We start from the raw sequence: 71,161 nt of genomic DNA on the forward strand, positions 1-71,161 counted from the left end.
AAGTTACAGAGATAGGGAGGGTTGTAGGACTGGAGGAGGTTAGAGAGGGTTTTGGGGGCTGGAGGAGGTTACAGAGATAGGGAGGGTTGTAGGGGCTGGAGGAGGTTAGAGATAGGGAGGGTTGTAGGGCTGGAGGAGGTTAGAGAGATAGGGAGAGTTTTGGGGGCTGGAGGAGGTTACAGAGATAGGGAGGGTTGTAGGGGCTGGAGGAGGTTAGAGAGATAGGGAGGGTTATAAGGGCTGGAGGAGGTTACAGAGATAGGGAGGGTTGTAGGGCTGGAGGAGGTTAGAGAGATAGGGAGGGTTTTGGGGCCTGGAGGAGGTTACAGAGATAGGGAGGGTTGTAGGAGGTTAGAGAGATAGGGAGGGTTATAAGGGCTGGAGGAGGTTACAGAGATAGGGAGGGTTGTAGGGGCTGGAGGAGGTTACAGAGATAGGGAGGGTTGTAGGGCTGGAGGAGGTTAGAGAGATAGGGAGGGTTATAAGGGCTGGAGGAAGTTACAGAGATAGGGAGGGTTGTAGGACTGGAGGAGGTTAGAGAGGGTTTTGGGGGCTGGAGGAGGTTACAGAGATAGGGAGGGTTGTAGGGGCTGGAGGAGGTTAGAGATAGGGAGGGTTGTAGGGCTGGAGGAGGTTAGAGAGATAGGGAGAGTTTTGGGGGCTGGAGGAGGTTACAGAGATAGGGATGGTTGTAGGGGCTGGAGGAGGTTAGAGAGATAGGGAGGGTTATAAGGGCTGGAGGAAGTTACAGAGATAGGGAGGGTTGTAGGAGGTTAGAGAGATAGGGAGGGTTTTGGGGGCTGGAGGAGGTTACAGAGATAGGGAGGGTTGTAGGGGCTGGAGGAGGTTACAGAGATAGGGAGGGTTGTAGGGGCTGGAGGAGTTTACAGAGATAGGGAGGGTTCCGGAGATAGGGAGGGGGCTTTCGAATTGTTATGATCTGTCAGAGTCACTCCCCTGAACGGACAAAGTCCGAATCCTACCCAACAAGTCCCACCCTCAGCTAACAGGACTTGAGAAATATTTGTCATGCCCTGTGGGCTCTCAGTAGTTGCCTCAAGTGGTTTAATCACGAGATTCCCGTCCTCCCCCAGAGCAGGAATCGACCTGAAATTAATAAAACAAAAAACCCGGAAGTAGCAGAAATTCTCTGAAACGTTTAGACACCAGTTTTGGAAAGTGAAAGTGAGGGGGCTGCAGACACTAGCAACTACACCCGGGACCGGTAAGATGTAAACATACCCCTTTCCACCCAGATAATCCTCAGACAACTTTCTCACATTGAGAAGAAAAATAGTGTCTTACTGTAGACTTAGAAACAAAACTGAGCGGCCATAAAAGTGGTTCCTTCCTGATTTCCAGAGCATTGCTTTTCAAATTAAACTTCACTTTTAATTCACTTTTTTGATTTTCAAAGAGTTGGGAGGACCAATTTCCCTATTATTTTCTTAAACTTTCGAATTCATTGTGATTTTTAAAGAGTTCTTGGAGAAGGAGGGGGCGGGGGAAATAAATCTCCGCATGTCATCGATACCGACATTTACTCACAGCTGAACAAATGTCACAGATTGAGTTAATTTAAAAATGTTGGCCACTCATTCTTCGCCCATACCGGGCAGAGTGGAACTATTTGCATATTCAGCTTTGTCCCATGTCTATATGTCTCTAAATTAATTATTGTGCAAATTAGGGTGATGGTTAAGCTGTGGTTTTATTGCAAGTGTCACAATGAAACTACACGAGGATTATTTGTATGTATGTAGATTGCTATTTGTGAATTTAGCATGTTCATCAACAAACTCCTAAACTAACATCCTCTGTCCCTCACAAACCCTGCACCCTCATCTTATTCTGTCACAACCACTAACCACCATGCCCAAGCTGTCACATTGTCAGAGGGTCAGTACTGAAGGAGCACCGCACTGTAGGAGGGTCAGTGCTGAGGGAGCACTGCACTGTCGGAGGGTGTGGTAGTATGCATTAGGGGTCATGTGGGACTGTGAAGCCGTGATGTCATTGGCTGACAGATCCCGGGTCCTGGTTGGCCGTTGACCTCTAGCTCCGCCCTGAAGGCGGAGTATAAGAACCAGGAGTCCTCCCCTGCGGGGGAACAGTCACGCTTAATAAAGCCTCATCGATTTCACTCTATTCATCTCTCGGAGTCTTTGTGCGCTACAATTTATTAAGCGTGACTAAAGGACTATGGAGCTCAGGATCATCCCGGAATGCCTGAGGATCAGCCCCACGCAGTGAACGCAGCAGCAGCTTTCAAGCACTGGCAGACTTGTTTCGAGGCCTACCTCAGAACGGCCCCCGGCCGGGTCACAGAAGACCAAAAACTACAGGTCCTGCACTCGAGGTTAAGCACGGAGATTTTCTCCCTCATCGAAGACGCAGAGGATTTCCAGACAGCGTTCGCAGCACTAAAAAGTCTCTATGGTCACCCAGTAAACCAGATCTACGCTCGCTATTGACTCGCAACGAGAAGGCAAAGTCCCGGAGAATCGATAGATGAATTCTACGCCGCGCTACTAATTTTGGGACGGGCCTGCAGCTGCCCGCCGGTGAACGCAAATGAACACACGGACATGTTAATGCGCGATGCTTTTGTGGCAGGTATGAACTCCTCCCAAATCCGCCAAAGACTTTTAGAAAAAGAGTTGCTAGGACTCTCAGAGGCACGGGCCCTAGCAGCCTCCCTGGATGTGGCTGCGCGAAACGCCCGCGCCTACGGCCCCGACCGCGCGGCAGCCCATTGGGCTCCGTACGCACCCGTCGCAACAAACCCCCCCACCCCCCCCGGACACCCCACAGGCTTGCGCGGTTCAAACGCCAAGTCGCACCGGGGGAACCCGCTGCTATTTCTGCGGCCAGGCGAAACACCCCCGGCAGCGCTGCCCGGCCCGCGCAGCGATCTGTAAGAGCTGCGGGAAAAATGGCCATTTCGCGGCTGTGTGCCGGTCCCGGGAGGTCGCCGCTGTCCCAGGAGAACAGGGAGCCCTGCACGCCTTTTACGCTCCCCAACCCCCCCAGCGCCCCATGTACGACCCGCAGGCGCAACCACTTTGGGTCCCGACCACCGCTCTCCCCGGAGAAGAGGGAGTTCTGCGCGTCTCTAACGCTCCCCAACCCCCCCCCCCGCGCCCCATGTATGACCCGCCGGCGCTACCACTTTGGGTCCCGGCCACCGCTGTCCCCAGAGAAGAGGGAGTCCTGCGTGTTCCTAACGCTCCCCAACCCCCCCCCAGCGCCCCATGTGCGACCCGCAGGAGCCGCCATTTTGGGTCCCGGCCACCACGAGGGGAGGAGGGGCGCCGCCATCTTGGACCACCCCAGACCTGTGCGACACATGGGGGTGGCCATTTTGTCCACCCCCGCCGCCATCTTGTGACCCCCCAGCCATGTGCGATGCATGGGGGCAGCCATCTTGTTCACCCCCGACGCCATCTTGGACGGCAACAACGGACCCCAGTGTCGACGGCTCCACGGGGTTCGAAGAAGACGCTCAACCATTACGACCACGTCTGGCTTCAATGACGCTGGACCAAGCACGGCCCCGGACGCTCCAGACGACGACGACAACGGTGCTGATAAACGGGCACAAGACACCATGCCTGGTCGACTCCGGGAGCACGGAGAGCTTTATCCACCCCGACACGGTAAGACGCTGTTCTTTGACCATCCGTCCCAGCGCACAAAAGATTTCCCGAGCTGCAGGATCCCACTCCGTACAGATCAAAGGCTTCTACACAGTTACCCTAACGGTGCAAGGGAGGGAGTTCAAAAACTACAGGCTCTATGTCCTTCCCCAACTCTGCACCCCCACATTATTGGGATTAGACTTCCAGTGTAACCTGCAGAGCCTAACCTTCAAATTCGGCGGCCCCATACCCCCACTCACTATCTGCGGCCTCGCAACCCTCAAGGTTCAACCCCCATCCTTGTTTGCAAACCTCACCCCGGATTGCAAACCCGTCGCCACTAGGAGCAGACGGTACAGCGCCCAGGACCGGACCTTCATTCGGTCCGAAGTCCAGCGGCTACTGAAGGAAGGCATAATCCAGGCCAGCAATAGTCCCTGGAGAGCACAGGTGGTAGTAGTGAAGACAGGGGAGAAGCAAAGGATGGTCATAGACTATAGCCAGACCATCAACAGGTACACACAACTAGACGCGTACCCTCTCCCCCGCATATCCGACATGGTCAATGGGATTGCCCAATATAAGGTCTTCTCCACCGTGGACCTCAAGTCCGCCTACCATCAGCTCCCCATCCGCCCAAGTGACCGCAAGTACACAGCCTTCGAGGCAGACGGGCGATTATACCACTTCCTAAGGGTCCCATTTGGCGTCACAAACGGGGTCTCGGTCTTCCAACGAGAGATGGACCGAATGGTTGATCAACACGGGTTGCGGGCCACGTTCCCGTATCTCGAAAATGTAACCATCTGCGGCCACGATCAGCAGGACCACGACACCAACCTCCAAAAATTCCTCCAGACCGCTAAAGCCTTGAAGCTCGCGTACAACGAGGACAAATGCGTTTTTAGCACAAACCGGCTAGCCATCCTGGGCTACGTAGTGCGCAATGGGATAATAGGCCCCGACCCCGAACGTATGCGCCCCCTCATGGAATTTCCCCTCCCGCACTGCACAAAAGCCCTAAAACGCTGCCTGGGGTTCTTTTCATACTACGCCCAGTGGGTTCCCCAGTATGCAGACAAGGCCCGCCCCCTAATACAGACCACGACCTTCCCTCTGTCGACAGAGGCTTGCCAGGCCTTCAGCCGCATCAAAGCGGATATCGCAAAGGCCACGATGCGCGCCATCGACGAGTCCCTCCCCTTCCAGGTCGAGAGCGACGCCTCCGACGTAGCTCTAGCGGCCACCCTTAACCAAGCGGGCAGACCCGTGGCCTTTTTCTCCCGAACCCTCCACGCTTCAGAAATCCGCCACTCCTCAGTGGAAAAGGAAGCCCAAGCCATAGTGGAAGCGGTGCGACATTGGAGGCATTACCTGGCCGGCAGGAGATTCACTCTCCTCACGGACCAACGGTCGGTAGCCTTCATGTTCGATAATGCACAGCGGGGCAAAATCAAAAACGACAAGATCTTAAGGTGGAGGATCGAGCTCTCCACCTTCAACTACGAGATCTTGTATCGTCCCGGAAAGCTGAACGAGCCGTCCGATGCCCTATCCCGCGGCACATGTGCCAACGCACAAATTAACCGCCTCCAAACCCTCCACGAGGACCTCTGCCACCCGGGGGTCACTCGGTTCTACCACTTTATAAAGTCCCGCAACCTCCCATACTCTTTGGAGGAGGTCCGTACAGTCACAAGGAACTGCCACATCTGCGCAGAGTGCAAACCGCATTTTTTCAGGCCGGATGGTGCGTACCTGATTAAGGCTTCCCGCCCCTTTGAACGCCTTAGTCTGGATTTCAAAGGACCCCTCCCCTCCACCGACTGCAACACATACTTCCTTAATGTGGTGGACGAGTACTCCCGCTTCCCATTCGCCATCCCCTGCCCTGACATGACCGCGGCCACAGTCATTAAAGCCCTGAACACCATATTCACACTGTTCGGTTGCCCCGCATACGTCCACAGCGACAGGGGGTCCTCCTTCATGAGTGACGAGCTGCGCCAGTTCCTGCTCAGCAACGGTATAGCCTCGAGCAGGACGACCAGCTACAACCCCCGGGGGAACGGGCAAGTAGAGAGGGAGAACGGCACGGTCTGGAAGACCGTCCTACTGGCCCTACGGTCCAGGGACCCCCCAGTTTCACGGTGGCAGGAGGTCCTCCCGGACGCCCTCCACTCCATCCGGTCACTACTGTGTACTAGCACTAACCAAACGCCTCATGAGCGCCTCCTTGTCTTCCCCAGGAAGTCCTCCTCTGGAACGTCGCTGCCGACCTGGCTGGCGGCCCCAGGACCCATCTTGCTCCGAAAACATGTGCGGGCGCACAAGTCGGACCCGTTGGTCGAAAGGGTTCACCTCCTTCACGCGAACCCGCAGTACGCTTACGTGGAGTACCCCGACGGCCGACAGATCTGGCGCCCGCCGGCAACACACACACCACCCCGACACCAATCACCCCCTCCCTGCCACCGCCGCACCCCGCGACCGCCCCCTTCCCAGGAGGATCGGTCCTCCTCCCAGGCCCGACCAGGAGTGAAGCCCAAGCTGAAACCGTGAGGCTCCCGGAGACGACAACACCGGAACAAGCACCACCACCACCACCGGGGCCGAGGCGATCGACACGGACGACCAGACCGCCCGACCGACTCGTGGCATCGATCTAACACTACAATATGTGGACTTTTAATGAGAACATTTTGTCTTTTTCTCCTGACGATTACTGTAAATAGTTCTAAACAAAAAAAAAAACCTTGTACATACTGTAATAACATGCAAAAGTTTTCCTCCCAGGACCAGCCTTGTAAACCCTTACCACCATGCGAAGCATCACCCCGCCGGGTTCATTTTTAACAAGGGGTGAATGTGGTAGTATGCATTAGGGGTCATGTGGGACTGTGAAGCCGTGATGTCATTGGCTGACAGATCCCGGGTCCTGGTTGGCCGTTGACCTCTAGCTCCGCCCTGAAGGTGGAGTATAAGAATCAGGAGTCCTCCCCCGCAGGCCAGTCTACTACTGAACTGCGGGGGAACAGTCACGCTTAATAAAGCCTCATCGACTTCACTCTATTCGTCTCTCGGAGTCTTTGTGCGCTACAGAGGGTCAGTACTGAGGGAGTGCCATACGGTCGGAGGTTCCGTGCTGAGGGAGGGTCCCTATCTCTCTAACCTCCTCCAGTCCACCCTATCTCTAGCACTGACCCTCCGACAGGGAGCACCGCACTGTCAGAGGGTCAGTGCTGAGGGAGCGCCGCGCTGTCGGAGGGTCAGTGCTGAGGGAGCGCTTCACTGTCGGAGGGTCAGTGCTGAGGGAGCGCCGCACTGTCGGAGGGTCAGTGCTGAGGGAGCGCCGCACTGTCGGAGGGTCAGTGCTGAGGGAGCGCCGCGCTGTCGGAGGGTCAGTGCTGAGGGAGCCCCGCACTGTCAGAGGGTCAGTGCTGAGGGAGCGCCGCACTGTCGGAGGGTCAGTGCTGAGGGAGCGCCGCACTGTCGGAGGGTCAGTGCTGAGGGAGCCCCGCACTGTCAGAGGGTCAGTGCTGAGGGAGCGCCGCGCTGTCGGAGGGTCAGTGCTGAGGGAGCGCTTCACTGTCGGAGGGTCAGTGCTGAGGGAGCGCTGCACTATGGGAGGGTCAGTGCTGAGGGAGCGCCGCACTGTCGGAGGGTCAGTGCTGAGGGAGCCCCGCACTGTCGGAGGGTCAGTGCTGAGGGAGCGCCGCACTGTCGGAGGGTTAGTGCTGAGGGAGCGCTGCACTGTCGGAGGATCAGTACTGAGGGAAATGGGGTAGGAGAGACAGAAGACCATCCCAACATCACTCAACCAACATCACTAAAAAGCTGCTGATCCGTCATATTTTCCCATTCTCTCTGTGGGATCTTCCTGTGTGCAGTCTGAGCGGCCCAGATTCCGTCACTCCAGCGCTGACCAGTCTTAGAGAATGTGCTCCATTGGCTCAAGGGCTTTTCGGGGATGAAAGGTGCCCCAATCTTGTCGGACTGTGTTCTCAGATCATCCCACTACGTTTCCAAACATACCTGGCCGAAGGGGCTGCCCGCCGCAAGGGCACGAGTGATCAGTTAATGTCGTCACCAGTAAGCCGTAATCCTATGCTCTGTTTCAGAATTCTCCCCTGTCCGGTGTCCGTGCTGTCTGGCAGGAAGATGTCCATGAAAAGGCGAATCCAGCTGAAGGTCATACTTCTGGGAAACTCAGGGTAGGTTTTATACACAGGGTCAGGAATCCTGACTAACCACCTTGTGTACCTCAGGGGAGTTATACACAGTGATACATGGTGCATTATATATCATAATATCTACAGCATTACACCCAGTGATGCACGTGTGCTATTATATAATATAGAACATAGAACACAGAATTTACAGTGCACAAGTATGCCATTCAGCCCATCAAGTCTGCATCGGCCTTTGGAAAGAGCGCCCCTCCCAAGCCCCACACCTCCACCCTACCCCGTAACCCAGTAACCCCACCCCTTTGGAAAGAACACCCTGCCCAAGCCCCACAACTCCACCCTATGCCCGTAACCCCACCCAACCTTTTTGGACACTTAAGGGGCAATTTATCATGGCCAATCCACTTAACCTGCACGTCTTTAGACTGTGGGAGGAAACCGGAGCGCCCGGAGGAAATCCACGCAGACACGGGGAGGGCGTGCAGACTCCGCACAGACAGTGACCCAAGCCGGGAATCGACCCTGGAGCTGTGAAGCAGCCATGCTAAGCACTGCTTTGCGCAAGTGAAGGAGACACATCCTGAGTGAGTGAGTCACATCCAGAGTGGGAATTGGAACTTGGTAATTTGGCGCAGTGAGGTAATTCGGTGCAGAGTGGGGGAAGGTGCTTTTTCCCTACTGTTTTGTTCTTTCTTCTGGACTGTAAATCTGCAGGGAGAGAACCAGAGAGCATTCTGGGAAGGTAAGTGATTTTTATTTTTATTACCTTTTCAAATTGTGTGTTGGGGGGAACTGTAAGTGACATCACAGTAAAGCTGTGACCTGATTGGCTGGTTGGGAATCTGTTAAATTTGAAAAAAAAAATAATATTGCAAAAAAAATCTAATTGATTAACTAGATAGTGGAGTAACTAAACCTGAGGGCAGAGATCGGTATTTAGCATTTAATTTTACAGTAAAAATCATCTAGCGTCAGGGCCATATAGTTAATTGTAACTCAATCTACCAATAATTCAAGTGTTTATTTTAAATTAATTAATTAGTGCTTAAATGTCACTCAGCTGGGTGCAGTGCTCCAACTGTGAGATGTGGCAGATCTGTGACGCTTCCAATGTTCGGGTCGACTACATCTGCAGTAAGTGTAACCAATGGCAGCTCCTCACTCCCTGTGCCAGTGAGGCTAGAAATAGGAAGATGGAGCAGCTAAACACATGGCTAAACAGCTGGTGCAGGAGGGAGGGTGTCCGTTATCTGGACTACTGGGAGCTCTTCCAGGGCAGATGTGACCTGTATAAGAAGGACGGGTTTAAACTAGTATGGCAGGGGGGTATACCAGAGCAATAGGTCAGAAGGTGAAAACATTCAGCGAGAACTAGGGAACAGGGCCACTGTGGCTCTGAGGAAGAGCAGACAGGGAGAAGTTGCTGAACACAGCGGGTCTGGTGGCCTGAAGTGCATATGTTTTAATGCTAGAAATATAACAGGTCAGGCAGATGATCTTAGAGCTTGGATTAGTACTTGGAACTATGATGTTGTTGCCATTACAGAGATCTGGTTGAGAGAAGGACAGGATTGGCAGCGAAACGTTCCAGGATTTAGATGTTTTAGGTGGGTTAGAGGGGGATGTAAAAGGGGAGGCAGAGTTGCGCTACTGGTTAGGGAGAATATCACAGCTGTATTGCGGGAGGACACCTCCGAGGGCAGTGAGGCTATATGGGTAGAGATCAGGAATAAGAAGGGTGCAGTCACAATGTTGGGGGTTTGCTACAGGCCTCCCAATAGCCAGCGGGAGATAGAGGAGCAGATAGGTAGACAGAATTTGGAAAGGAGTAAAAGCAACAGGGTTGTTGTGATGGGAGACTTTAACTTCCCCAATATTGACTGGGACTCATTTAGTGCGAGGGGCTTGGATGGGGCAGAGTTTGTAAGGAGCATCCAGGAGGGCTTCTTAAAACAATATGTAGATAGTCCAACTAGGGAAGGGGCTATAGTGGACCTGGTATTGGGGAATGAGCCCTGCCAGGTGGTAGATGTTTCAGTAGGGGAGCATTTCGGGAACAGTGGCCACAATTCAGTAAGTTTTAAACTGCTGGTGGACAAGGATAAGAAGAAGGAATCACTTATTATCACAAGTAGGCTTCAAATGAAGTTACTGTGAAAAGCCCCTAGTCGCCACATTCCGGCGCCTGTTCGGGGAGACTGGTACGGGAATTGAACCATTCTGCTGGCCTACTTTCAAAGCCAGCAATTTAGCCCTGTGCTAAACCAGCCCAAGAGTGGTTCAAGGGTGAATGTGCTAAATTGAGGGAAGGCTAATTATAACAATATTAGGCAGGAACTGAAGAACCTAGATTGGGGGCGGATGTTTGAGGGCAAATCAACATCTGACATGTGGGAGGCTTTCAAATGTCAGTTGAAAGGAATTCAGGACCGGCATGTTCCTGTGCGGAAGAAGGATAAATACGGAAAATTTCGGGAACCTTGGATAACGAGAGATATTGTAGGCCTCGTCAAAAAGAAAAGGAGGCATTTGTCAGGGCTAGAAGGCTGAGAACAGACGAAGCCTGTGTGGAATATAAGGAAAGTAGGAAGGAATTAAGCAAGGAGTCAGGGGGGATAAAAGGGGTCATGAAACGTCATTGGCAAATAGGGTTAAGGAAAATCCCAAGGCTTTTTACACATACATAAAAAGCAAGAGGGTAGCCAGGGAAAGGGTTGGCCCACTGAAGGATAGGCAAGGGAATCTATGTGTGGAGCCAGTGGAAATGGGTGAGGTACTAAATGAATACTTTGCATCAATATTCACCAAAGAGAAGGAATTGGGAGATGTTGAGTCTGGAGAAGGGTGTGTAGGTAGCCTGGGTCACATTGAGATCCAAAAAGATGAGGTGTTGGGCGTCTTGAAAAATATTAAGGTAGATAAGTCCCCAGGGCCTGATGGGATCTACCCCAGAATACTGAAGGAGGCTAGAGAGGAAATTGCTGAGGCCTTGACAGAAATCTTTGGATCCTCACTGTCTTCAGGTGATGTCCCGGAGGACTGGAATGTTGTTCCTTTGTTTAAGAAGGGTAGCAAGGATAATCCAGGGAACTACAGGCCAGTGAGCCTCATGTCAGTGGTCGGGAAATTACTGGAGAGAATTCTTCGAGACAGGATCTACTCCCATTTGGAAGCAAATGGACGTATTAGTAGAGGCAGCATGGTTTTGTGAAGGGGAGGTTGTGTCTCGCTAACTTGATAGAGTTTTTCGAGGAGGACACAAAGATGATTGATGCAGGTAGGGCAGTGGATGTTGTCTATATGGACTTCAGTAAGGCCTTTGACAAGGTCCCTCGTGGCAGACTGGTACAAAAGGTGAAGTCACATGGGATCAGAGGTGAGTTGGCAAGAAGGATACAGAACTGGCTAGGTTATAGAAAACAGAGAGTAGCAATGGAAGGGTGCTTTTCTGATTGGAGGGCTGTGATTTAGCAGTTTGGATCAGAAATTGGCTAGCTGGAAGAAGACAAAGGCTGGTGGTTGATGGGAAATGTTCAGACTGGAGTCCAGTGACTAGTGGTGTACCACAAGGTTCTGTTTTGGGGTCACTGCTGTTTGTCATTTTTATAAATGACCTGGAGGAGGGTGAGTAAATTTGCAGTTGACACTAAAGTCGGTGGAGTTGTGGACAGTGCGGAAGGATGTTACAAGTTACAGAGGAACATAGATAAGCTGCAGCGCTGGGCTGAGAGGTGGCAAATGGAGTTTAATGCAGAAAAGTGTGAGGTGATTCATTTTGGAAGGAATAACAGGAAGACAGAGTACTGGGCTAATTGTAAGATCCTTGGCAGTGTGGATGAGCAGAGAGATCTCGGTGTCCATGTACATAGATCCCTGAAAGTTGCTACCCAGGTTGAGAGGGTTGTTAAGAAGACGTACGGTGTGTTAGCTTTTATTGGTAGAGGGATTGAGTTTCGGAGCCATGAGGTCATGTTGCAGCTGTACAAAACTCTGGTGCGGCCGCATTTGGAGTATTGCGTGCAATTCTGGTCACCGCATTATAGGAAGGATGTGGAAGCATTGGAAAGCGTGCAGAGGAGATTTACCAGAATGTTGCCTGGTATGGAGGGAAGATCTTATGAGGAAAGGCTGAGGGACTTGAGGCTGTTTTCGTTAGAGAGAAGAAGGTTAAGAGGTGACTTAATTGAGGCAGACAAGATGATCAGAGGATTGGATAGGGTGGACAGTGAGAGCCTTTTTCCTCGGATGGTGATGTCTAGCACGAGGGGACATAGCTTTAAATTGAGGGGAGATAGATATAAGACCGATGTCAGAGGTAGGTTCTTTACTCGGAGAGTAGTAAGGGCGTGGAATGCCCTGCCTGCAACAGTAGTGAACTTGCCAACACTAAGGGCATTCAAATGGTCATTGGATAGACATAAGGATGATAAGTGAATAGTGTAGATGGGCTTTAGAGTGGTTTCACAGGTCGGCGCAACATCGAGGGCCGAAGGGCCTGTACTGCGCTGTAATGTTCTATGTGACGAGTGGTGTTCCGCAGGGATCAGTGCTGGGACCTTTGCTGTTTGTAGTATATATAAATGATTTGGAGGAAAATGTAACTGGTCTGATTAGTAAGTTTGTGGACGACACAAAGGTTGGTGGAATTGCGGCCAGCGATGAGGACTGTCAGAGGATACAGCAGGATTTAGATTGTTTGGAGACTTGGGCGGAGAGAAGGCAGATGGAGTTTAATTCGGACAAATGTGAGGTAATGTATTTTGGAAGGTCTAATACAGGTAGGGAATATACAGTGCATGGTAGAACTCTCAAGAGTATTGACAGTCAGAGAGATCTTGGTGTACAGGTCCACAGATCATTGAAAGGTGCAACACAGGTGGAGAAGGTAGTCAAGAAGGCATACGGCATGCTTGCCTTCATTGGCCAGGCATTGAGTATAAAAATTGGCAAGTCATGTTGCAGCTGTATAGAACCTTAGTTAGGCCACACTTGGAGTATAGTGTTCAATTCTGGTCGCCACACTACCAGAAGGATGTGGAGGCTTTAGAGAGGGTGCAGAAGAGATTTACCAGGATGTTGCCTGGTATGGAGGGTGTTAGTTATGAGGAGAGGTTGAATAAACTTGGTTTGTTCTCACTGGAACGACGGAGGTTGAGGGGCGATCTGATAGAGGTCTACAAAATTACAAGGGGCATAGACAGAGTGGATAGTCAGGGTAGAGGGGTCAATTACTAGGGGGCATAGGTTTAAGGTGCGAGGGACAAGGTTTAGAGATGTACGAGGCAAATATTTTACACAGAGGGTAGTGGGTGCTTGGAACTCGCTGCCGGAGGAGGTGGTGGAAGCAGGGACGATAGTGACGTTTAAGGGACACCTTGACAAATACATGAATAGGATGGGAATGGAGGGATATGGACCCCGGATTGCAGAAGATTTTAGTTTAGACGGGCAGCATGGTCGGCACGGGCTTGGAAGGCCGAAGGGCCTGTTCCTGTGCTGTACATTTCTTTGTCCTTTGTTCACTGTGCTACCGTGTTGCCCTAATATATAGTGTTATACCCAGTGATGCATGGTGTGCTATTTTATAATATATACGGTGTTATACCCAGTGACGCACGGTGTGCTATTATATAGTGTTATAACCAGTGATGCATGGTGTGCTATTATATAATATATACGGTGTTATACCCAGTGATGCACGGTGTGCTATTTTATAATATATACGGTGTTATACCCAGTGACGCACGGTGTGCTATTATATAGTGTTATAACCAGTGATGCATGGTGTGCTATTATATAATATATGCAGTGTTAAACCCAGTGACACACGGTGTTACTATATAATATATACAGTGTTATACCCAGTAACATACGGTGTGTTATAATACATGGTGCACTATATAATATATATAGTGGCAGCACGGTGGTGCAGTGGTAGCACTGCAGTCTCACGGCGCCGAGGTCCCAGGTTCGATCCCAGCTCTGGGTCACTGTCCGTGTGGAGTTTGCACATTCTCCCCGTGTTTGCGTGGGTTTCGCCCCCACAACCCAAAGATGTGCAGGGTAGGTGGATTGGCCATGCTAAATTGCCCCTTAATTGGAAAAAATGAATTGAGTACTCTAAATTTATAATTACAAAAAATAATATATAGTGTTATACCCAGTGACGCACGCTGTGTTATTATATATTATATACAGTGTTACACCCAGTAATACATGGTGCATTATATAATGTATACGTGTTACACCCAGTAATATATGGTGCATTATACAATATATAGTGTTACACCTAGTAATACATGGTGCATTATATAATATATACAGTGTTACACCCAGTAATACATGGTGCATTATATAATATATAGAGTGTTACACCGTGACGCACGCTGTGTTATTATATATTATCTACAGTGTTATACCCAGTAATACATGGTGCATTATATAATATATAGTGTTATACCCAGTGATGCACAGTATTATTATATAATATCTATAGTGTTATACCCAGTAGTACATGGTGCATTATATAATATATACAGTGTTATACCCAGTGACACACGCTGTGTTATTATATAATATAGTGTTATACCCAGTAATACATGGTGCATTATATAATATATAGTGTTATACCCGGTGGCGCATGGTGTTATATATATATATATATATATATATAGTGTTATACCCAGTGATGCAAGGTGTTATTATATAATATATACAGTGTTATACCAGTAATGCCTGGTGCATTATATAATATATAGAGTATTCTCCCCAGTGACGCATGGTGTATTACTATATAATATATAGTGTAATACCCAGTGACAAACGATGTGATATCATATAATATATACAGTGTTATACCCAGTAACATACGGTGTGTTATTATAATACATGGTGCGCTATATAATATATATAGTGGCAGCACGGTGGTGCAGTGGTAGCACTGCAGTCTCACGGCGCCGAGGTCCCAGGTTCGATCCCAGCTCTGGGTCACTGTCCGTGTGGAGTTTGCACATTCTCCCCGTGTTTGCGTGGGTTTCGCCCCCACAACCCAAAGATGTGTAGGCTAGGTGGATTGGCCATGCTAAATTGCCCCTTAATTGGAAAAAATGAATTGGGTACTCTAAATTTAAATTAAAAAATAATAATATATAAGTGTTATACCCAGTGACGCACGCTGTGTTATTATATAATATATACAGTGTTACACCCAGCAATACATGGTGCATTATATAATATATAGTGTTACACCCAGTAATACATGGTGCAGTATATAATATATAGTGTTACACCCAGTGACGCACGCTGTGTTATTATATAATATATAGTGTTATACCCAGGACGCACGGTGTTATTATATAATATATAGTGTTATACCCAGTGACGCACGGCGTGTTATTATATAATATATAGTGTTATACTCAGTCACGCACGCTGTGTTATTATATAATATATAGTGTTATACTCAGTCACGCACGCTGTGTTATTATATAATATATAATGTTACACCCAGTGACGCACGCTGTGTTATTATATAATATATAGTGTTATACCCAGTGACACACGCTGTGTTATTATATTATAGTGTTAAACCCAGTGACGCACGCTGTGTTATTATATAATATATAGTGTTACACCCAGTGAAGCACGCTGTGTTATTATATAATATATCGTGTTACACCCAGTGACGCACGCTGTGTTATTATATAATATATACAGTGTTACACCCAGTAATACATGGTGCATTATATAATATATAGTGTTACACCCAGTAATACATGGTGCATTATATAATATATACAGTGTTACACCCAGTAATACATGGTGCATGATATAATATATACTGTGTTACACCCAGTAATACATGGTGCATGATATAATATAGTGTTACACCCAGTCATACATGGTGCATTATATAATGTATACAGTGTTACACCCAGTCATACATGGTGCATTATATAATATATACAGTGTTATACCCAGTGACGCACAGTTATTATATATATATATATATATATATAGTGTTATACCAGTAATACCTGGTGCATTATATAATATATAGTGTGTTCTACCCAGTGACGCATGTTGTATTACTATATAATATATAGTGTTATACCCAGTGACGCACGGTGTGTTATTATATATTTACAGTGTTATATCCAGTGACGCACAGTGCGTTATTATAATATATACAGTGTTATACCCAGTGACGCACGGTGTGCTATTATATATCTACAGTGTTATATCCAGAGATGCATGGTGTGTTATGTAATATATACAGTTAATCCCTGTGATGTACAGTGTTATACCCAGTGACGCACGGTGTTCCCCATGGCGTCTGCTGGCCTTGCCTTTTTAGGGGATTGAGATGGTAGGCATTGGCGTCCCTGTCAAAGGAGCTTTGGCGAGTGGCTGCATTGCATCTTGCAGATCGTACACACTGATGCTGCTTTGCACCAGTGGTGGAGCGGGTGGATGTTGGAAGGTGGTGGTTAGCGTGTCAATCAAGCGGGGGCTTCTTTGCCCTGGATGGAATACGAGATTGAACAAGGCTGCCTGAGCTTGGAATTCCATGGTCTGGGAACATGTCGGGTAACACCCCTTCTGTCAACCTCTTCTTATTTTCCACAGAGCGGGGAAATCGGCCCTCATGAACCTATACGTGTTCAAGCGATATACTAACTCATACAAAGCGACAATCGGAGCGGACTTCCTGATCCGGGATGTCACCTTGGATGGCAAAAAAGTCACCGTGCAGGTTCGTAACGGGGATAGCAGCTCCCCCGGGCACCCCCTATCTCTGTTTCTTACCACCCAGAACATGACCAGAACAAAACTGGCGATGCCTGGAGGCCGAGGTGGATGACTACGCCGCGAGCTCGGCCTCGGAGGTTTGGTGGGAGCTGGGCGGGGCAGTCCAGACCTGAGCCTGTTGATTTGGGGCTGGAGACCCTCAGTGCTAGATGCTGTTAACCCTGAAGGACGATTAAGTTGGCCACGGAACGCTTATGCGCTGCCCGTGAGCCACGACAATCTGTCTGGCTTGTTCAGACGGGCGCGCCCGCCTGTAATTTGCGAGGTTCTCAGTTCGAGGCTCACTCCTGAGGCCTCTTCATTCTCTGAGTCTGACCCCGCACCGAGGGAATGCCACACTGCTGTATGTGCCATCTTCGGGAGAAATGTTGAACCCTAGTGCCCGCCTGCCCCAGCAAGATGCCATGGCACGTGTCTTGAGGAAGAACAGTGGAGCTCTCCTCAGCGTCCTGACCACCGTTTGTCTCTGAATTAATCCATCACAGGAAAAGTACAGCTTTTCCACTCATTCTCACAATCAGCAAGGTGAGAATCTTGCTGTGCATGTCTTGTGCCTTGATTGCCAGGTTCCGTACATGATGTTCTGCGCCAGGGTTTGGAGAAGCCCAAAGTGTATCATGGAGTTCACCTGATCCTTAACTTTTACTAGATTTTGGTTATGGGGACCACACGGGCCTACCTTACAGGTGTGATGCAACAGAGAGCTAAATTACTTTTAAATTAAAACAATGTTTATTTATGAAACCAGTTAACACTTTATAAACCCATAGTAAACATCTTAACAACTATCAACACCAATCATCCCCACAGATACAATATTCTATAAGTAAACCTTAATCTTTCCTTGCACCATCCATAAGACAAGTGACCCTTTTTAACACCGAGATCAGGTTTAAATTCTCTACTGAGAGCAGTCAGCACTTTGAAATCACCCAAATGATCTGGAGACAGTCTTTAGATTGCAGAGAGATCCTTGTACAGATGCTTGCTTTGCCTGCAGCTATCCAGCTCTCAAAACTAAACTAAACACTCCCTGTAGCAGCCTGCTCAAAAACTAAGGTGAAAGACAGACAGCCCAGCTCCATCCACACTCTGACATCACTGCAGCTATTCGATAAACACCCATTTCTTAAAGGTACATCCACTACAGCTATTTAATAAACACCCAGTTCTTCAAGGTTCTCTCACGTGACAATGACAACAGTGACTGCGTGTCAATGATGTACTTTGTTTAGCTGAAAAACGTTGCGATATCTCCTGGTCATCAAATCTGCAAGGTAAATGTGTAGAGGAATGTTGAATCCGTTGAAGGATTGTCGCCAAGACCTATTCGGGACTGGCTACGAAAATCTCGATCAAAGATATTTTTCAGGAGCTTCTTGAAAGAAGGGAGAGAGCGACAGACCGAGATGTTTAGGGAGGAACTCCAGAGCTAAAGGTCCCCCCACCCCGGCAACTGAAGGCATGGTCGCCAATGGTGGAGCGATGGGAGGTGGGTGGGGGGGAGGCTATGCTCGAGGCTGGAAGTGGAGGAACCGCTGCCTGGGGAAAGCGGGCAGCATAATCAAAGATCCCTCCCACCCGGCTTACTCACTCTTCCAACTTCTTCCATCGGGCAGGAGATACAGAAGTCTGAGAACACGCACAGACTCAAAAACAGCTTCTTCCCCGCTGTCACCAGACTCCTAAGCGACCCTCTTATGGACTGACCTCATTAACACTAAACCCCTGTATGCTCCACCTGATGTTTATGTAGTTACATTGTGTACCTTGTGTTGCCCTATTATGTATTTTCTTTTTCTTTTCTTTTCATGTATTTAATGATCTGTTTAAGCTGCTCACAGAAAAATACCTTTCACTGCACCTCGATACACGTGACAATAGACCAATCCAATCTAATCCAATCCAATCTCCGTGTTGGAGGAGGTTACAGAGATAGGGAGGGTTGTTGGGGCTGGAGGAGGTTACAGAGATCGGGAGGGTTATAGGGGCTGGAGGAGGTTAAAGAGATAGGGAGGGTTGTATGAGGCTGAAGGAGGTTAAAGAGATGGGGAGGGTTGTAAGGTGCTGGAGGAGATAATGGAGGTGGGGAGATGGTACATTGGTCCCTTTAAGGATGGGTGGGCTCCACAGATCACATGGGGTCAATTGCGCGTTAGTGCACAACCCCGACCAATAGGGAGTTTGTGCGGGCCCTTGGGAGCAAGACCCCGGACGATGTGGTCCCCAGGGCCGGAGTGTTAAGACCAGTTGTGTGTTGTGTCCCAGTTACTTAACTGCCTTTGCCTTACCTCAATAAACCCTTTTATTGATTACTGGAAGCCTCTAGCGTATGTCTCGAGCTGCCACATAGGCGACGAGGTGAAGATTTTCGATTACAGCTGGTCGTGAATCCCCGGACGTTTTAAGACCATAAGGCTTCGGAGCAGAAGTCGGTCATTCGGCCCATCGAGTCTGCTCTGCCAATGAGATCCTGGCTGATCTGCTGTGATAACCCTCAACTCCATTTTACCACCTTATCCTCCTCACCCTCGACTCCCTCATTGATTAAAAATCTGTCTCTCTCAGCCTTTAACATACTTAACGACCCAGCCTCTACAGCTCTCTGCGGTAAAGAATTCCACAGATTCACTCCCCTCTGAGAGAAGAAATTCCTCCTCATCTCTGTCTCAAATGGGCCCCCCCCCCCCCCCCCCCCCGACTCTGAGATTATGGGAATCCCATAGAAGCCTATACAATTCTAACAGGACTGGACTGGGTAGATGCAGGAAGGATGTTGCTGATGGTGGGGGTGTCCAGGACCAGGGTCACAGTCTGAGGATACGGGGTAGACCATTTAGGACAGAGATGAGGTGAAATATCTGCACCCAGAGTGTGGTCGGCCTGTGGAATTTGAAAAGGTGACGTCAGTGAGCGCCACTGAGCGGTGAAGGATGGGATTGATTGGGGTTCTGTGACCTGAGACTGCTCCCCCCCCCCCTCCAGGTGTGGGACACCGCCGGGACCGAACGCTTCCAGTCGCTGGGGTCGGTGCTGTACAGGGGCACGGATTGCTGCATCCTGGTGTTCGACGTGACTTCAGAGGCCTCATTCCGGGCGTTGGACGGCTGGAGGAAGGAGTTCTTACTTCAGGCCGATCCCAGGGACCCCGACAGTTTTCCCTTTGTTGTAATCGGCAATAAGGTGGACCTGAGCAGCAGCAGAGAGGTGAGTGTGATGAATGTAGGAATTTCAGATATATATTGTGTTATATAGAACATAGAACATAGAAAATACAGCACAGAACAGGCCCTTCGGCCCACGATGTTGTGCCGAACCTTTGTCCTAGATTAATCATAGATTATCATTGGATTTACAGTGTAGAAGGAGGCCATTAGGCCCTTTGAGTCTGCACCGGCTGTTGGAAAGAACACCCTACCCAAACTCAACACCTCCACCCAACACCAAGGGCAATTTGGACATTAAGGGCAATTTATCATTGGCCAATTCACCTAACCCGCACATCTTTGGACTGTGGGAGGAAACCGGAGCACCCGGAGGAAACCCACGCAGACACGGGGAGGACGTGCAGACTCCGCACAGACAATGACCCAAGCCGGAATCGAACCTGGGACCATGGAGCTGTGAAGCAATTGTGCTATCCACAATGCTACCGTGCTGCCCTTAAGAACAAATAAATCTACACTATATCATTTAACCGTAATCCATGTACCTATCCAATAGCTGCTTGAAGGTCCCTAATGTTTCCGACTCAACTACTTCCACAGGCAGTGCATTCCATGCCCCCACTACTCTCTGGGTAAAGAACCTACCTCTGATATCCCTCCTATATCTTCCACCTTTCACCTTAAATTTATGTCCCCTTGTAATGGTTTGTTCCACCCGGGGAAAAAGTCTCTGACTGTCTACTCTATCTATTCCCCTGATCATCTTATAAACCTCTATCAAGTCGCCCCTCCTCCTTCTCCGCTCTAATGAGAAAAGGCCTAGCACCCTCAACCTTTCCTCATAAGACCTACCCTCCATTCCAGGCAACATCCTGGTAAATCTTCTTTGCACCTTTTCCAGAGCTTCCACATCCTTCCTAAAATGAGGCGACCAGAACTGTACACAGTACTCCAAATGTGGCCTTACCAAAGTTTTGTACAGCTGCATCATCACCTCACGGCTCTTAAATTCAATCCCTCTGTTAATGAACGCGAGCACACCATAGGCCTGCTTCACAGCTCTATCCACTTGAGTGGCAACTTTCAAAGATGTATGAACATAGACCCCAAGATCTCTCTGCTCCTCCACATTGCCAAGAACTCAACCGTTAACCCTGTATTCCGCATTCATATTTGTCCTTCCAAAATGGACAACCTCACACTTTTCAGGGTTAAACTACATCTGCCACTTCTCAGCCCAGCTCTGCATCCTATCTATGTCTCTTTGCAGCCGACAACAACCCTCCTTACTATCCACAACTCCACCAATCTTCGTATCGTCTGCAAATTTACTGACCCACCCTTCAACTCCCTCATCCAAGTCATTAATGAAAATCACAAACAGCAGAGGACCCAGAACTGATCCCTGCGGTACGCCACTGGTAACTGGGATCCAGGCTGAATATTTGCCATCCACCACCACTCTCTGACTTCTATCGATTAGCCAGTTCGTTATCCAACTGGCCAAATTTCCCACTATCCCATGCCGCCTTACTTTCTGCATAAGTCTACCATGGGTAACTTTATCAAATGCCTTACTAAAATCCATGTACACTACATCCACTGCTTTACCTTCATCCACATGCTTGGTCACCTCCTCAAAGAATTCAATAAGATTTGTAAGGCAAGACCTACCCCTCACAAATCCGTGCTGACTATCCCTAATCAAGCAGTGTCTTTCCAGATGCTCAGAAATCCTATCCTTCAGTACCCTTTCCATTACTTTGCCTACCACCGAAGTAAGACTAACTGGCCTGTAATTCCCAGGGTTATCCCTAGTTCCTTTTTTGAACAGGGGCACGACATTCGCCACTCTCCAATCCCCTGGTACCACCCCTGTTGACAGTGAGGACGTAAAGATCATTGCCTACGGCTCTGCAATTTCATCTCTTGCTTCCCATAGAATCCTTGGATATATCCCGTCAGGCCCGGGGGACTTGTCTATCCTCAAGTTTTTCAAAATGCCCAACACATCTTCCTTCCTAACAAGTATTTCCTCGAGCTTACCAATCTGTTTCACACTGTCCTCTCCAACAATATCGCCCCTCTCATTTGTAAATACAGAAGAAAAGTACTCGTTCAAGACCTCTCCTATCTCTTCAGACTCAATACACAATCTCCCGCTACTGTCCTTGATCGGACCTACCCTCGCTCTAGTCATTCTCATATTTCTCACATATGTGTAAAAGGCCTTCGGGTTTTCCTTGATCCTACCCGCCAAAGATTGTTCATGCCCTCTCTTAGCTCTCCTAATCCCTTTCTTCAGTTCCCTCCTGGCTATCTTGTATCCCTCCAATGTCCTGTCTGAACCTTGTTTCCTCAGCCTTACACAAGTCTCCTTTTTCCTCTTAACAAGACATTCAACCTCTCTTGTCAACCATGGTTCCCTCACTCGACCATCTCTTCCCTGCCTGACAGGGACATACATATCAAGGACACGTAGCACCTGTTCCTTGAACAAGTTCCACATTTCACTGGTGTCCTTCCCTGACAGCCTATGTTCCCAACTTATGCACTTCAATTCTTGTCTGACAACATCGTATTTACCCTTCGCCCAATTGTAAACCTTGCCCTGTTGCACGCACCTTTCCCTCTCCATTACTAAAGTGAAAGTCACAGAATTGTGCTCACTATCTCCAAAATGCTCCCCCACTAACAAATGGCCCATGCAGAGACAGGGAGAATGTGCAAACTCCACACGGATAGTGACCCGTGGCCAGGATTGAACCCGGCTCCTCAGTGCCACGAAGCAGCTGTGCTAACCACTGTGCCGCCGTGCCGACATCTTTCCTTAAATAAGCGGACCAAAACTTGGCCCAGCGTTCGAGATGCGGCCTCGCTGATGTCCGGTAGAAGTGAGACATAACATCCTCACTTTTATGTTTGATTCTTCGTGTACATAAGAACTAGGAGCAGGAGTAGGCCATCTGGCCCCTCGAGCCTGCTCCGCCATTCAATGAGATCATGGCTGATCTTTTGTGGACTCAGCTCCACTTTCCGGCCCAAACACCAGAACCCTTAATCCCTTTATTCTTCAAAAAAACTATCTATATCTTAAAAACATTTAATGAAGGAGCCTCAACTGCTTCACTGGGCAAGGAATTCCATAGATTCACAACCCTTTGGGTGAAGAAGTTCCTCCTAAACTCAATCCTAAATCTACTTCCCCTTATTTTGAGGCTATGTCCCCTAGTTCTGCTTTCACCCGACAGTGGAAACAACCTGCCCGCATCTATCCTATCTATTCCCTTCATAATCTTATATGTTTCTATAAGATCCCCCCCTCATCCTTCTAAATTCCAACGAGTACAGTCCCAGTCTACACCACCTCTCCTCGTAATCCAACCCCTTCAGCTCTGGGATTAACCTAGTGAATCTCCTCTGCACCCCCTCCAGTGCCAGTACGTCCTTTCTCAAGTAAGGAGACCAAAACTGAACACAATACTCCAGGTGTGGCCTCACTAACACCTTATACAATTGCAGCATAACCTCCCTAGTCTTAAACTCCATCCCTCTAGCAATGAAGGACAAAATTAAATTTGCCTTCTTAATCACCTGTTGCACCTGTAAACCAACTTTTTGCGACTCGTGCACTAGCACACCCAGGTCTCTCTGCACAGCAGCATGTTTTAATATTTTATCATTTAAATAATAATCCCTTTTGCTATTATTCCTACCAAAATGGATAACCTCACATTTGTCAACATTGTATTCCATCTGCCAGACTCCAGCCCATTCACCTAACCTATCCAAATCCCTCTGCAGACTTCCAGTATCCTCTGCACTTTTTGCTTTACCACTCATCTTAGTGTCGTCTGCAAACTTGGACACATTGCCCTTGGTCCCCAACTCCAAATCATCTATGTAAATTGTGGGCCCAACACTGATCCCGGAGGGACACCACTACTGATTGCCAACCAGAGAAACACCCATTAATCCCCACTCGTTGCTTTCTATTAATTAACCAATCCTCTATCCATGCTACTACTTTACCCTTAATGCCATGCATCTTTATCTTATGCAGCAACCTTTTGTGTGGCACCTTGTCAAAGGCTTTCTGGAAATCCAGATACACCACATCCATTGGCTCCCCGTTATCTACCGCACTGGTAATGTCCTGAAAAAATTCCACTAAATTAGTTAGGCACGACCTGCCCTTTATGAACCCATGCTGCATCTGCCCAATTGGACAATTTCCATCCAGATGCCTCGCTATTTCTTCCTTGATGATAGATTCCAGCATCTTCCCTACTACCAAAGTTAAGCTCACTGGCCTATAATTACCCGCTTTCTGCCTACCTCCTTTTTTAAACAGTGGTGTCACGTTTGCTAATTTCCAATCCGCCGGAACCACCCCAGAGTCTAGTGAATTTTGGTAAATCATCACTAGTGCATTTGCAATTTCCCTAGCCATCTCTTTTAGCACTATGGGATGCATTCCATCAGGGCCAGGAGACTTGTCTACCTTTAGCCCCATTAGCTTGCCCATCACTACCTCCTTGGTGATAACAATCTTCTCAAGGTCCTCACCTGTCATAGCCTCATTTCTATCAGTCACTGGCATGTTTTGTGTCTTCCACTGTGAAGACCAACCCAAAAAAACTGTTCAGTTCCTCAGCCATTTCCTCATCTCCCATTATTAAATCTCCCTTCTCATCCTCTAAAGGGCCAATATTTACCTTTGGCACTCTTTTTTGTTTTATATATTTGTAGAAACTTTTACTATTTGTTTTTAGCTTCCTCAGAATATATCTTATTCTTCTTTATAGGTTTTTTAGTAGCTTTCTGTTGCCCCCTAAAGATTTCCCAGTCCTCTAGTCTCCCACTAATCTTTGCCACCTTGTATGCTTTTTCCTTCAATTTGATACTCTCCCTTATTTCCTTAGATATCCATAGTCGATTTTCCCTCTTTCTACCATCCTCCCTTTTTGTTGGTATAAACCTTTGCTGAGCACTGTGAAAAATCGCTTGGAAGGTTCTCCACTGTTCCTCAACTGTTTGACCATAAAGTATTTTCTCCCAGTCTACCGTAGCTAGTTATTCTCTCACCCCATTGTAACCTCCTTTGTTTAAGCCCAAAACACTAGTATTTGATTTTACCTTCTCACCCTCCATCTGTATTTTGAATTCCACCATATTGTGATTGCTCCTTCCGAGAGGATCCTGAACTATGAGATCATTAATCAATCCTGTCTCATTACACAGGACCAGGTCTAGGACCACTTGTTCTCTCTTAGATTCCATTACATACTGTTCTAGGAAACTATCGCAGATACATTCTATAAACCGACCTGGTTAAACCAATCGACATGTAGATTAAAATCCCCCATGATAACGCTGTACCATTTCTACATGCATCCATTATTTCTTTGTTTATTGCCTGCCCCACCATAATGTTACTATTTGGTGGCCTGTAGACAACTCCTATCAGTGACTTTTTCACCTTACTATTCCTGATTTCCACCCAAATGGATTCAGCCTTATCCTCCATAGCACCGATGTCATCCCTTACTATTGCCCGGATGTCATCCTTAAATAACAGAGCTACACCACCTCCCTTACCATCCACTCTGTCCTTCCGAATAGTTTGATACCCTTGGATATTTAACTCCCAGTCGTGACCATCCTTTAACGATGTTTCAGTAATGGCCACTAAATCAGTCATTCACAATGATTTGTGCCATTAACTCATTTACCTTATTCCGAATACTACGAGCATTCAGGTAAAGTACACTTATGTTGGCTTTTTTTACCTCTGTTTTGAATCTTAACACCTCGATCAGTAACCTCACCTACGTTATATTTCCTCTTAACCTTTCTCCTAATTTTCTTTGGCGTTGAACCCATATCTTCATGTAACAACGCTTACCATTAATGTTTTTACTTTCTGTTTTATTCCTTTTAGTATTACTGGGCCTATTCACTGAGCTCCCCTCAGTCACTGTACCTTGTACTGTCGCCCTTTATAATTTTTGACTATGGCGTCTCTGCCTTACACTTTCCCCCTTACTGCCTTTTGTTTCTGTCCCTGTTCTACTACCTTCCAACTTCCTGCATCGGTTCCCATCCCCCTGCCACATTAGTTTAAACTCTCCCCAACAGCTCTAGCAAACACCCCCCTCCCCTAGGACATCGGTTCCTGTCCTGCCCAGGTGCAGAACGTCCGGTTTGTACTGGTCCCACCTCCCCAGAACCGGTTCCAATGCCCCAGGAATTTGAATCCCTCCCTCTTGCACCATCTCTCGAGCTATCTATCCTGATATTCCTACTCTGACTAGCTCGTGGCACTGGTAGCAATATGGAGATTACTACCTTTTGAGGTCCTACTTTTTAGTTTAACTCCTAACTCCCTGAATTCAGCTTGTAGGAACTATATCATTGGTGCCTATGTGCACCACGACAGCTGGCTGTTCACCCTCTCACCCCCCCCCCCCCCCCAGAATGTCCTGCAGCCGCTCGGAGACATCCTCGACCCTTGCACCAGGGAGGCAACATACCATCCTGGAGTCTCGATTGCGTCCGCAGAACCGCCTGTCTATTCCCCTTACGATTGAGTCCCCTATCACTATAGCCCTGCCATTCTTCTTCCTGCCCTGCTGCGCAGCAGAGCCAGCCACAGTGCCATGAACCTGGCTGCTGCTGCCTTCCCCTGGTGAGCCATCTCCCTCAACAGTATCCAAAGCGGTATATCTGTTTTGCAGGGAGATGACCGCAGGGGACACCTGCACTGCCTTCCTACTCTTGCTCTGTCTTTTGGTCACCCATTTTCTATCTCCCTCAGTAACTTTCACCTGCAGTGTGACCAACTCGCTAAACGTGCTATCCACGACATCCTCAGCATCGCGAATGCTCCAGAGTGAGTCTATCTGCAGCTCCAGAGCCGTCAAGCGGTGTAACAGGAGCTGCAACTGGACACATTTCTTGCACGTGAAGGAGCCAGGGACAGTAGACGTGTCCCTGAGCTCCCACATCGCACACGAGGAGCATGACACGGGTCTGCGATCTCGTGCCATGTCTTAAACCCTAGGCAAATTTATACAACTACATTTCCAAAAAACGAAAGAAAAATTAAATAAATTAGAGAATGAAAAGAAAAACTACTTACCAGTCACTTACCAGGGTTAAAAAGCACCTCCTCCCCACCCAGCTTCGAATTCCCACCTAGCTTCAAATTCCCAAATTTGTGCTGTCTCACTTTGGCTGTGTCTTCTCTGGCTCACTGGGATAAGTGATAGCATTCTATTAACCTTCTTGATTACTAGCCGTGGCTGCATATGAACTTTTTATGACTCTTGCACTAGAACACCCAGATCCCTCTGCACCTCGGCGTCCTGCAATCGTTCCCCGCTTAAGCAAAACTCTGCTCTTTTATTCTTCCTGCCAAAGTGGCCTACGCTATACTCCATCTGCCAGATTTTTGCCCACTCCTTCAACCCACCTATCTCCATCTGCAACCTCCTTATGTCCTCTACACTTTCCTACCTATCTTGTGTCATCCGCAAATTTAGTTAACGTACCTTCGCTCCCCACCTAAGTTCCAATTCTCTTCCCGTACCTAGTGGTGCACTAGGGCAGACTTTCGTCTGCTTTTATAGCTAGTTATTTCCGGAACAGGTCGCTAGTCTGTCGCCAGGGGATTATAGCTTGAGGGGGCGTCGCTCCACATCAAGCGTGGCTGACCACTCTTACCGCCAGCCACTGGCGACTCTGGAAGGACTTATAGATGGACAAACTCAATTTGTTTGACTGCGTTATGAATGCACCTTCCTTGACCATCAAGTCCTGGGGTGGGACTCGAACCCAGAGCTTTTGCCATTTGTTTCTCCTTTCACCCAACAACGAGTCAGTTGATTGCCTTCTCTGTCCCCCAGGTCAGCACCGAGTGCGCTGAGAACTGGTGTGAAGCCCACAAGTTGTCATATATTGAGACCAGTGTGAAGGAGGCCCTGAATGTGGAGGAGGCGTTCCGGGACTGCGTGAGGCTCTCATTGAAGCGGGTGAGGTCCGCGGGCTGGGAGGTGGGGTTGGGTGAGGGAGGGAATTGGAGGTGCGGTGGTTAAATATTACTCTGATGGGAGATGTAGGGGCGGTTTATCCATACATAGGATGTGGCTGTCACTGGCTGAGCCAGCATTCGTTGCCCCACTCCTTGAACAGAGGGTCCCTCTTGGAAGGGGGGGGGGGTTGGTCATGAGTCAAATGCATTGGCGTGTGGGGGTCTTGGAGTCACATAAAAGACCGGGCTGGCTGAGGATGGCAGATTTCCATGTCTTAAAAAAGGGAACATCGGTGAACCAGAAGGGGTTGTGCCAGATGGCAATAGGCTGGCTTCCCCCTTTGCGGGGGGACTGGCTTGGTAATGATTTAATCTGAGAGCCACCACACCTCGGGCGACGTTGAGAAGGTGGGGTCTTCATGAATAAATGAGTAACGTCAGCCGGTAGCGGGAATTGAACCCATGGCGGTTGGCCTCGCTCCCGCATCAGGAATCACTGTCGCTGGGTCAGAATCCTGGCACTCCCTCCCTAATGGCACCATGGAGGTATCCGTACCGCAGGGGGGACTGAAGCGGGTTCAAGATGGCAGCTCATCACCACCTCTAGGGCCTAAGGATGGGTAACAAATGCTGAGCCCAGGGCAACCATGAAGGACATAAACAGCCTCGCGCCATTTGGTGGGATCACGGCCGAATCGGAAAGATTGAACAGGCCTGGGCACTTTTATTTGGAAATAGAGGGCTGTGGGGTGGGCCAGGTGATCTGATTGAGGTCTGTAAAATAATGGATGGGTTTCATGGGTCAACATAGAAAAGATATTCCCACGTTATGTGGCACTCGCTCCCATTGGGGGACGTGAATTGTGTCGTTGTGGGTGGTGCAGTGGTTAGCACTGCTGCCGCACAGCACCAGAGACATGCCCAGAAATGTTCAGGTTAGGTTACGGGGCTAGGGCGGGGTAAATGGCCCGAAGTAGGGCGCTCTTTCAGAAGGTCGGGTACAGACTCGCTAAGCCTCTTGGCTGGCATCGTTCTGCACTGCAGGGATTCTATGATTCCATGGAGCAGTAAACATCTGTCCTGTTTAATTCTCCTGCAGTTGAAGAGCAAGGACCAGCCTGTGGCCCAGTCAGACCACATCCAGATCAGCCCCGGTGACGCCAAGCCACAGGAGCCGTGTGCCTGCAGCTGATCACGTAGCTGGCTTCCTCCCCTCCCAGCAACTGCGCTGCCTCTCGGCCAACGTTACAAATAGATCTGGATCTGCACTGTGCCATCGTCCCTTTCCTCACCCGGCTTCCTGAATGTTCTTCCGGCGTTCAATGTGATCCTCCGTTCCTACATGACCCAATCACCCCGGCCTTTTCCAGCTCTTGTGTCACCTCGCTTCCCTGCAGGTGCAGCATCTTCCAGAGGAATCCAATCGCGGCGGCTGCCATCCACTTGGAGACCCCGTCGAACCTTTCCACCCCTGCCGCCCACCCCTCTTGCCAGGAACGGTGTCCCCCCTTGGGCGAGTGTGGACAGGGCACGAGGGGGGTCACAGGTAATGCCATTGATAGGGACCTTCGCGGGATTGAATGTGTCTGCCTTGGATCGAGCCGACCCATCGGAGCGAAGAGTGGGATTCTTGCAAAGGAGCCAATGAAACTGGGATTCTCCAGAGGGCTGAGCAATGGGAGTTAAATCTAGATGAGTCTGCACAATTCCCCACAATAGCCACTTGAAGCTTTTTGTCTCTCTCCTGTTCACTCTCTCGTGTGTTCTCTCTCTCGTGTTTTCTCTCTCTCGTGTGTTCTCTCTCATGTTTTCTGTTTTCTCTCTCGTGTTGTCTTTTTCTCGTGTGTTCTCTCTCGTGTTGTCTTTTTCTCGTGTGTTCTCTCTCGTGTTTTCTCTCTCTCGTGAGTTCTCGCTCTCATGTTCACTTGTTTTCTCTCGTGTTTTCTCTCTCGTGTTTTCTCTCTCTCGTGAGTTCTCGCTCTCGTGTTCTTTTTCTCGCGTGTTCTCTCTCTCGTGTTTTCTCTCTCTCGTGTTCTTTTTCTCGTGTGTTCTCTCTCTCATGTTCTCTCGTGTTTTCTCTCTCGTGAGTTTTCTCTCTCGTGAGTTTTCTCTCTCTCGTGAGTTCTCTCTCTCGTGAGTTCTCTCTCTCATGTTCACTCGTTTTCCTTCCCTTGTGTGTGTTTTCCTTCCCTCGTGTGTTTTAGCTCTCTCGTGTGTTTTCTCTCGAGTGTGTTTTTGCTCTCTCGTGTGTGTTTTCCCTCTCTCGTGAGTTCTCGCTCTCTCGTGTTTTCTCTCGAGTGTGTTTTTGCTCTCTCGTGTGTGTTTTCCCTCTCTCGTGAGTTCTCGCTCTCTCGTGTGTTTTTGCTCTCTCGTGTGTGTTTTCCCTCTCTCGTGTGTTCTAGCTCTCTCGTGTTCTCACTCTCTTTTTCTCTCTTGTTTTCACTCTCTCGGCCTCATGCTGATTGGTTGGTTTGCAATGCCTTGCTAAGCAGTCAGCTCGCCGTTGCTCCCGAGGTATAAATTGTTGCTCCCTCTGAAATTTGATGTTCTGGCTGTGCCCTGGAGATTCAGAATTATTCAGTAATTTCCTGCTAATTCGGACGTGCCTGCGCCCAAGACAAGTGCGGCCCATTCCAAAACACTGAGGGAATAACCGTGCTGTGCGATGCATTCTTGGTTTATTGGCCTGCATGGACCCGATAATCCGACAGCGAATTAAAACCCATTAACAAACAAATAAATACGACAATGATGAATAATGCTGGCGGTCACAGTCACTGCTGACTGCCACACGCTTGGTTTTAGTCCCAACACTGACTGGAAATTTCAAATTGGATTGTGATGCTAAGGTGTGCTGTTATTCCTGTAACACCTTTCTCAGGATCGGCTCCTCTCCAAAGGTTTCTGTTCAGTGAAGCACTCTTTCGACCCATCAACCTTGGGTTATTGGTCCAGCACGTTCCCGCTGCGCTACTTTGCTACCTGTCGAGAAGCACTTTTTGAAGAGGGAAGTGCAGCAGCCAATTTGGGGACAGGGAGCTCCCCCCCCCCCCCCCCCCCGCCCACACCTCCGAACAAAGATTGGCTCAGAAGAACACAACTGCCTCTTCTGGGAATGTTTCCACGGGACCTTCTCCATCCACCGGACAGGGCCTCCTGGTGTAATCTTTAATCTGAAAAATGATGCAGACTCCCCTCCAGCCGCTTGCCACCCCCCTCTTGGTGTTACCCCTTGGGCAGCGAATGTTGCTCATTCCACCCACCCTCCGGCTGTATGACACCCCTGCCTTATCGCCAAACTTCTGACGGTGCAGCACCCCCCACCCCCAAAACTGGTGCTGACCCTCCGACTGTATGGCAGCCCACAGCCTCAAGGCACGCAGCACCAGGCACCCCCACCCCTCCCCCAAATTCCTCAGCACTGGCCCTTCAGGAGCACCCACCCTCTCCTCAGTACTGTGAAGGGGCTTGGCAGCCTGTCTGACAGGGTGCGAGTCGCTGGCGTGAGAGCTCAGACAATCTCGACCTGATGTCTCACCCCCCCCCCGACAATCCTGTCCCACTCTTGTCTCGTGGGAGGTGTTAAACCCCTGGAAAGGAGGCCGGGCCATCAACCACGGCCATTGCTCCTGCTCATCATCGCGTTGTCAGAGTCCACTCTTGTTTATTCCCCTTATTTCCACTTTCTTTTATTTTTGCTAACATTTTTGATCCAGGGATGAATAATAGACCTGTGTCTTTAAGGCAGCCTGTACCTTTAATTCAAGCAGGAAGAACCTGGAAGGTGGTGCTGGTTTATATTGGAGATTGCAGACTGGCCGGCATTGGTACCAGAGAGATGGGTTGGGCCTCTGGTTGATTGATGTGGCTGGTTGGCACGAATGAATTGGCCCAAAAGGCTGTGCTCTGCCCGGTAACAGGCGGCGGCGATTTTGAAACCTATTCCACTCGGATGTCTTTTTCCCCAGAGTTCCACAGTTTTGATTCTGGCAGCTTGGTGAAGAGATCCAAGTGACTCTCTCCAAGAAATACCCAGCTAACTCTCCAGAAAGCCACTGTGAAGACTCTCTCTCTCTCTCCATAAAGCTGCCTGGGTGCACTCTCTCCTGGGCAAAGGGGTGGCAGATGGAATACAAGTGTGAGGTTATGCACTTTGGCAGGAACAATGGAGGCATAGACTATTTCCTAAATAGGAAAAGGCTTAGGAAATCAGAAGCAAACAGGGGCTTGAGTGTTCTAGATCAAGATTCGAGGGTGGCACTGTTGCTTCACAGCTCCAGGTTCCATTCCAAGCTTGGGTCATTGTCTGTGCAGAGTCTGCACGTTCTCTCCATGTCTGCGTGGGCTTTCTCTGGGTGCTCCGGTTTCCTCCCCAAAGTCCCAAGATGTGCGGGTTAGGTGGATTGGCCATGCTAAATTGCGCCTTCGTACCCAAAAAAGGTTATGCGGGTTACTGGGATAGGGTGGAGGTGTAGGCATAAGTAGTGTGCTTTTTCTAAGGGCCGTGCAGCCTCGATGGTTCGAATGGTCTCCTTCTGCACTGTAATTTCTATGATTCTCTTACGGTTAACGTGCAGGTTCAGTCAACAGGTAGGAAAGCAAATACAATGTTGGCATTCATGTCAAGTGGGCTAGAATACAAGAGCAGGAATGTACTTCTGAGGCTGTATGAGGCTCGAGTTAGGCCCCATTTGGAGCATAGTGAGCAGTTTTAGGCCCAGTATCGAAGGATGGATGTGCTGGCCTTGGAAAGGGTCCAGACAAGGTTCACAAGAATGATCCCTGGAATGAAGAGCGGTTGAGGACTCTGGGTCTGTACTCGATGGAGTGTGCTTTGAGGATAGAGTGGAAGCGGAGAGGATTTTTTCACAGGTTGAAGAAACTAGAACCAGATGCTCCCCATTCCACAATCTATTAAAAACTTTGGGTCAGATGAACTCCATGATACACCCTGGCCCATAACAATAGATAGATTCTTGATTAATAAGGGGATCAGGGGTTATGGGCGGGCGGGGGGGGGGAGAGAAGGCAGGCAAATAATGAGAATAATATGTCTCCAGGAATTATAGACTCCTGGAGACAAACCATGAACTGCAAGCAAAGTTTGATGTGAAAAACGGTGCCTCTCCAGAAAGCTGCTGTGAGCAAATTAACTCTCTCCAGAAAGCTTCTAAAAGTTGTGAGTACCGCATTCTTGAAACCACAGATAACTGAATGAATCCACAGTAAAAGCCTGGAACTGAAGGCCGGGATTGACGCAAGGCTGCTAAAATAAAAGCACCATCTGAAGAAAAGACTCATCTTTTGACTTCCATCTTCATTATTATTTTGCACCCCCCTCCCCCCACTCCCACTGTGAGTTTGTCTGTCTTGTCTACCTTGGGTCGAGGCAGTTAAAGGGGGGAGTCAGACGATGGCACGGTAGTACAGTGGTTAGCACTGTTGCTTCACGGACCCAGGTTCGATCCCCGGCTTGGGTCAGTCTGTGCGGAGTCTGCACGTTCTCCCCGTGTCTGCGTGGGTTTCCTCCCACAGTCCTAAGATGTAGATGTTAACTGGATTGGCCATTATAAATTCATCTTAGTCTCCAAAAATGTTAGGTGGGGTTACGGGGATGGGGTGGAGGTGCTCTTTCCAAGGGCTGGTGCAGACTCAGTGGGCCAAATGGCCTCCTTCAGCTCTGTAAATTCTATGAAATGATAACCAGCTTTATTTACTGCATATTTCATGTTAGTTCTTGTTATAAACGAATTGTGTTTAAACTTACGAACCTGGTGACTGTAATTATTGGGCAGCCAAGGGCCAAAGACTTTGGGTTTTTTCCAAGAATTATTGGTTAATTCACTTGTGCTGTGACTCTGGGGCATGTGGGGCTGGAATTGACCGCACACTAGCCCAGGGAGTCGGAGCATAATCTGGGGTCTCGGATCCGGGATCTTTGGAACGGTAGATGGTGAGGTTTGGGTTACAGTACAAGTTTTAAAAAAAACAGACACCAGGCTTGTAGTGATATAACAGGTAGGCTCTGGAAGCTGTTACGGGTTTTCTTCAGGTGGACGACTTATCTCTGGTTTATTGAAAAGACAATCGGTGGGTGAATTACCAGCTGGCGAGCCTGTGGAATTCATTACCGCAGGTAGTTGAGGCTACGACATTGAATACATTCAAGAGGCGGCTCAAGGGTTTTGGGGAGAAAGCAGGATTGGGCTACTGAGTTTGACAATCCGCTATGATCGTGACGAATGGCGGAGCAGGCTCGAAGGGCCGAATGGCCTCGTCCTACTCCTATGTTTAACACAGGAGAGCCCACAAAAGTAGTGTAGCATCAGGGACATTTTCTGGAGGGGATGTTGAGCTGGAGAGTTGGGTTGCAATTAGAGCATGAAAGGGAATTAAAAAGAATAGAAATGGAGATGGGAATGAGAGGTTGGAATTAGAGAGAGAGGAAAGAGCGAAAGAGAGACTTCCAGATTAAGGCACTGGAAATGAGCAGGGAGCTGCCAGAAATTAATGGGGAGCCTAATCTTAGAATGGAATCCATTGGCGATATGTTTACATTTATACAGGCCCACCCAAAATTTGAAGAGGAGGAGGTACAGACCTTTTTTATGGCTTTTGAGAAAACAGCAAACCAAATGGAGTAGAAGAGAAACGTTAACATTATCCATGCAGCGTAAACTGGAGGGGACGGCACAAAACGTTATTGTGACGTGGTACAAAAGGCTATTCTGGATGCATATGAATTGGTCCCTAAAGCATATCGGCAAAAGTTTTGAAATTTAAGGAGACAGTCGGAACAGACTTCTGCAGAATTTGAAACAATTTTAACAGATGGATTCGAGCATTGGGTGTTGGATCTACCTATGAGGCTCTGAAAGAGGGAATTCTCAGAGGAATTTAAGAATTCCCTACCTTCTATTAAGCAGAGGACAAAGACTGCTAGGCAAGCAGCAATTATGGCTGATGATTATGAGCTAATCCATAAATTTAAACCTTTGTTCCACCACACCCAGGTAAACACTGCTATGGGGGCAGCTGTGAGGAATGAGGTAGAGAAAGATGCAGGGTTTTTGTCAGGGGGAGATCACCTCCTTTTCCTCAATTGAGGTAGCCAAACCCCTCACTATCTTAAGGGACACGGGGGCTACTCAAACTCTCTTCCTGGAGAAGGGTTTGATTTTCCCTCCAGAGAGCTCAATGAAAGCAAAGGTATTAGTGAATGGGGATTATATCCCAGTTCCATTGTATAAAGTACAATTTAAGTGTGATTTAGTGTCAAGTACAGTAGTGGTCGGGGTCTTCTTGCTGGTGGGGTTTCCTTGATGGAAAATGGTTGAGGTTTTCTGGTGATGGCAGGGCCTGATGCCTCCGATTTGGCTAGGGAGGAGTGAGGCCAGTTGCCCCGAGAGTCCTTGGCATGGTTTAAGTATCTTTGGTTTATTGGCTCCTGTATACACAAGTGTTCACTGCCAATCCACATCTTGTACCAATGGCAGTATCCCGTCGTTTCCCCTCCCCATAAAGGGTATCAAGTAGCTTTCTCTTTCCTTCTGGAGGAAGGCGTGCACCATAGGGCCTTGTGTTCATGGTTTCATCCTGAGTACCACCACTCTTTGTGGTATCATTTTATCCTTTCATTTTCCAGGAGACACAGACTAAGATGTTTGACAAATCTAAACCACTTACGAATATTTGCAGAATTAGGTCACTCGGCCCATCGAGTCTGCTCCGCCATTCAATCATGGCTGATATTTTTCTCATCCCCATTCTCCTGATCCCCTTATTAATCCCCTTAATACTCCATCTCAATCTACACAATCCTCCCGAAGTGACTTTGAAGCAATGACTTGGTAGTACAGGACTCCAATATTGCTGGAGAAGGACATGCTACCTGAGACTTTTCATTTTGCAATCAGCAGGACAAACACAAGAACACCAAATTTTAAATGATTAAAACAATTTGCACAAACATCCTGAGGCGATACCATTGACCAGAAACTGAACTGGAGCCAGTCATGTAAATACTGTGGTTACCAAAGCAGGTGGGAGGCTGGGAATCCTGCAGAGAGTAACTCACCTCCTGATTCTCCCACAAAGCCACCAGTCAGGAGTGTGAAGGACTCTCCCACTCGCCTGGGTGAGTGCGGCTCCGACAATATTCAAGAGGCTCAAACGTCATGCAGGAGAAGTCAGCCTCGCTCGATCGCCACCCCGTCCACATTGACTCCCTCCACCAGCGGCAGCCGTGTGTACCATCTACAAGATGCACTGCAGCAACTTGCCAAGGCTCCTTTGACAGCACCTTCCAAACCCACTACCTCCACCACCTAGGACAAGGGCAGCACACAGCATGGGGGGGGGGGGGAAGAGCACACAGCATGGGGGGGGGGGGGGGGGGGGGGGTAGCACACACCATGGGGAACCGCCGCCTGCAAGTTCATTCCCCCCTCCCAGCCCCCCCCCCCCCCCCCCCCCCCCCAACACACACCATCCCGATGTTGGAAATATATCGGCCGTTCCTTCACTGTCGCTGGGTCAGAATCCTGGAACTCCCTGCCTAACAGCACTGTGGCTGTACCTACACCACACAGTGCCCACAGTGGTTCAATATGGCGGCTCACCCACCACCATCTCGAGGAGACAATTAAGGATGAGCGAGAAGAGCTGGGCCTGGCCATGCCCACATTCCTCGATTCAATTTTTAAAAACTACAGGGGAAAAGGGGGGCCGATTTGCGGTGGGACTGATCCACCCAGTGTACATTGGCATAAGCCTGGAATCCAAAATCCCAACTACTCGGGTTAAGGTGGCCTTTTAACGAAACAAGGCACCAAGCACCAATTAATAGCAAACGCAAGAAAACAAGGTGTACAAAAAAAGCTTCCCTTGTTGGAGGGCGGGGAGGAGAAACTGAAGGTCATAAATATAGTAGGTGGGGAGGTGCTTCCACTTGCATGCATAACTTGTGGGGGGGGGGGGGGGGGGGGGGGGTTGCGTGGCCATAAATATAAGATAGTCACTGTTAAATCTACTCGGAATTTACCCAGCAAGTGGTGGGAATGTGAAACCTACCACAGGGATTAAGTGAGGTGAATAGTGCCAAAGTATTTAAAGGGACATTGCAGGGGTACATGAGGGAGAAAAGGAAGAGCGGAGGATAGGAGGCCGGGATACGTGGGGTTGAATGGCCTGCTCGTGCACTTACAAAATGAGCCAGTTCCCGATGGTTCCAGAGACTCGCACAAGCGAACCAGAAATGTCCGCCCAATTGGCCAAGGGGTCTGCGCGGCAATTCACCTCTAAGTGACCTCAGCCTCGATCTACAGCAAGTTGGGCTGGGATATGTGGGGTTGAATGGTCTGCTCCTGCACTTACAAAACAAGCCAGTTCCCGATGGTCCCAGAGACTCGCACAAGCGAACCAGAAACGTCCGCCCAATCGGCCAAGGGGCCTGCGCGGCAATTCACCTCTAAGTGACCTCAGCCTCGATCTACAGCAAGTTGGGCTGGGTGACCTGAGGCGGGCAGGCAGTGTAGGGCCCACACAACTGCAGTCGCAGCAAGATGCAAACCAAGAGTTGCTCGGTTGCGGGTGGCCCTTTGTAACGCAAGAGTATTGTGCCACCGAGAGCGGGAAACACATTGTGGGAGGGGCCCTGTGGGAACCAGTGGGAGGGAGCCCAGAACTAAATGCAAACCTTCATAAAATACAGGCGTTTTCTTTCAAATGTAAAGTGAGCCAATTCTTTTTTTTTTCCCAATTAAGGGGAAATTTAGCGTTGCCAATCCACCTATCCTGCACATCTTCGGGTTGTGGGGGTGAGACTCCACACGGACAGTGACACAGGGCCGGGATCGAACTGGCTCCTCGGCACCATGAGGCAGCAGTGCTAACCACGGCACCCTGCATAAAATACAGAAGTTATCAAATATTCTTTGCGTTACTAATTGGTCAGATTGTGAACACAAATCTCTCGACCCTTTCTCTCTCACTCGCCTTCTCAAACCGAGGAGTGAGAGGTGGTGGCGCTCTCAGTATTCCAGATTAGTTGCATTGGGTAACTGAGAGCAGCCGGGAATGAGTCGACAGCAGAGTTAGTCCCAAGCGAGTCCGGATTGTACACACTTCCCTGTCCCGTCCAGGACGCGTGCGCGCGTCGGGACCGACAACGAGGCAGTCAGCTTTAGGCACCATTCCACGTCCACCATGTGAGCCACACCCTTTTAAAAAAAAAAGTTTATACGTGCCTATCAGTGTCCGCGAATGGGTGACCGGACCGAACCCGCTGCCACCACGGTGCATCGGGGAGAGGGTGGGACAGGATCCGAAGATCAGAAACACTTGGGGTGGTGCCAAGGAGGCAGCCGTGTCTTTGAAGCGGAGGCCGCAGTTCAAACTTGCAGGCTTGGGCCGCCTCCCGTTTGGCGATGGTGCGAGGACAGTCAGGGGCCCGGAGCTCCACAAGCGACGGGGAGCCCAGAACCGCACGGAGGGTGTCAGACACAATCTTAACCACCACCACACCCCCCCACCCTTCCCCCGAGACTGGTAAAGGCCTTTCCATCGACAGTTTGAAGCAGAGAATTGGCTCCCAAGTTACACCGCCCCCCCCCCCCCCCCCCAAACAGTGCTCACAGCGCGGCCGAGGGTCACACGCGGCTCGACCGACCTTTCCGCCGATTTCAAAAGAGGCAGCCGAGTCGTCCGTGGGATGTGTTTCCGGCGTTTCCTTTCTGCAACCCAACGGCAGGCTTGACTGCCGGGAGCGAGGGGCCCAACCTGGCTTCCGACCAAAGGGCCTGCAACGGGCGTGGCGAGCTGGGCAGCCTCTTCCTGCGTCGCCCGTTCACGCAGGAGATGATGGAGGTGTTAATACGACGGCCGTGCATCGCCGATCCTTCTGCCTCGCCAAATGTGCACTGTGGGGGTGAGTGGGAAGAGGTAAGACGGTCTGACTCTTGAGCTCTGAAGTAGCTCACCAACGCCCCCCCCCCCCCCACCCGTTTCCGCCCAATACCGTTGCGCGGCAGGTCACAGCGGACGAGGCCCTGCCAACGCCACGAGGCACAAACGGGAAAGTCAGACGAGAACCATCGAAACGTCTATTTCAAATATTGGTTTTGTTATTTAAAAAGAAAATGTTGACACAAAGCTACACAGTACGAACATCATTTGAGTCCTACAAAAAAAACACACACACACGCTCCTCGGAGCACCAACAGATTATCAGACCATTATCTTCCGGTTTCGAGACTGAGGGGGGGGGGGGGGGGGGGGAGAAAGGTGTCGCCCACTCGTTTAAAAAAAACCAATCAGTAAACCTGCTCCTCTCACTCGTCACAATCCTGCGCCTGCTCGCAGGGGGGGGGGGGGGGGGGGGGTCGTCGGTGGGGCAAACAATCCTTCGCCTGCTCGCGGGGGGGGGGGGGGGGGGGGCGGGGTCGTCGGTGGGGCAAACAATCCTTCGCCTGCTCGCGGGGGGGGGGGGGGGGGGGCAAACAATCCTTCGCCTGCTCGCAGGGGGGGGACGGGGGGGGGGGGGGGGGGGGACTGACTACAGCTGGATTCCGGGAGGAATTTGCCTGTCTGAATTAATCCAGCTGCAGAGAGAGAGAGACAGTAGACAGAGAGAGAGAGACAGGAGGCAGAGAGAGAGAGATAGTAGACAGAGAGAGAGAGACAGTAGACAGAGAGAGAGAGACAGGAGGCAGAGAGGGAGAGACAGAGACAGACAGGAGTCAGATAGAGAGAGACAGAGACAGACAGGAGTCAGAGAGAGAGAGACAGGAGGCAGATAGAGACAGGAGGCAGAGAGAGAGACAGACAGGAGTCAGAGAGACAGACAGGAGGCAGAGAGAGAGAAAGAGAGATAGACAGGAGGCAGAGAGAAAGAGAGATAGACAGGAGGCAGAGAGAAAGAGAAACAGGAGGCAGATAGATAGAGAGACAGAGACAGACAGGAGTCAGAGAGAGACAGCAGGCAGAGAGACAGAGAGAGACAGGAGTCAGAGAGAGAGAGAGAGAGAGACAACAGGCAGAGAGAGAGAGAGACAGCAGGCAGAGAGAGAGACAGACGGGAGTCAGAGAGAGAGAGAGAGAGAGAGAGAGAGACAGGAGGCAGATAGATAGAAAGAGAGAGACTGGAGGCAGATAGATAGAGACAGAAGGCAGAGAGCGAGAGAGACAGAAGGCAGAGAGCGAGAGAGACAGCAGGCAGAGAGAGAGAGATTAATGAGAGGGTGGGAGAAAACGAGAGGGAGAGGAAACGAGAGGGAGGGACGGAAAATGAGATTGTGGGAGGGAGAGAGAGATTGAGAAAACGAGAGGCCGAGGGAGAAAACGAGAAAGTGTGAGAGAGAAATAAAGGGATCTATGTACAACTCCAGGACCCAACCTGCAGAGGTTCAATAAGAGCTTCCACTCTTTCAGCAGGAACTCCAGTTGGTTCGGGAGGGCAGCGGGGCATATTTCATCCACTGTGCCACAGGCGAACGACTCGGGAACAGCTCAAACTAAATTCTTGCGCTGTTTTACATCTATATATATATATATATATATATTTATAAAAAAAAAAAAAGAAAACGGGATTTCCTTCTCCGCAAGCTTGATGTACACAAGGTGAAGCTTGTGTGTGGAACATGGCGTCGCTGACCTCTCCAGTCCGGGGGATGGGGCAGGGAGAGGGGGCGGGGTGGGGGGAGGGAATGGGGCTGGGCTTTAACCTGCTGCTCCCTCTCTTTTGAGTTTAAAAATGAGAGCCCCTCCCAATCCTGTCTGATCATTCCGTCCTTCGTCCGCGGTTTGAAGTCTCTGTTCTTGCATTTGCATGAGAGTCACAGTCTGCGTTAAATGAAGAGGCAGAGGGGTGGGCTGCAATCTGCTGAAGGAGAGGAGGAAAGACCCCAACCAGCTGCACCCCCCCCTCGCCTCACTCAATCCCAGAGCCTCTGAATCCACCGAGAGGATGGAAAAGGGGTTTGCAGGGGGTTCAGAGAGTTAAAAAATTCACTGGCCGTCAGGCTTCGTCTTCTTTGGGATGTTTGACGATTTCCTGGAAAAGAGGAAAGGACAGGATTGAGCACGAAGTCAGGGGGTCAAAGACAACTTGACCCTGGCCCTGGACACTGACCCTCCGACAGCGCCCCCTGGACACTGACCCTCCGACAGGGCACCCTGGACACTGACCCTCCGACAGCGCCCCCTGGACACTGACCCTCCGACAGCGCCCCCTGGACACTGACCCTCCGACAGCGCCCCCTGGACACTGACCCTCCGACAGCGCCCCCTGGACACTGACCCTCCGACAGCGCCCCTTGGACACTGACCCTCCGACAGCGCTCCCTGGACACTGACCCTCCGACAGCGTTCCCTGGACACTGACCCTCCGACAGCGCTCCCTGAACACTGACCCTCTGACAGCGCCCCCTGGACACTGACCCTCCGACAGCGCTCCCTGGACACTGACCCTCCGACAGCGCCCCCTGGACACTGACCCACCGACAGCGCTCCCTGGACACTGACCCTCCGACAGCGCTCCCTGGACACTAACCCTCCGACAGCGCTCCCTGGACACTGACCCTCCGACAGCGCTCCCTGGACACTGACCCTCCGACAGCGCTCCCTGGACACTGACCCTCCGACAGCGCTCCCTGGACACTGACCCTCCGACAGCGCTCCCTGACCCTCCGACAGCGCTCCCTGAACACTGACCCTCTGACAGCGCCCCCAGGACACTGACCCTCCGACAGCGCTCCCTGGACACTGACCCTCCGACAGCGCTCCCTGGACACTGACCCTCCGACAGCGCTCCCTGGACACTGACCCTCCGACAGCGCTCCCTGGACACTGACCCTCCGACAGCGCTCCCTGGACACTGACCCTCCGACAGCGCTCCCTGGACACTGACCCTCCGACAGCGCTCCCTGGACACTGACCCTCCGACAGCACTCCCTGACCCTCCGACAGCGCTCCCTGAACACTGACCCTCTGACAGCGCCCCCTGGACACTGACCCTCCGACAGCGCCCCCTGGACACTGACCCTCCGACAGCGCTCCCTGGACACTGACCCTCCGACAGCGCTCCCTGGACACTGACCCTCCGACAGCGCTCCCTGGACACTGACCCTCCGACAGCGCTCCCTGGACACTGACCCTCCGACAGCGCTCCCTGGACACTGACCCTCCGACAGCGCTCCCTGGACACTGACCCTCCGACAGCGCTCCCTGGACACTGACCCTCCGACAGCGCTCCCTGGACACTGACCCTCCGACAGCGCTCCCTGGACACTGACCCTCCGACAGCACTCCCTGACCCTCCGACAGCGCTCCCTGAACACTGACCCTCTGACAGCGCCCCCTGGACACTGACCCTCCGACAACGCTCCCTGGACACTGACCCTCCGACAGCGCTCCCTGGACACTGACCCTCCGACAGCGCTCCCTGGACACTGACCCTCCGACAGCGCTCCCTGGACACTGACCCTCCGACAGCGCTCCCTGGACACTGACCCTCCGACAGCGCTCCCTGGACACTGACCCTCCGACAGCGCTCCCTGGACACTGACCCTCCGACAGCGCTCCCTGACCCTCCGACAGCGCTCCCTGAACACTGACCCTCCGACAGCGCCCCCTGGACACTGACCCTCCGACAGCGCTCCCTGGACACTGACCCTCCGACAGCGCTCCCTGGACACTGACCCTCCGACAGCGCTCCCTGGACACTGACCCTCCGACAGCGCTCCCTGGACACTGACCCTCCGACAGCGCTCCCTGGACACTAACCCTCCGACAGCGCTCCCTGGACACTGACCCTCCGACAGCGCTCCCTGGACACTGACCCTCCGACAGCGCTCCCTGGACACTGACCCTCCGACAGCGCTCCCTGGACACTGACCCTCCGACAGCGCTCCCTGACCCTCCGACAGCGCTCCCTGAACACTGACCCTCTGACAGCGCCCCCAGGACACTGACCCTCCGACAGCGCTCCCTGGACACTGACCCTCCGACAGCGCTCCCTGGACACTGACCCTCCGACAGCGCTCCCTGGACACTGACCCTCCGACAGCGCTCCCTGGACACTGACCCTCCGACAGCGCTCCCTGGACACTGACCCTCCGACAGCGCTCCCTGGACACTGACCCTCCGACAGCGCTCCCTGGACACTGACCCTCCGACAGCGCTCCCTGGACACTGACCCTCCGACAGCACTCCCTGACCCTCCGACAGCGCTCCCTGAACACTGACCCTCTGACAGCGCCCCCTGGACACTGACCCTCCGACAGCGCCCCCTGGACACTGACCCTCCGACAGCGCTCCCTGGACACTGACCCTCCGACAGCGCTCCCTGGACACTGACCCTCCGACAGCGCTCCCTGGACACGGACCCTCCGACAGCGCTCCCTGGACACTGACCCTCCGACAGCGCTCCCTGGACACTGACCCTCCGACAGCGCTCCCTGGACACTGACCCTCCGACAGCGCTCCCTGGACACTGACCCTCCGACAGCACTCCCTCACCCTCCGACAGCGCTCCCTGAACACTGACCCTCTGACAGCGCCCCCTGGACACTGACCCTCCGACAACGCTCCCTGGACACTGACCCTCCGACAGCGCTCCCTGGACACTGACCCTCCGACAGCGCTCCCTGGACACTGACCCTCCGACAGCGCTCCCTGGACACTGACCCTCCGACAGCGCTCCCTGGACACTGACCCTCCGACAGCGCTCCCTGGACACTGACCCTCCGACAGCGCTCCCTGACCCTCCGACAGCGCTCCCTGAACACTGACCCTCCGACAGCGCCCCCTGGACACTGACCCTCCGACAGCGCTCCCTGGACACTGACCCTCCGACAGCGCTCCCTGGACACTGACCCTCCGACAGCGCTCCCTGGACACTGACCCTCCGACAGCGCTCCCTGGACACTGACCCTCCGACAGCGCTCCCTGACCCTCCGACAGCACTCCCTGACCCTCCGACAGCGCTCCCTGAACACTGACCCCCTGACAGTGCAGCTCTCTCTCAGCACTGACCCTCCAACAGTGCGGCGCTCCCTCAGCACTGACCCTCCGACATTGTGGCGCTCCCTCAGCACTGACCCTCCGACATTGTGGCGCTCCCTCAGCACTGACCCCCTGACAGTGCGGCACTCCCTCAGCACTGACCCTCTGACAATGTGGCGCTCCCTCATCACTGACCCTCCGACAGTGCGACGCTCCCTCAGTACTGTCCTTCCGACAGTGCAGCACTCACTCAGCACTGACCTCCGACAGTGGGGTCCTCCCTCAGCACTGACCCTCCGACAGTGCGGCTCTCCCTCAGCACTAACCCCGACAGTGGGCGCTCCCTCAGCACTGACCCTCCGACAGTGCGCCGCTCCCTCAGCACTGACCCCCTGACAGTGCGGGCCTCCCTCAACACTGACCCCCTGACAGTGCGGCGCTCCCTCCGCACTGACCCTCTGACAGTGCGGTGCTCCCTCAGCACTGACCCTCCGACAGAGCGGCTCTCCCTCAGCACTGACCCTCCGACAGTGCTCCCTGGACACGAACCCTCCGACAGCGCTCCCTGGATACACTGATCCTCCGACAGTGCTCTCTGGACACACTGACCCTTTGACAGCGCTCCCCGGACACTGACCCTCCGACAGCGCTCCCTGGACACTGACCCTCCGACAGCGCTCCCTGGACACTGACCCTCCGACAGCGCTCCCTGGACACTGACCCTCCGACAGCGCTCCCTGGACACTGACCCTCCGACAGCGCCCCCTGGACACTGACCCTCCGACAGCGCTCCCTGGACACTGACCCTCCGACAGCGCTCCCTGGACACTGACCCTCCGACAGCGCTCCCTGGACACTGACCCTCCGACAGCGCTCCCTGGACACTGACCCTCCGACAGCGCTCCCTGGACACTGACCCTCCGACAGCGCTCCCTGACCCTCCGACAGCGCTCCCTGAACATTGACCCTCTGACAGCGCCCCCTGGACACTGACCCTCCGACAACGCTCCCTGGACACTGACCCTCCGACAGCGCTCCCTGGACACTGACCCTCCGACAGCGCTCCCTGGACACTGACCCTCCGACAGCGCTCCCTGGACACTGACCCTCCGACAGCGCTCCCTGGACACTGACCCTCCGACAGCGCTCCCTGGACACTGACCCTCCGACAGCACTCCCTGACCCTCCGACAGCGCTCCCTGAACACTGACCCTCTGACAGCGCCCCCTGGACACTGACCCTCCGACAGCGCTCCCTGGACACTGACCCTCCGACAGCGCTCCCTGGACACTGACCCTCCGACAGCGCTCCCTGACCCTCCGACAGCGCTCCCTGAACACTGACCCTCTGACAGCGCCCCCTGGACACTGACCCTCCGACAGCGCTCCCTGGACACTGACCCTCCGACAGCGCTCCCTGGACACTGACCCTCCGACAGCGCTCCCTGACCCTCCGACAGCACTCCCTGACCCTCCGACAGCGCTCCCTGAACACTGACCCCCTGACAGTGCAGCTCTCTCTCAGCACTGACCCTCCGACAGTGCGGCGCTCCCTCAGCACTGACCCTCCGACATTGTGGCGCTCCCTCAGCACTGACCCTCCGACATTGTGGCGCTCCCTCAGCACTGACCCCCTGACAGTGCGGCACTCCCTCAGCACTGACCCTCTGACAATGTGGCGCTCCCTCATCACTGACCCTCCGACAGTGCGACGCTCCCTCAGTACTGTCCTTCCGACAGTGCAGCACTCACTCAGCACTGACCTCCGACAGTGGGGTCCTCCCTCAGCACTGACCCTCCGACAGTGCGGCTCTCCCTCAGCACTAACCCCGACAGTGGGCGCTCCCTCAGCACTGACCCTCCGACAGTGCGCCGCTCCCTCAGCACTGACCCCCTGACAGTGCGGGCCTCCCTCAACACTGACCCCCTGACAGTGCGGCGCTCCCTCCGCACTGACCCTCTGACAGTGCGGTGCTCCCTCAGCACTGACCCTCCGACAGAGCGGCTCTCCCTCAGCACTGACCCTCCGACAGTGCTCCCTGGACACGAACCCTCCGACAGCGCTCCCTGGATACACTGATCCTCCGACAGTGCTCTCTGGACACACTGACCCTTTGACAGCGCTCCCCGGACACTGACCCTCCGACAGCGCTCCCTGGACACTGACCCTCCGACAGCGCTCCCTGGACACTGACCCTCCGACAGCGCTCCCTGGACACTGACCCTCCGACAGCGCTCCCTGGACACTGACCCTCCGACAGCGCCCCCTGGACACTGACCCTCCGACAGCGCTCCCTGGACACTGACCCTCCAACAGCGCTCCCTGGACACTGACCCTCCGACAGCGCTCCCTGGACACTGACCCTCCGACAGCGCTCCCTGGACACTGACCCTCCGACAGCGCTCCCTGGACACTGACCCTCCGACAGCGCTCCCTGACCCTCCGACAGCGCTCCCTGAACATTGACCCTCTGACAGCGCCCCCTGGACACTGACCCTCCGACAACGCTCCCTGGACACTGACCCTCCGACAGCGCTCCCTGGACACTGACCCTCCGACAGCGCTCCCTGGACACTGACCCTCCGACAGCGCTCCCTGGACACTGACCCTCCGACAGCGCTCCCTGGACACTGACCCTCCGACAGCGCTCCCTGGACACTGACCCTCCGACAGCACTCCCTGACCCTCCGACAGCGCTCCCTGAACACTGACCCTCTGACAGCGCCCCCTGGACACTGACCCTCCGACAGCGCTCCCTGGACACTGACCCTCCGACAGCGCTCCCTGGACACTGACCCTCCGACAGCGCTCCCTGACCCTCCGACAGCGCTCCCTGAACACTGACCCTCTGACAGCGCCCCCTGGACACTGACCCTCCGACAGCGCTCCCTGGACACTGACCCTCCGACAGCGCTCCCTGGACACTGACCCTCCGACAGCTCTCCCTGGACACTGACCCTCCGACAGCGCTCCCTGGACACTGACCCTCCGACAGCACTCCCTGACCCTCCGACAGCGCTCCCTGAACACTGACCCTCTGACAGCGCCCCCTGGACACTGACCCTCCGACAGCGCTCCCTGGACACTGACCCTCCGACAGCGCTCCCTGGACACTGACCCTCCGACAGCACTCCCTGACCCTCCGACAGCGCTCCCTGAACACTGACCCTCTGACAGCGCCCCCTGGACACTGACCCTCCGACAGCGCTCCCTGGACACTGACCCTCCGACAGCGCTCCCTGGACACTGACCCTCCGACAGCTCTCCCTGGACACTGACCCTCCGACAGCGCTCCCTGGACACTGACCCTCCGACAGCGCTCCCTGGACACTGACCCTCCGACAGCGCTCCCTGGACACTGACCCTCCGACAGCGCTCCCTGGACACTGACCCTCCGACAGCGCTCCCTGGACACTGACCCTCCGACAGCGCCCCCTGGACACTGACCCTCCGACAGCGCTCCCTGGACACTGACCCTCCGACAGCTCTCCTGGACACTGTCCCTCCGACAGCGCTCCCTGACCCTCCGACAGCACTCCCTGACCCTCCGACAGCGCTCCCTGAACACTGACCCCCTGACAGTGCAGCTCTCTCTCAGCACTGACCCTCCGACAGTGCGGCGCTCCCTCAGCACTGACCCTCCGACATTGTGGCGCTCCCTCAGCACTGACCCTCCGACATTGTGGCGCTCCCTCAGCACTGACCCCCTGACAGTGCGGCACTCCCTCAGCACTGAGCCTCCGAGTGCGGCGCTCCCTCAGCACTGACTTGCGACAGGGCGGCTCTCACTCAGCACGGACCCTCTGACAGTGCGGCGCTCCCTCAGTACTGACCCTCCCACTGTGGAGCACTCTCTCAGCACTGACCCTCCGACAATGTGGCGCTCTCCAGCACTGACCGTCCAACAGTGAGACGCTCCCTCAGCACTGACCTTCCGACAGTGCGGCACTCCCTCAGCACTGACCCTCCGACATTGCAGCTCTCCCTCAGCACTGACCCCCTGACAGTGCGGCGCTCCCTCAGCACTGACCCTCTGACAGTGCGGCACTCCCTCAGCACTGACCATCCGACAGTGCGGCGCTCCCTCAACACTGACCCTCCGACAGTGCGGTACTCCCTCAACACTGACCCTCCGACAGTGCTGCACTCCCTCAGTACTGACCCTCCGACAGTGCGGCGCTCCCTCAGCCCTGACCCTCCGTCAGTGCGGCGCTCCCTCAGCACTGACCCTCCGACAGTGCAGCACTCCCTCAGCACTGACCCTTCCACAGTGCAGTGCTCTCTCAGCACTGACCCTCTGACAGTGCGGTGCTCCCTCAGCACTGACCCTCCAACAGTGCGGCGCTCCCTCAGCACTGACCCTCCGACAGTGCAGCGCTCCCTCAGCACTGACCCTCCGACAGTGCGGCGCTCCCTCAGCACTGACCCAACAGTGCGGTGCTCCCTCAGCATCGACCCTTCCACAGTGCAGTGCTCTCTCAGCACTGACCCTCCGACAGGGCGGCGCTCCCTCAGCACTGACCCCCTGACAGTGCAGCTCTCTCTCAGCACTGACCCTCCGACAGTGCGGCGCTTCCTCAGCACTGACCCTCCGACATTGTGGCGCTCCCTCAGCACTGACCCTCCGACATTGTGGCGCTCCCTCAGCACTGACCCCCTGACAGTGCGGCACTCCCTCAGCACTGACCCTCTGACAATGTGGCGCTCCCTCATCACTGACCCTCCGACAGTGCGACGCTCCCTCAGTACTGTCCTTCCGACAGTGCAGCACTCCCTCAACACTGACCCTCCGACAGTGCGGTACTCCCTCAACACTGACCCTCCGACAGTGCTGCACTCCCTCAGTACTGACCCTCCGACAGTGCGGCGCTCCCTCAGCCCTGACCCTCCGACAGTGCGGCGCTCCCTCAGCACTGACCGCCTGACAGTGCGGTTCTCCCTCAGCACTGACCCTTCCACAGTGCAGTGCTCTCTCAGCACTGACCCTCTGACAGTGCGGTGCTCCCTCAGCACTGACCCTCCAACAGTGCGGCGCTCCCTCAGCACTGACCCTCCGACAGTGCAGCGCTCCCTCAGCACTGACCCTCCGACAGTGCGGCGCTCCCTCAGCACTGACCCAACAGTGCGGTGCTCCCTCAGCATCGACCCTTCCACAGTGCAGTGCTCTCTCAGCACTGACCCTCCGACAGGGCGGCGCTCCCTCAGCACTGACCCCCTGACAGTGCAGCTCTCTCTCAGCACTGACCCTCCGACAGTGCGGCGCTTCCTCAGCACTGACCCTCCGACATTGTGGCGCTCCCTCAGCACTGACCCTCCGACATTGTGGCGCTCCCTCAGCACTGACCCCCTGACAGTGCGGCACTCCCTCAGCACTGACCCTCTGACAATGTGGCGCTCCCTCATCACTGACCCTCCGACAGTGCGACGCTCCCTCAGTACTGTCCTTCCGACAGTGCAGCACTCCCTCAGCACTAACCCCGACAGTGGGCGCTCCCTCAGCACTGACCCTCCGACAGTGCGCCGCTCCCTCAGCACTGACCCCCTGACAGTGCGGGCCTCCCTCAACACTGACCCCCTGACAGTGCGGCGCTCCCTCCGCACTGACCCTCTGACAGTGCGGTGCTCCCTCAGCACTGACCCTCCGACAGAGCGGCTCTCCCTCAGCACTGACCCTCCGACAGTGCTCCCTGGACACGAACCCTCCGACAGCGCTCCCTGGATACACTGATCCTCCGACAGTGCTCTCTGGATACACTGACCCTTTGACAGCGCTCCCCGGACACTAACCCTCCGACAGCGCTCCCTGGACACTGACCCTACGACAGCGCACACTGGGCACTGACCCACCGACAGTGCTGCTCTCCCTCAGCACTGACCCTCCGACAGTGCCACGATCCCTCACCACTGACCCGCCGACAGTGGGGTGCTCCCTCAGTATTGGCCCTCCGACAGTGCGGCGCTCCCTCAGCACTGAACCTCCGACAGTGCGGCGATCCCTCAGCCCTGACCCTCCGACAGGGCGACGCTTTCTCAGCACTGACTCTCCGACAGTGCAGCGCTCCCTCAGCACTGACCCTCCGACAGTGCGGCTCTCCCTCAACCCTGACCCTCCGACAGTGGGATGCTGCCTCAGCGCTGACCCTCCGACAGTGCGGCGCTCGCTCAGTGCTGACCCTCCGACAGTCCGGCACTCCCTCAGCACTGACCCTCTGACAATGTGGCGCCCCCTCATCACTGACCCTCCGACAGTGCAGCACTCACTCAGCACTGACCTCCCACAGTGCGACGCTCCCTCAGCACTGTCCTTCCGACAGTGCAGCACTCACTCAGCACTGACCTCCGACAGTGGGGTCCTCCCTCAGCACTGACCCTCCGACAGTGCGGCTCTCCCTCAGCACTGACCCAGACAGTGCGGCGCTCCCTCAGCACTGATCCTCCGACAGTGCGCCGCTCCCTCAGCACTGACCCCCTGACAGTGCGGGCCTCCCTCAACACTGACCCCCTGACAGTGCGGTGCTCCCTCAGCACTGACCCTGACAGTGCAGTGCTCTCTCAGCACTGACCCTCCGACAGTACGACGCTCCCTCAGCACTGAACGGCTGACAGTGCGGTGCTCCCTCAGCACTGACCCTTCCAGTGCAGTGCTCCCTCAGCACTGACCCTCCGACAGTGCGGCGCTCCCTCAGCACTGACCCTCCGACAGTGCAGCGCTCTCTCAGCACTGACCCTCCGACAGTGTGGCTCTCTCTCAGCACTGACCCTCCGACAGTGCGGATCTCCCTCAGCACTGACCCTCCGACAGTGCGGCACACCCTCAGCACTGACCCTCCGACAGAGCGACGCTCCCTCAGCACTGACCCTCCGACAATGCGGCTCTCCCTCAGCACTGACCCTCCGACAGTGCAGCGCTCCCTCAGCACTGACCCTCCGACAGTGCGGCACTACCTCAGCACTGACCCTCCGACAGTGCGGCACTACCTCAGCACTGACCCTCCGACAGTGCGGCACTACCTCAGCACTGACCCTCCGACAGTGCGGCGCTCCCTCAGCACTGACCCTCCCACAGTGCAGCGCTCCCTCAGCACTGATAGCATCGTGCTGGTCGTGAGCCCCAAGGCAGCAGAGGGAGGGATGACCGTTAACCTTTGGGCAGTTTGCTGCCGGGTCTCGTCACGGTTGCGGCTCTCTCTCCTCTCCCGCACACAGGTGAAAGGAGTTGGAATGATTCATTCCCAATGGGACTGGCCACACGTCAAAACCCCACCTCCGGGCCCTGGGGAAAGCCCCTGCCCCCATTGCCCCCTCAGCCACAAACCAGTGGACAAATCCCTTACGTTTCCGGGGAGCTGATGGTTCGTTTCACTGCAGGCTTCACCACCGAGCCATCTTTGTTGGTCTCTGGAAAAAAAGGGCGAAAAGACATTCAATATTCGCCTGCGGCCAGCGATGTAGCGGGACATTTGTGGACCAGATGGCTTTTTTATTTTCCGACAATCGATGATTGTTTCACGGACACCTTGAGCACAAGTAATTTAAATCCAGATATTAACTCCTGCCGCTGAAATGGTGGGGTTCGAATGCACTTGTCCCACAGAGTTAGCCTGGGCAATCTGGGTTACTAGCCCAGTCGTCTCCCTGAGGCTAGAACAGTGCCCTGGGGGGGGGTAGGCACGGTGGAGCAACAGTTCAGCAAGTCAGGAGATGGGTCGCGGAGGAGAGCAGGGCCAGCAGAGGTGGGCACTGTGTGTGTGGTCTGCGGGCACGAGAGCGAGTGGGCAGCAGCGAGGCCGCGGGCGGAATGGAGTCGCGACAGGTCGCTGCGCTCGACAGTGAGACAGCACGGGCGCGAGAGAGAGTTTGTGATGTTGTTTTGTGTGCGAGAGGGCGAGACAGATTCTGTGTACGTCAGGAATGTGAGAGTGAGGGAGCGTGCATGTGGGGAGTGAGATTCTATGTGAGAGAAGGTGTGTCTGTGTATCAGAGAGTTTGAGAGAGTGTGCATGTGAGGGAGAGGCAGAGAGAGGGGCAAGAGAGAGAGGGGGGAGAGAGGGGTGGAGGGAGAGGAAGAGATGGGAGAGAGAGAGAGAGAAGGAAAAAGGGGCAAGTGAGAGGGATGGTGAGAGAAAGGGGAGGGAAGGAGAGAGAGGGTGAGAGAAAGAGAGGGGGATGGAGGGGGAGGGAGAGAGAGAGATGGGAGGGAGATAGAGGGGGGAAGAGAGGGGTGGAGGGGAAGGGAGAGAGAAGGGAGGCAGAGAGAGAGAGAGAGAGAGAGAGAGAGGTGGAGGGGAGGGAGGGGTAGAGGGGGAGGGAGAGAGAGAGGGGAGAGAGTGAGAGAGAGGGAGGGAGAGGGGGTGGAGGGAGAGGAAGAGATGGGGAAGAGAGAGAGAGAGAGGGGGGCAAAAGGGGCAAGTGAGAGCACTGAGCGGGATGGCGAGAGAAAGGGGAGTGAAGCAGAGAGGGGGGGTGGAGAGAGAGAGAGAGAGGGGGTGGAGGGGGAGGGAGAGAGGGGTGGAGGGGGTGAGAGAGAGAGAGAGAGAGAGAGAGAGAGAGAGAGAGGGGTGGAGGGGGAGGGAGGGTAGGGAGAGAGAGAGGGGAGAGAGTGAGAGAGAGGGAGAGAGAGAAAAAAGGGCAAGTGAGGGAGCAGTGAGCGGGCTGGCGAGAGAAAGGGGAGGGAAGGAGAGGGGGAGGGGGAAGGAGCGAGGGGAGAGAGTGAGAGAGGGGTGGAGAGGGAGAGAGAGAGTGGTGGGGGGAACAGAGTGATTGAGAGTGAGAGAGATTGAGAGAGAGAGAGAGAGAGACAGAGATTGAGTGAGAGAGATTGAGTGAGAGAGAGACAGACAGACAGGGGGGAGCTCGAGACAGAAACACGAACCTTGGAGCCACCTGACTTGCGTGGCGGGTCCGTAGCCTTTCTCGTTCCTGGCTGCTATCCTGAAGATAATGGCAGGCTTGGTTGTGTAGTCGATGTGGGCATTGGAGAGGTTGGCAGACTGGACCAGGCACGAGGGATTGGGGCCGCAGTAGACGCGCATGAAGGCCAACTGTGCCGGGCTGTTGGGCTTCAGCTCCATGGACTGGGTGCTCTGGATGGCGAGGTACACGGAGTATTCGATGATCTTGCCCGACGTCATGGAAGGAGGCTCCCACGTCAGATGGGCTCCATCCGGACTCTGCAGAGGGAACACAAGCCGGAATTTACAGCACAAAATCAGATCATTCAGTGGCTCTGCTTCCTGCTGTCGTTTCTTCCCCCGCACCGGCCTCATCCCACTCCCACTTCATCAACCACTATCCTTGTATCCCTCTATTCCTTTCTCATTCACGTGTTCATCTGGCTTCGCTCCCCTTCCAACTCCCCGTGGCAGCGAGTTCCACATTCTCCCCACTCCCCCTGGGAGCGAGTTCCACATTCTCCTCACTCCCCGTGGGAACGAGTTCCACATTCTCTCCACTCCCCGTGGGAGCGAGTTCCACATTCTCCCCACTCCCCGTGGGAGCGAGTTCCACATTCTCCTCACTACCCGTGGGAACGAGTCCCACATTCTCCCCACTCCCCGTGGGAGCGAGTCCCACATTCTCCCCACTCCCCGTGGGAGCGAGTTCCACATTCTCCCCACTCCCCGTGGGAGCGAGTTCCACATTCTCCCCACTCCCCGTGGGAGCGAGTCCCACATTCTCCCCACTCCCCGTGGGAGCGAGTTCCACATTCTCCCCACTCCCCGTGGGAGTGAGTTCCACATTCTCCTCACTACCCATGGGAACGAGTCCCACATTCTCCCCACTCCCCGTGGGAGCGAGTTCCACATTCTCCCCACTCCCCGTGGGAGCGAGTTCCACATTCTCCCCACTCCCCGTGGGAGCGAGTCCCACATTCTCCCCACTCCCACTGAGAGCGAGTCCCACATTCTCCCCACTCCCCGTGGGAGCGAGTCCCACATTCTCCCCACTCCCCGTGGGAGCGTGTTCCACATTCTCCCCACTCCCCGTGGGAGCGAGTCCCACATTCTCCCCACTCCCCGTGGGAGCGAGTTCCACATTCTCCCCACTCCCTGTGGGAGCGAGTCCCACATTCTCCCCACTCCCCGTGGGAGCGAGTTCCACATTCTCTCCACTCCCCGTGGGAGCAAGTTCCACATTCTCCCCACTCCCCGTGGGAGCGAGTCCCACATTCTCCCCACTCCCCGTGGGAGCGAGTCCCACATTCTCCCCACTCCCCGTGGGAGCGAGTTCCACATTCTCCCCACTCCCCGTGGGAGCGAGTCCCACATTCTCCCCACTCCCCGTGGGAGCGAGTCCCACATTCTCCCCACTCCCTGTGGGAGCGAGTTCCACATTCTCCCCACTCCCTGTGAGACCGAGTCCAACATTCTCTCCACTCCCCGTGGGAGCGAGTTCCGCATTCTCCCCACTCCCCTTGGGAGCGAGTCCCACATTCTCCTCTTTCCGGTAGGAGCGAGTTCCACATTCTCCCCACTCCCTGTGGGAGCGAGTCCAACATTCTCTCCACTCCCCGTGGGAGCGAGTTCCACATTCTCCCCACTCCCCGTGGGAGCGAGTTCCACAATCTCCCCACTCCCCGTGGGAGCGCGTTCCACATTCTCCCCACTCCCCGTGGGAGCGCGTTCCACATTCTCCCCACTCCCCGTGGGAGCAAGTCCCACATTCTCCCCACTCCCTGTGGGAGCGAGTCCAACATTCTCTCCACTCCCCGTGGGAGCGAGTTCCACATTCTCTCCACTCCCCATGGGAGCGAGTTCCACATCCTCCCCACTCCCCATGGGATTGAGTCCCACATTCTCCCCACTCCCCTTGGGAGTGAGTCCCACATTCTCCCCACTCCCCTTGGGAGTGAATTCCACATTCTCCCCACTCCCCGTGGGAGCGAGTTCCACATCCTCCCCACTCCCCGTGGGAGCGAGTCCCACATTCTCCCCACTCCCCGTGGGAGCGAGTTCCACATCCTCCCCACTCCCCGTGGGAGCGAGTCCCACATTCTCCCCACTCCCCGTGGGAGCGAGTCCCACATTCTCCCCACTCCCCGTGGGAGCGAGTTCCACATCCTCCCCACTCCCCGTGGGAGCGAGTCCCACATTCTCCCCACTCCCCATGGGAGCGAGTCCCACATTCTCCCCACGGGAGCGAGTCCCACATTCTCCCCAGTCCCTGTGGGAGCGAGTTCCACAATCTCCCCACTCCCCGTGGGAGCGAGTCCCACATTCTCCCCACTCCCCATGGGAGCGAGTTCCACATTCTCCTCACTCTGGGTGAATTCTGCTTAATCCTACAATGTGACGGAAACTCCCAATCGCCTGGATGAGCACGGCTCCAACACTCAAGAACCTCAACACCATCCGCGACAAAACCCGCCCGATCAGCACTCCGTCCACAAACGTCCGCTCCCTCCGCCCACCGACACACAGCGGCTGCCATCTGTACCGTCCACAAGGTCCACTGCAGCGACTCACCAAGGATCCAAAGACAAGCGCCGCCCACACCCGCCACCTCAACCCACCCTCCCCCTCCCTCCGTAGGACCAGGGCAGCGGATGCCATGGGTAACACCCACCACCTCTCCGAGTCTCTTCCCCCACCCAACCCCACCCCCGGATTTGGAAATACATCGGCCGATCCTTCACTGTCGCTGGGTCAGAATCCAGGAACTCCCTCCCTAACAGCATTGTGGGTGTACCTACATCAGACTTCACCGCAGCGGTTCAAGATGGCGGCTCACCCACCACCTTCTCGAGGGGCATTTAGGGTTGGGCCCTGCCCACGACACCCACATGTCATGAATAAATATTTTTTTTAAATATTAGTGACAGTCTTATATTGATAACCCCTAGTTCCGGTCTCCGCAACCCCTCCCCACATGCGGAAGAGTCTTCTTGACGTCGATCCTATCAAAACTCCCGCCTTCATTTTGAAGACCGTGATCAGGTCACCGCCCACCTTGGCCTTCTCTTTTTGCGATGAAAGAGCGCGGCCTGTTCAGTCTTTCCTGCTCGATGTAGCCCCTGGGCTCAACTTTCGCCCGGTCAATTTTTATTTTTGCACCTGCTCCACATCCTGTTGCTGCACGGAAAGTTGAGTGCAACGGACAGGCCGATAAACGCCTGGAATGTTGCGCAGGAGATTGGAGTATAAGGCTCAGGGGGGAGGGTCTTGCTTCAATCATGCACAACTTTGCTGAGACCACACCCGGAATTAAGGCAGTTTTTTTTCTCCACATTTTGAGAGGATATACTCGCATTCACCAGATTGGGATCCCTGGGATGAGGAGCGGAGGTGGGGGTGGGGGTGGTTGTCCTACGGTGGGAGGCGGAGCAAAACAGGCCTATATTTTCTGGAGTTTTGAAGAACCAAAGGTGATCTCATTGTGACGTCGGAGATTCTGAAGGGGTTGTCTCCGCTGGGCGAGAATCTAAAAGATATTAGGGTGTGCGACCATTTCAGAGCAATCACCAGGATGGGTCCCTCACCTTGCTGATTTTAATGGCACAGGGAGCTCCCGGGAAGCCAGGCAAGCATGTTTTAAATGCAGAGATCTCGCTGAAAGGTCCTCGCCCGCAGGCATTGATTCCCGCTACCCGAAACTTGTAGGCGGTGCCCGGCTGCAGTTCCTGCCGTTTCAACTGGCTGTGGTCTGGAATCGGCGCCGAATCATCCTACACAGGAAGAGGAGGAAAGGAAACACCACATATCGTGAAAAACAGAGGGCCGGAGCCGAGGGAATGCCACATTGCTGGAGCCGAGGGAACACCGCATTGCTGGAGCCGAGGGAACACCGCATTGCTGGAGCCGAGGGAACACCGCATTGCTGGAGCCGAGGGAGTGCACATTGCCAGAACCGCTCTGGCGTCGGGATGGTGCTGAGGGAGCACCGGGCAGTCTGAGGGCCGGCACCGAGGGAGTGCCGCGCAGTCGGAGCCGAAGGAGCGCCTCGCTGTCGTCGGGCCGGTCCTGAAGGAGCGACGCGCTATCGTCAGGCCAGCACTGAAGGAGCGCCGCGCTATCGCAAGACCGGCACCGAGGGAATGCCAGGCAGTCTGGTGGCGAGGGTGTGGCACACTGTCTGAGGGATGGCACCGAGGGACTGCCGCATTGTCATAGGCCGGTGCCGAGGGAGTGCCAGCGCCACACGCATTGGAGGGCTGGTGCCGAGGGAGCGTCGTGTTGCTGCCAAGGGAGCGCCATGCCATTAAAGGACCGGCACCGAGGGACCCCGGGCTCAGGCAGAGCAGCACTGGGCATGAAGAGCAGGCAGGCCTTCTACTTACATCTCTGGCCGGCGTGCCTTCAGGCGGAAGGTGGTAGTGCGTCACCATGCTCGTTGTCCCCTTGATTACTCCAACATCGACCCACTGGTTCAGGTCCTTCTTGACGGCGGGTTTAGGGGTCGCAGGGGCTGCGTCGCGCTTCTGTGAGAGGGTGGGGGAAGGGAGGGCCAAGTTACTCGAGTTATTATTTTTTTCTTCTGCAATTACGAAGGTAATTCGAGTCCTCGCTCCAGGGCCCTAAGTGCGAACGTGGAGCTTGAGGCTCCAGGGCCGTACCCAGACCCCACCATGCCCTGTCAGCAGTAAACCTACCCGCACCTCAAGGACTCACTTAGCCAGCTCCTCCTGAAATGGAGGTGGACATTGAGGAGAAAAAATACCTCAACCACTCTCGGATGAAGTGCAGGACAGGGGTAGGGAGAACTCCCCGGTGTTCTGGGCGTCGGTGGGGGGAGGGCTGACATTTATCGCTCTTCAAGCAGGAAATGGATGACCCGGTTGTAACCATACTGGCCTTTGTTGGGCCTCGCTGTGGGCCAATAAAAAATGCATTTTGGGAAAAGAAAATGGTCACCACATCTTGATACACGAGTAGGCTGGGAATAGAGGGATACGGAAGTGTAGAAGGTTTTAGTTTAGACGGGCAGCATGGCCGGCGCAGGTTTGGAGGGCCAAAGGCCTATTTCTGTGCTGTACTTTCTTTGTTCCGACTACGGCTACTACCCCTCCGATGGCCTTAAAACACTCTGGGATGCCATGTTGTGTGTGACAGGTGCCACGGGAACGCAAATCTGTCCATTCTTTGCTCGCCCTGGTTAGACATCCCAATGGCTGTCTGGCGAGGGAGCTCGTGACTGTCTGCTCAAGGGAGGGGGTGGGGGGGGGGGGGGGGGGAAGAGACACTGGTGGTGGGCTTCAGAATTGTCACCCAGCCTCTAGTGGGGAATTGAAACTCAATGGAAGCCTCCCCCCCCCCCAACACCGCAGTCCATACATCAAAGCAATGCAAGGTTCTGACGTGCAATTTAACACAAGTAACTGCTGTCGATTATATTTCTATTTGCTGCAGGAATGCTATTAAAAATCCTGCTTTAAGGTGCACAGAGGCAGAATGCCTGCTAAAGCTGTGATTCAGGGCCCGTATCAGGCAATCTTTGATTTTAACCAGTGACTTGCCCACAGATAGCTGGCTAATGGAGCACTGTTTTGATTGTGGAGGATCCCTGGAGTGTAGATAATTGATGAGGGACGGTGCTTCGTCCCGGATAAACGGGCCATGGGACATCTTGGTGTGAGACCACCGAAAAATGTCTTATGATGTAATTAAGGGGTGGAGCCAGGTCCACCTGTAGTTTTGCAGTTTGCCATAGGTTTTTGATCTGACAAGGCAGGTCTTCAGCTGGCTCCCGAAAGGTTCTCTCCATGGTCTTTGCACAAGGAAAAGCAAGTAAACCTGATTGTTAACTTTATTTATAAGTGGTCTTTGAACTATTGGTTTGCTTAATTGGAATATATATCTAGTTGCAGGTGTAGGGAGTAAGTTAAAGCTTTTCCCTTTTATTGAAGAACTGTTTGAACGGTTAACTGTAAAGCTCTTACCTTGATGTTAATGTGATTGATTTTGCATTGAAATTAAAGTTTGTTTTAACATAAAAGAGACCGTTTGGGCAGTGTTATCAGCCCTGTAGCGGAGTTTACTTTCCTCACAGTTTTACAGATTGTTGGGTTCTCATCCGGGATCCTAACAATGGTGATGTGGGGCGTCCCCTTGAACCGAGTGTCTTGCTTGTAGCCATTTCAGGGGGAATGGGGGCGGGGGGGGGGGGGGCAGTTAAGAGTCAACCACATTGCTGTACGGGGTCTGGGGTCACGTGTCGGCCAGACCGGGGTAGGGACGGCAGATTTCCCTCCCCTGAAAGGGGGACGTTCGTAAAACAGATTGGAAACTTGCGTTATAATTCCAGATTTTACGAAATGTATTAAATTTTTTTTTTCATTTTTAGAGGGACAATTTAGCGTGGCCAATCCTACATCACTGGGTTGAGGAGATGAACCCCACGCAAACACGGGGAGAATGTGCAAACTCCACACGGACAGTGACCCAGGGCCAGGATCGAACCTGGGACATCGTCTCCGTGAGACAGCAGTGCTAATCATCCGGGTCCAACATCTCCTCCCCCCCCCAGGGCAATTGGGTATTTGCAGTTCCAGCCTTGTGATATTAGGGTGGCACAGTGGTTAGCACTGCTGCCTCACAGCACCAGGGAGCCGGGTTCAAATCCGGATGTGAGCGACTGTCTGTGCGGAGTTTGCACATTCGCTTTGTGTCTGCGAGGGTTTCCTCTGGGTGCTCCTGTTACTGCCCACAGTCCAAATAGGTGCCCAATCATGCCTCCTGGGGGATTATACTTGATCAGAAACTGAACTGGACCCAGCCATATCAATACTGTGCCCCCCAGAGCAGGCCAGAGGCTGGGAATCCTGCGGGGAGTAACTCACCTCCTGTCTCCCCCCCCAAAGCCTGTCCACCATCTACAAGGTACACAAGTCAGGAGTGTGATGGACTCTCCCACTCGCCTGGGTGAGTGCAGCTCCAACAACACGTGAGAAGCTCAACACCATCCAGGACAAAGCAGCCCTGCTTGATTGCTCCCCCTTCAATCACTCCAGCACCGACGAACAGTGGCAGCCGTGTGTACCATCTACAAGATGCACTGCAGGAACTCACCAAGGTTCCTCAGACAGCACCTTCCAAATCCACAACCGCTACCATCTGGAAGGACAACGGCAGAAGATACCTGGGAACCCCACCACCTGGAGGTTCCCATCAAGTCACCCACCACCCTTTTTTATAAATGAATGAAGAGTACTCAATTCTTTTTGTCCAATTAAAGGGCAATTCAGCATGGCCAATTCACCTACACTGCACATCTTTTTGGGTTGTGGGGTGAGACCCATGCAGACACGGGGAGAACTTGCAAACTCCACACTGACAGTGATCCAGAGCCGGGATCGAACCTGGGTCCTCGGCGCCATGAGGCAGCAGTGCTACAAGTCACTCACCGCCCTGACTTGGAAATATATCGCCGTTCATTCACTGTCGCTGGGGCAAAATCTTGTAACGCCCTCCCTAACAGGACTGCAGGTGTACCTGCAACTCACGGGACTGCAGCAGGTCAAGGCAGCTCATCTCCAACTTCTGAAGGTCAACTAGGGATGGGCAATAAATACTGGTCTAGCCAGCGACACCCATATCCCGTATAGTGAACTTTTAAAAATGTGCAGATTAGGTGGATTGCCCCTTCGTGTCCAAAGGTTAGGCGGGGTTATGGCGACAGGGCGGGGGGAGTGGGCCAGGGTGGGGTGCTTTTTCGGAGGGTCGGTGCAGACTCAATGGGTCAAATCGCCACCTTCTGCTTAGCAGGAATTCCAGTATTCTATGATTACCGCTGTGACACCATCTCCCGAGCATTAACCTGGTGGTCTGGATTACAGTCAGTAAACCATCTCCTCCCTGAATGCAATGCTTTGAAGGCTAGACCCCTCACAGGAGCGTCTCCACAAATCAGAGGACCCAACCTTCCTCCCTGCACAGCAGCTCGAGAGGTCCCGTCACATCCAGGGCAAATCTGGGATGCTGCCCTTGGGAGGGTTGGGCGCAAGAATCCTCGCCTCCGCGTTTATCATGTCAACCACCCAGGCTTCACCACGCAGCGCGTTCTAACACATCATCCTTCTTTGCCCCGCACACACATCCACGCATGCCCACACACACCCATCCACGCATGCACACGCACACCCATCCACGCATGCACACGCACACACACATCCACGCATGCACGCACACACATCCACGCATGCACACACACACATCCAAGCATGCACACACACATCCACACACACAAAAGAACAAAGAAAAGTACAGCACAGGAACAGGCCCTTCGGCCCTCCAAACCTGCGCCGACCATGCTGCCCGTCTGAACTAAAATCTTCTACACTTCCTGGGTCCATTTCCCTATATTCCCATCCTATTCATGTATTTGTCAAGATGCCCCTTAAACGTCACTATCAGCCCTGCTTCCACCACCTAGCGGCTGGTTTAGCACAGGGCTAAATAGCTGGCTTTTAAAACAGACCAAGGCAGGCCAGCAGTGCGAGTTCATGTCCCGTACCAGCCTCCCCGAACAGGCGCCGGAATGTGGCGACTAAGGGCTTTTCATTTCATTTCATTTCCTCTGGCAGCGAGTTCCAGGCACCCACTACCCGCTGTGTAAAAAACTTACCTCGTACATCTCCTCTAAATCTTGCAAGTCTCTGACTATCCACTCTGTCTATGCCCCTCATAATTTTGTAGACCTCTATCAGGTCGCCCCTCAACCTCCTTCGTTCCAGTGAGAACAAACCAAGTTTATTCAACCTCTCCTCATAGCTAATGCCGTCCATACCAAGCAACATCCTGGTAAATCTCTTCTGCACCCTCTCTAAAGCCTCCACATCCTTCTGGTAGTGTGGCGACCAGAATTGAACACCATACTCCAAGTGTGGCCTAACTAAGGTTCTATACAGCTGCAACATGACTTGCCAATTCTTATACTCAATGCCTGGCCAATGAAGGCAAGCATGCCGTATGCCTTCTTGACTACCTTCTCCACCTGTGTTGCCCCTTTCAGTGACCTGTGGACCTGGACACCAAGATCTCTCTGACTGTCAATACTCGAGGGTTCTACCATTCACCGTATATTCCCTACCTGTATTAGACCTTCCAAAATGCATTACCTCACATTTGTCCGGATTAAACTCCATCTGCCATCTCTCCGCCCAAGTCTCCAAACAATCTAAATCCTGCTGTATCCTCGGACAGTCCTCATCGCTGGCCGCAATTCCACCAACCTTTGTGTCGTCAGCAAACTTAGTAATCAGACCAGTTACATTTTCCTCCAAATCATTTATATATACTACGAACAGCAAAGGTCCCAGCACTGATCCCTGCGGAACACCACTAGTCACAGCCCTCCAATCAGAAAAGCACCCTTCCACTGCTACTCTGCCTTCTATGACCTAGCCAGTTCTGTTTCCATCTTGCCAGCTCACCCCTGATCCCATGTGACTTCACCTTTTGTACCAGTCTGCCATGAGGGACCTTGTCAAAGGCTTTACTGAAGTCCATATAGACAACATCCACTGCCCTACCTGCATCAATCATCTTTGTGACCTCCTCGAAAAACTCTATCAAGTTAGTGAGACACAACCTCCCCTTCACAAAACCATGCTGCCTCTCACTAATACGTCCATTTGCTTCCAAATGGGAGTAGATCCTGTCTCGAAGAATTCTCTCCAGTAATTTCCCTACCACTGAAGTAAGGCTCACCGGCCTGTAGTTCCCTGGATTATCCTTGCTACCCATCTTAAACAGAGGAACAACATTGGCTATTCTCCAGTCCTCCGGGAATCACCTGAAGACAGTGAGGGTCCAAAGATTTCTGTCAAGGCCTCCGCAATTTCCTCTCCAGCCTCCTTCAGTATTCTGGGGTAGATCCCATCAGGCCCTGGGGACTTATCTACCTTAATATTTTTCAAGACGCCCAACACCTCATCTTTTTGGATCTCAATGTGACCCAGGCTACCTACACACCCTTCTCCAGACTCAACATCTCCCAATTCCTTCTCTTTGGTGAATATTGATGCAAAGTATTCATTTAGTACCTCACCCATTTCCTCTGGCTCCACACATAGATTCCCTTGCCTATTCTTCAGTGGGCCAACTCTCTTGCTTTTTATGTAGGTGTAAAAAGCCTTGGGATATTCCTTTACCCTATTTGCCAATGACTTTTCGTGACCCCTTTTAGCCCTCCTGACTCCTTGCTTACGTTCCTTCCTACTTTCCTTATATTGCACACAGGCTTCATCTGTTCTCAGCCTTCTAGCCCTGACACATGCCTCCTTTTTCTTTTTGACGAGGCCTACAATATCTCTCATTGTCCAAGGTTCCTGAAATTTGCCATATTTATCCTTCTTCCTCACAGGAACATACCGGTCCTGAATCCCTTTCAACTGACATCTGAAAGCTTCCCACATGTCAGATGTTGATGTACTCTCAAACATCCGCCCCCAATCCAGGTTCTTCAGTTCCTGCCTAATATTGTTATAATTAGCCTTCCCCCAATTTGGCACATTCACCCTAGGACCACTCTTATCCTTGTCCACCAGCACTTCAAAATTTACTGAATTGTGGTCACTGTTCCCGAAATGCTCCCCTACTGAAACTTCTACCACCTGGCCGGGCTCATTCCCCAATACCAGGTCCAGTACAGCCCCTTCCCTAGTTGGACACATGCACATACACGCAGACACACACGCAGTGAGCAACTTACCACAGCGGAGGATTCGATCCCGTTCGCCACTTCCGGCAACATCGCCGCTGCCTGCAGCTTGCCAGAACTTGCCGCAGAAACCGGCTGCGGAGAGGCGAGAGAGCTGGACGGTGTCAAACCTGCGGAGCAAGACCACGAAACAACCCCAATGAGTCCAGGCCCGGGTGTAACATCCCCCCCCCCCCCCCACCCCCGCCCAATAAACTCCACCTGGGAGGGGGGGTGGGGGGGGGGGTGGGGGGAGGGGAAGAGAGAGAATAACAAGCACGTGCCCCTCCCGACCCCCAAACAGAATTCCAGATTTCATTCCTTTTCTCCATCACTGGCAAATGGGCTTGGGGACTGGATTGGAGTCACGTCTAGGCCCAGGTCGGATTAAGGACGTCAGGGAGCCTTCCCGAAAAGGGCTCTTACTAATCAGTGGCCATGTCTTTCCGATAATCCCACATCCTCGGCCGCATTTTCCAAGTCTGACACGCCCGGCAGAAAGTGAGACACACAGCCAAAGCTTTTTGTCTCGCACTCGTCGGGAACAACGCAAGAATGCCAGAATCGCAAACTCTCACAACTATTTAACCGCTGGAGAGCAGGGTGCTAATTGGTTGGCAAGTCAAATCCGATTGGCCGAGGTGTTGCAGTGGAGGGAGCAATGGAGATCTACAGGGTCGCGGAGCTAAAACATAAAGACGTAGGGCCCGAGCATATACCTTTTGTTTGCAGAGGATGGTTCTCTCTGTATGAATATCGCTTCAAGCACAAATAATGAGCCACGATAGGAGTTCAACCGATTCACTGAATTGGTTGTTAGTCTAGTCCCTCTTTTTATCCCTTTGGCAACACCTTGGATAATCAGAGTTGACTCAAGGGGGCGCTTGAGAGGCTGGAATTGGAGGAGTGCAAAGGCAGCAGGAGGTTGCAGAGATCGGGAGGATTGTAGGGCTGCAGGAGGTTATAGAGATCGGGAGGGTTGTAGGGCTGGAGGAGGTAACAGAGATAGGGAGTGTTGTAGGAGCTGGAGGAGGTAATAGAGATCGGAAGGGCTGGAGGAGGTTAGAGGTGATGAGGGTTGTACAGGCTGTAGGAGGTTACAGAAACCAGGAGGATTGTAGGGGCTGCAGGAAGGTACAGAGATGTGGAGGGTTGTAGGGGCTGGAGGAGGTTACAGAGATAGGGAGGGTTGTAGGGGCTGGAGGAGGTTACAGAGATAGGGAGGGGTGTCGAGGCTGGAGGAGGTTACAGAGGTGGGGAGAGTTGTAGGGGCTGGCGGATGTTACAGAGATAGGAGGGGTGTAGGGACTGGGGGATGTTACAGTGATAGGGAAGGATGTAGGGGCTGGAGGAGGTTACAGAGATAGGGAGGGTTGTAGGGGCTGGAGGAGGTTGTAGAGATGGGGAGGAATGTTGGTGTTGGAGGAGGTTACAGAGACGCGGTGGATGGTAGGGGCTGGAGAAGGGTACAGTGATAGGGGAGGGACTATGGTTGAACACAAGGTTGAGAATGTAAATTTGAGGTGTTGAGGCCGGCAGTCAGTGCAGCGGGTCAATGGTCAGCTGAATGATGGACGAACGGACAGCGAGAGGGAAGCATCGGGGTGATTGGGTATCCGGAGGAAATGCTGGATCTGTGTTCCAGCGAACGGGAGCCAGCATAGGTTTCGGTGAGAAAGACAGAGGATTGGTGGGGGTGGAGAGAGAGAGAGCGAGAGAGAGAAAGAGAGAGAGAGAGAGCCAAAGCGCTTACTTACTCTCAGTGGCCGCCAGAGGCAGGAGGGGGTTGGGGCCCGTGTTCTCCGTCACCGTGCCCAGCTCGCCCAGCCCGTTGCTCTCGGCCGCCGGGTCGTTGAGGCTGTCGGCGGGCGCCAGAGCCTCGGTGGGCAGCTGGGGCTGGCTCTGCCCGGCCGCCTGGATCTGCTGCTGCTGTTGCTGAACAAGCACCGCCAGGTCCTGGTGAGCCAGCACGGCGAGCGGGAGGGCTGTCTGCTGGGCATCGTTGGCCTCCGCGCTCAGCTGACCCAGGCCCGGCTCGTGTGCCGGCTGTCTCGTCTCCGACACTTCCATCGCCTCCCCAGGACCTCAAATGGAACCAGAGATATTAACACACAAATTGCAAAGCAAATTAACAAGACCAATAATTATATTCCATCCGACTCGTTTATAAAGACAAACCAATCGTGACAAAGCCACCTCCCACAAACCGTTATCTATTACCAATTCCTATGCGTCAATATATTTCAGATCGTAAATGTAAATTTCCCATCCAAAGATATCACGGTGTAATTCTGTCAAGCCAACAGCAACGGCGATACAGTACCTCAACTCTGCACCTACACTGCATTTATCTGCAATACAGTCCAAGCGGCTTCATTATCAAAGGTGTTTGACACCAAACTATGTAAGGAGTGGACTGACGGGCAACGGCGCTGGAGGGTCAGCAGCGAGGGAGCGCCGCATCATCGGAGGTTCAGTGCCGAGGGAGTGTGGCACTGTCGGAGGGTCAGTGCAGAGGGAGCGCGGCACTGTCGGAGGGTCAGTGCTGAGGGAGCGCGGCACTGTCGGAGGGTCAGTGCAGAGGGAGCGTCGCACTGTCGGAGGGTCAGTGCTGAGGGAGCGCGGCACTGTCGGAGGGTCAGTGCAGAGGGAGCGCCGCACTGTCGGAGGGTCAGTGCCGAGGGAGCACCACACTGTCGGAGGGTCAGTGCTGAGGGAGCGTGGCATTGTCGGAGGGTCAGTGCTGAGGGAGCACCGCACTGTCGGAGGGTCAGTGCTGAGGGAGCGCCGCGGTGTCGGAGGGTCAGAACTGACGGAACTTCGCACTATCGGAGGGCTCGGACGGTCAGCGCTGAGGGAACGCCACACTGTCGGAGGGTCAGTACTGAGGAGTGCTGCGCTGTCGGAGGGTCAGTGCTGAGGGAGCACCGCACTGTCGGAGGGTCAGTGCTGAGGGAATGCCGCACTGTGGGAGGGTCAGTGCTGAGAGAGCACCGCACTGTCAGAGGGTCGGTGCTGAGGGACTGCCGCACGGTCAGAGGGTCAGTGCTGAGGGAGCGCTGCACTGTCAGGGGTTAGTGCTGAGGGAGCGCCGCTCTGTTGGAGGGTCAGTGCTGAGGGAGCACCGCACTGTCAGGAGGGTCAGTACTGAGGGAGCATGGCACTGTCAGGAGGTTAAATACTGAGGGAGCACCGCACTGACGGGAGGGGCAATACTGAGGGAGTGCTGCACTGTCGGAGGGTCAGTACTGAGGGAGCACCGCACAGTTGGAGGGTCAGTCCTAAGGGAGCACCGCACTGTCGGAGGGTCAGTGCTGAGGGAGCGCTGCACTGTCAGGAGGGTCAGTGCTGAGGGAGTGCTGCACTGTTGGAGAGTCAGTGCTGAGGGAGCGCTGCACTGTTGGAGGGTTAGTTCTAAGGGAGCACCGCACTGTCGGAGGGTCAGTGCTGAGGGAGCGCTGCACTGTCAGGAGGGTCAGTGCTGAGGGAGCGCCGCACTGTTGGAGAGTCAGTGCTGAGGGAGCGCCGCACCTTTGGAGAGTCAGTGCTGAGGGAGCGCCGCACTGTCGGAGGTTCAGTACTGAGGGAGCGCCGCACTGTCGGAGGGTCAGTACTGAGGGAGCGCCGCACTGTCGGAGGGTCAGTACTGAGGGAGCGCCGCACTGTCGGAGGTTCAGTACTGAGGGAGCGCCGCACTGTTGGAGGGTCAGTGCTGTGAGAGCGCCGCACTGTCGGAGGGTCAGTGCTGAGGGAGCGCCGCACTGTCGGAGGGTCAGTGCTGAGGGAGTGCTGCACTGTTGGAGAGTCAGTGCTGAGGGAGCGCTGCACTGTTGGAGGGTTAGTTCTAAGGGAGCACCGCACTGTCGGAGGGTCAGTGCTGAGGGAGCGCTGCACTGTCAGGAGGGTCAGCGCTGAGGGAGCGCCGCACTGTTGGAGAGTCAGTGCTGAGGGAGCGCCGCACCTTTGGAGAGTCAGTGCTGAGGGAGCGCCGCACTGTCGGAGGTTCAGTACTGAGGGAGCGCCGCACTGTTGGAGGGTCAGTACTGAGGGAGCGCCGCACTGTCGGAGGGTCAGTACTGAGGGAGCGCCGCACTGTCGGAGGTTCAGTACTGAGGGAGCGCCGCACTGTCTGAGGTTCAGTACTGAGGGAGCGCCGCACTGTCGGAGGGTCAGTACTGAGGGAGCGCCGCACTGTCGGAGGTTCAGTACTGAGGGAGCGCCGCACTGTTGGAGGGTCAGTGCTGTGAGAGCGCCACGCGATCGGAGGGTTAATGCTGAAGGAGCGCCGATGGAGGGTCGCTCTGTCACGAGGGTCAGTGCTGTGGGAACTCCGCACTGTCGGAGGGTCAGTGCTGAGGGAGCCCCGCACTGTCGGAGGGTCAGTGCTGAGGGAGCCCCGCACTGTCGGAGGTTCAGCACTGAGGGATCGCCGCACTGTCAGGAGGGTCAGTGCTGCGGGAGTGCCGCACTGTTGGAGGGTCACTACTGAGGGAACTCTTAACTGTCAGGAGTTTCAGTGCCGAGGGAAGACCACATCTGCGCTGTCAAGTTGACATAACAGTTGTTCAACCGGTGCACTCCAAACTCAAAACAAAAGTAGAAACCCAGAGCCACAGCCCAGCTCGACCCACACAATGACATCACTGAAGCCATGTGATAAGACAAAAACTTTTCTCAAAGGGACACTCCCGATGACAGTTTTGAACACTGCTCGTCATCCCTACCCATTGCAGCTTGCTGGGCAGCCTGCAGCACTGCCTGCAGGGCCAGAGCCTGCACCTCCTCCGACACGGCCGCCTGCTCCGCCGCCTCGGCGGCCGCCGTCACCGCCAGCTCCTCCGGCGTCAGGCCCGTCAGCTCGCCCTGCCCCGCCATCGTCTCCGCCATCAACTCCTGTGGAGGGGTCAGCTGCTCGGGCGCAGTGCCCTTCTCGGCCACAGCTGGGGCCATGGGTGGCTCCTGGCCAGCGGCCTGAGGGGGTTCGGGGGCTGGTACCGGCTCGGCAGTCGAGGACGTGGGTTTCTCCGTCGACGTTGTTACGTCACCACCTTCCGGTTTCGAAGAGACGCCCTGAGGATAGGATTGGAGTTCGGGGTCGGGGGGGGGGGGAAGAAAGATTCCATCAATAACAAATGATCACAATTCAAACCCACCTCTGCCACAGCAGACAGAGAAAGACCTCTCCTTAAGAGAGTTTGATGGGGACAGTGTAGAGGGAGCTTTACTCTGTATCTAACCCCGTGCTGTACCTGTCCTGGGAGTGTTTGATGGGGACAGTGTAGAGGGAGCTTTACTCTGTATCTAACCCCGTGCTGTAACTGTCCTGGGAGTGTTTGATGTGGACAGTGTAAAGGGAGCTTTACTCTGTATCTAACCCCTTGCTGTACCTGTCCTGGGAGTGTTTGATGGGGGACAGTGTAGAGGGAGCTTTACTCTGTGTCTAACCCTGTGCTGTACCTGTCCTGGGAGTGTTTGATGGGGACAGTGTAGAGGGAGCTTTACTCTGTATCTAACCCCGTGCTGTACCTTTCCTGGGAGTGTTTGATGGGGACAGTGTAGAGGGAGCTTTACTCTGTATCTAACCCCGTGCTGTAACTGTCCTGGGAGTGTTTGATGTGGACAGTGTAAAGGGAGCTTTACCCTGTATCTAACCTCGTGCTGTACCTGTCCTGGGAGTGTTTGATGGGGACAGTGTAGAGGGAGCTTTACTCTGTATCTAACCCGTGCTGTACCTGGCCTGGGAGTGTTTGATGGGGACAGTGTAGAGGGAGCTTTACTCTGTATCTAACCCCGTGCTGTACCTGTCCTGGGAGTGTTTGATGGGGACAGTGTAGAGGGAGCTTTACTCTGTATCTGACCCCGTGCTGTACCTGTCCTGGGAGTGTTTGATGGGGACAGTGTAGAGGGAGCTTTACTCTGTATCTAACCCCGTGCTGTACCTGTCCTGGGAGTGTTTGATGGGGACAGTGTAGAGGGAGCTTTACTCTGTATCTGACCCCGTGCTGTACCTGTCCTGGGAGTGTTTGATGGGGACAGTGTAGAGGGAGCTTTACTCTGTATCTAACCCCGTACTGTACCTGTCCTGGGAGTGTTTGATGGGGACAGTGTAGAGGGAGCTTTACTCTGTATCTCACCCCGTGCTGTACCTGTCCTGGGAGTGTTTGATGGGGACAGTGTAGAGGGAGCTTTACTCTGTATCTAACCCCGTGCTGTATCTGTCCTGGGAGTGTTTGATGGGGACAGTGTAGAGGGAGCTTTACTCTGTAACTAACCCCGTGCTGTATCTGTCCTGGGAGTGTTTGATGGGGACAGTGTAGAGGGAGCTTTACTCTGTATCTAACCCCGTGCTGTACCTGTCCTGGGAGTGTTTGATGGGGACAGTGTAGCAAGAGGTTAGCTGTGAATTTGCCCCAGTCCTTACATATTTGTTCCACAATCCCTGCTCTCCTGTGTAATAATAATCATTTCAGTAGCATAGAGGCTATGTTAGTGGACAGTTAGTTCTGCATAAGATTTTCTGAAGTACAAACGAAAGTTAAGAATCGGACTCAGACATGGAACGTAGCAAATGCCAGTTAATTGCGTCGCCTTGTTAAATAGGAGCTGCCGGATCTGTGAAGCGTTCGCTACGAATGGGTGTTAATTCTTGCAGCAGAGTGCTGGTCTAGCATTGCAACCTCGGAGTGAGTCATCAGCACTGCAAAAGTCAACGGCAAGAGCAGTGGGGGCCTGTGGAATGTCTTGTCTGAAACGACATTCGAGCCATGCACTCACTTACCGGGATGGAGGGGCTAGGTGCCGGGGTCGACTGCGTCACCGTGGTGTTGGCCCCGCTCTGCGCCGCGGAGACAGTGGTTGCCGTATTTGTCGTGCCCGCCGTCGCCGTTTCCCCGTGGACCGTCTCCGGGAGGCCCTGTGCATTGGTGGGCGGGGGCTGGACTGCGGAAGAGGTCAGAGGTTATTCGGGCTGAGGCATGTGGGCTCCTCCAACCCAATCGACACAACAGAGGGGCGGGTGCAACAGCAGCCCCTCCCACCAGCTCACCCTGTGCCGAAAAACTGATACAAAGAGGATGTGCAGGACGCAACCAGGAGAAATTTGAAACCAGAACAAAGCAGTATCGAGGGACCACGCCGCTGCAGGACGGCCATTGTCGAGGGAGCGCGCCGCTGGGAGGGTCAGTGTCGAGGCAGCGCGCCGCGGGGAGGGTTAGTGTCGAGGGTGCGTCCCGTGGGGAGGGTCAGTGTCGAGGGATTGCCCCGCGGGGAGGGTCAGTGTCGAGGGATTGTCCCGTGGGGAGGGTCAGTGTCGAGGGATTGCCCCGCGGGGAGGGTCAGTGTCGAGTGAGCGCCCCGTGGGGAGGGTCAGTGTCGAGGGATTGCCCTGCGGGGAGGGTCAGTGTCGAGGGAGCGTCCCGCGGGGAGGGTCAGTGTCGAGGGATTGCCCCGCGGGGAGGGTCAGTGTCGAGGGAGCGCCCCGCGGGGAGGGTCAGTGTCGAGGGATTGCCCCGCGGGGAGGGGCAGTGTCGAGGGATTGCCCTGTGGGGAGGGTCAGTGTCGAGGGATTGCCCCGCGGGGAGGGTCAGTGTCGAGGGATTGCCCCGCGGGGAGGGTCAGTGTTGAAGGATTGCCACGTGGGGAGGGTCAGTGTCGAGGGATTGCCCCGCGGGGAGGGTCAGT

General features: G+C 53.6%; 2 protein-coding genes across 4 annotated transcripts in view; one reads left to right on the plus strand and one right to left on the minus strand.

Moving 5' to 3' along the window:
- Window positions 1-1,033: 1,033 nt before the first annotated feature.
- Window positions 1,034-30,603, plus strand: LOC140398969 (uncharacterized). The gene is made up of 6 exons (XM_072487984.1): window positions 1,034-1,225; window positions 7,763-7,855; window positions 16,460-16,586; window positions 19,628-19,849; window positions 27,720-27,845; window positions 28,944-30,603. Exons 2-6 carry the CDS (start codon window positions 7,803-7,805, stop codon window positions 29,034-29,036), a joined length of 621 nt encoding a protein of 206 aa, XP_072344085.1. The 5' UTR covers window positions 1,034-1,225; window positions 7,763-7,802; the 3' UTR covers window positions 29,037-30,603.
- A 9,778-nt stretch (window positions 30,604-40,381) lies between these two features.
- Window positions 40,382-71,161, minus strand: part of LOC140398970 (host cell factor 1-like) — a 119,884-nt gene continuing 89,104 nt past the window's right edge. For all 3 annotated transcript variants that reach the window (XM_072487986.1, XM_072487985.1, XM_072487987.1), the window contains 9 exons: window positions 70,260-70,420; window positions 68,206-68,551; window positions 65,239-65,565; window positions 63,494-63,612; window positions 57,123-57,263; window positions 56,325-56,510; window positions 52,719-53,016; window positions 51,181-51,244; window positions 40,382-40,895 (listed from right to left, as the gene is read on the minus strand). In XM_072487986.1, the coding sequence (XP_072344087.1) occupies window positions 40,850-40,895; window positions 51,181-51,244; window positions 52,719-53,016; window positions 56,325-56,510; window positions 57,123-57,263; window positions 63,494-63,612; window positions 65,239-65,565; window positions 68,206-68,551; window positions 70,260-70,420 (1,688 nt within the window). In that variant the 3' untranslated portion in view covers window positions 40,382-40,849. The remainder of the gene's footprint in view (window positions 40,896-51,180; window positions 51,245-52,718; window positions 53,017-56,324; window positions 56,511-57,122; window positions 57,264-63,493; window positions 63,613-65,238; window positions 65,566-68,205; window positions 68,552-70,259; window positions 70,421-71,161) is intronic.

Source organism: Scyliorhinus torazame, chromosome 22 (genome assembly GCF_047496885.1).
Source record: "Scyliorhinus torazame isolate Kashiwa2021f chromosome 22, sScyTor2.1, whole genome shotgun sequence".
In the NCBI taxonomy this organism is placed as follows: domain Eukaryota; kingdom Metazoa; phylum Chordata; class Chondrichthyes; order Carcharhiniformes; family Scyliorhinidae; genus Scyliorhinus; species Scyliorhinus torazame.

What these genes read in the sequence shown, in the direction of transcription:
- LOC140398969 (XM_072487984.1), top strand. Translation starts at nt 7,803, where the DNA reads ATGTCCATGAAAAGGCGAATCCAGCTGAAGGTCATACTTCTGGGAAAC. An exon ending in ATACTTCTGGGAAACTCAGG is followed by an intron (nt 7,856 to 16,459) that starts GTAGGTTTTATA and finishes TATTTTCCACAG; the next exon opens with AGCGGGGAAATCGGCCCTCA. An exon ending in ACCTGAGCAGCAGCAGAGAG is followed by an intron (nt 19,850 to 27,719) that starts GTGAGTGTGATG and finishes TCTGTCCCCCAG; the next exon opens with GTCAGCACCGAGTGCGCTGA.